Source organism: Apodemus sylvaticus, chromosome 9, assembly GCF_947179515.1.
Source record: "Apodemus sylvaticus chromosome 9, mApoSyl1.1, whole genome shotgun sequence".
Classification (NCBI taxonomy): Eukaryota; Metazoa; Chordata; class Mammalia; order Rodentia; family Muridae; genus Apodemus; species Apodemus sylvaticus.
The window spans coordinates 23,004,594-23,075,599 of NC_067480.1; the positions used below are offsets into that span (position 1 = coordinate 23,004,594).

The 71,006-nt window shown below is 49.7% G+C and overlaps 1 protein-coding gene across 3 annotated transcripts; it reads right to left on the reverse strand.

The window, feature by feature from the left end:
• Positions 1–519: 519 nt before the first annotated feature.
• Positions 520–37,733, reverse strand: Mlph (melanophilin). 3 transcript variants are annotated; one of them, XM_052193553.1, is made up of 16 exons: positions 37,567–37,733; positions 31,153–31,286; positions 24,944–25,165; positions 24,712–24,824; positions 22,272–22,375; positions 20,897–21,019; positions 18,961–19,168; positions 17,027–17,166; positions 14,705–14,788; positions 12,949–13,101; positions 12,574–12,729; positions 10,806–10,898; positions 9,560–9,646; positions 8,127–8,178; positions 6,240–6,340; positions 520–3,140 (listed from the first exon to the last, which is right to left on the reverse strand). In XM_052193553.1, the coding sequence occupies exons 2-16, from the start codon at positions 31,260–31,262 to the stop codon at positions 3,114–3,116; spliced, it is 1,773 nt and encodes a 590-aa protein (XP_052049513.1). In that variant the 5' UTR covers positions 31,263–31,286; positions 37,567–37,733; the 3' UTR covers positions 520–3,113. The 3 variants fall into 3 exon arrangements, with proteins under 3 accessions (XP_052049513.1, XP_052049514.1, XP_052049512.1); XM_052193554.1 differs by having other exon boundaries at positions 20,897–21,016; positions 37,563–37,733; XM_052193552.1 differs by having other exon boundaries at positions 37,563–37,733.
• Positions 37,734–71,006: the final 33,273 nt, after the last annotated feature.

A 71,006-nucleotide genomic window follows, 5' to 3' on the forward strand; every position in this document is an offset into this window, starting at 1 on the left:
CATTTCCTGGCCACCACCAGGCTTGTAGGAAAAGCTTCAGGCTGCCACTTCACCCTTTGGACATGTGCTCAGTGCAACATCTGGGTTCTCAAGGCATGGCTGCCTCTTCCTTGGAAGAGGGCGCTGGCCAGTGGGATCCTTGGGAGATCTGGTAGGAGGTGGGTGTGGTAAGGATCTTTAGGATGAGGAGGAGGGCATAGCCTGAAGGTTAGGGTCAAGGGGGGATTTAAACTTTTGGATGGTGCCTTGGTTCCATCTGTGGCTAGCACGGGCATTAGCAGTGGTTAAATCCCCGTCTTCTGCCTTGGTGAGAACTGCCTTGGTGGAATATGCTTCTCTCTTGTGGAACATCCCTGGATGTTCACACTTAGTCCCAGGGCTTATGGGGACTGCTGTGAGACTTTGGGAGACTGGGCATCCTGAACATCATCGTGGGTCTAGGTCTGTCTATCTGTCCATCAGTCTGTCTTTGTCTGTCTGTCTGTCTGTCTGTCTGTCTGTTTGTCTCTCTCTCTCTCTCTCTCTCTCTCTCTCTCTCTCTCTCTCTCTGTGTGTGTGTGTGTGTGTGTGTGTATGTGTGTAATTATAAGTCCTTTTGGCAAAGTAGCTTTATCCAAGTGTAGTAGGGAGATATTGTCCCTTTGAGGGTTCAAATGGGAGCCTGCAGGCAGAGTGGGAGACAATATAAGGATCTTGGTCTCAGCCCAGTCTCCTTACCCCATATTTGATGATACCAGGCAAAGGGTCTGCAGACCCGAGGGCTATTTTGGATAGCTGGAGATGTTCCAAAGGCAAGTGGCAAAGTGCAGGCAAGGTGACCTTGTAGCTACCCACAGAGCTGCAGGCATTGCCTGGGTACCTCAGAGCTGAGGAGTGGGTTACATGGAGGCTGTGAGCAGACGTCAGGGAGCCTTGCCCATTTCATATTGATGGGCCATGGATCTCAGGGCAAGAGAACCAGCTTGGGGCACAGCAAAGGGATTCCTCATCTGGCATAGGCCTGTTCTAGGTAGTCATGTGGTGGAAGCACAGGGCTTTAAGTACTTGCCCCCTGGGTTCTGAGATAGAGAGCTGTGCCTGTCACAGTGCTACCTAATCACAGAGCTGTGGCTGAAGAGACCATGAACATGGGGCATCGCCTGGAATTCTGAACAGCTGACAAATTGAAGAGCAGGGTCATGCAGGGAGGCAGAGGCTGTGAGGGTGTCCCACCTCACATCACCCAAACCCCCTGAAGCTGCATTTCTTGTGTTCCTGGGCTGCAGGAGAAAGTTCTGTGCCTTTTCCAACACTTCTAAATGGGTCTCTGCTCCTTGCAGTGAAGGGAGCCCCATTAGCAGGACTCCCTGGCCAATCAATGCCTACCCCTTGGTCTTCCTCAGGCTTTCAGTAGAGTGACAAGACCCTTCTGTTTGGGGAGGGGGTGCACTGCAAAGTTTTGAGGTCTTTGAACTCTCATGCTCTGTAGTGGGTCAGGCAGTATCTCCCCAGTTCACACCTGGTTAGAGCCCCAGGAAGAGAGTCGCCTATGGAAACGGGGCCTTTGCAAGTGTATTGACTGCAGCAGGCATACTGGGTAAAGGTGGCACTACACGCAGCAAATGTTGCCCTGGCAAGAGGACAGCCGTTCAGAGATGAACAAGGCAAGATGACATGAAGGTGCATATGGAAACTGTGACGAAGCTACCTGAAGTGGAGGTACACTGGGATGGCTGCAGTCCCCGGAAGCAGGCAGAGGCACCCAGCTCTCAGAACCACAGACTCCACTGACCTCTTGGTTGGAAGAGGCCATTTGCAATTCAGAACATTGGAACCTTTGTCCTTTGCAATTTAGGAACTCTGGGGGCTTGTGCAGCTGCAAAAGTATCTGCAGGAGGACCTAATTGAGGACTGCCTGGGAGACCAAGGATTGCTGGTGCAGACAATGTCAGCCAATCGAGAACTGCTGTTTAGAAGAGATGCTTTCTTGGGACCACTGGGGCATATTAAAGGAGCTTGCAACAATCAATGTTCAGAGAACTTGCTGCGATTTCTCACCTGCTCCTGGAGTCTGTGTCGCTGACTCTGGGCCACCTCACCTCCAACTCCCAAGGGCAGGTAGGGTCAGGTGGCAAGTAGTCCAGGGCACAGGCAGTGCAGGAGGACACATTTCCTGCATTAGCTTGTTTTGCAGGACTTTGCTAGAAGGACATGGGGAACAAATGGGGAGCTCCTGAGAGGCGCATCTCTGAATGAGTGAGAGGCGTCTTCCTGGAGTTTTATTCTCAGAAGACGCTAGGATGTTTGTGGCTCTGACCTGGGTGTCCTCTAGACTCCTAGAGCAGGATACAAGCTGACAGGAAAGAGGCAGCCCTGGGTGTGGGAAACAGCCCCTCTGTAGCGGTGGGATGGCTGTAGCGGTAGGATGTAGCGAAGGGCGGACTATGCAGACACAAGCAAAATTGGCTCTGACACACTTGACTTTGGAAGATCCGAGTTCATGATAAATCCCAGAGCAGTCATCTGTGGGTATGTTAGAAGCCTGCATTTGAAGCACGAACTATCTAGAAAGCAAAGGTCCCTATGCAGTGTATACCCCAAAAGCCTGTGCTGAAGGCTTGGTCTCAGTGTGGTACTGTGGGGTGGTGGTTATTGTGATGGGAATGCTAGACTCAGGGCCAGTGTTATTTGCCCTCATCTATAACACACAGGCGATTTGAAGAATAAGGTCTGTGGGGTGGGGGAAGAATCCATCCCGCATCATTTACCACCTGAAATTGCACACTCTCCCATCATGGCCCCCAGCAAAACTGATGACTGGGTTAAAGAATCCTAGTAAGAGAGTATCTGAGTCTCCTTCAGCAGGCAGAGAACATCAATTGAGGGGAAGTCATATAGTTTGCATTTCCAGGGTCAAAGGCTGGCAGGTGACCTGGCTCCGGTTGGTGACTTGGTGACAGCTGGAGTTTGAGATCCTGATGTCTCACAGGTGGATCGACACACAAAGTTCTTCTTACTTCTCACAGGGATGATGACCACAAGCAGCTGTGAGCATCAAGAAGCACAGAGCCTGTGGGCATGTGACGGCCATGTGGGGGAAACTGTGGTGCTGTCCTGTGCCAAGAGCCTCCCCTTTAGGGCTGCTGGGCCATCACGGGTTTCTGTAGAGCACAAATACACACATTTGTTTAGGCATGCACATGGGTTCATGTGCAAAGTGTTCACACAAAAGTAAACAAATATACTCACAATTATATGACAGATACAGATATAACAGAGAAGCATACAAATATATATGTTTACACAGGTGGGGATATAGACACAGGCTTAGTTATATGCATATACATGTGCATACACACATAGATGTACACACCAGCATGTGCCATGTAGAAATATGTATATACAGAGAGACATGCGTGCTGTGCACACAGACACACATAGGTGTGTACACTAATACCCATGTGTGCATGCACAGACACACATACCAGCATGTACATGACACATGGGTACACACATAGACACAGACATAGGTATGTACGAAGAAAAACATGGGTATGTATATAGATAGACACAACCTCAGGCATGTTACTGTCCACACAGTACACAGGCACACAGGCAAGCCCCTGACTCAGTGGGTTCATATGTGCACACAGAACTCAGCGGACTCTGTTTGCTTTTCGCCAGTCTTTGTTTGGTTGTTTTTTTGTTTTGTTTTGTTTTGTTTTTGAAACAGGGCTTTTCTACATAGCCCTGGCTGTCCTGGAACTCATTAGGTAGAGCAGGCTGTCCTTGAACTCACAGAGATCTCGTGAGTACCTTTCCACTTTTCTTGCATCTCTACCTTGTGATGCCCTGTCCTATAACATGTCATGGCCATGGGAGGCCATGGTTCGTGTGGGTCCCCTGGTAGGGCCTGTTTACTGAGAGGGTAGTTTGGGAAGCACTGACTTCCTTCTGTCTCTTGAGGAAGATGAGCTTGCAGGGCGTGGCTGGTTTAGTGAGCCCCGGGGTGGGAGCTTTCTCCGGAGCTGTCCAGCTACCTCTGCTCCCTGGGGTTTCTGCTCTTGGCTGCGGCTCTGCCAGAGATGGGGAAGGGAATTTGTAAGATGCTCCAGATGATCTTCCTGGGTCTCAATCTGTACATGGGTTTATAGAACACACAGGAACAGAGCAGAGGCACCCAGGACACAGAAACTGCTTCTCCTGCAAAGGGCTCAGGGCCTCCAGGCCTAAACACTCACCTCCTAGGTGACAAGGAAGGACTGGCTGGGAATTGAGGACTACACCCCTCTCAGCATGTGATACCTACACGAACTTGATTAGGATTCCTGCTGGGTGTAGAATTCAGCTAAAATGTGCTCACTGAGCACACATCACATTCTAAGTGACAGCAAAGAGCTGGATACAGAGACCTGTCCTTGGAGGAAGTTCATTTGGGATCCAAGATACAGAGAGACAGTGTTGTCATGAGCTATGAGCATGACACATGACCTATACACAGACTGACGTTGTGAGGAGCTGCACTCAGAGGACAATAGCCTAGGCCACTGTCCATACTAATCAATGAAACACCCTCCCCTGCAGTTATTAATAGTCAGCCTAGAGAGCAGGTAGATTCAGACATACATTTTAAAGAAATGCTTAGACCATCCCAAGATCACTACTGCTTTCCCTGTGGTGGCATGGGTGACTAACTTCAGGGCCTTGTGCATGTTGAAATGACAGCCTGCCACCAAGCTGTGCCTCCAGCCCAAGGTGACTTTTTTTTGTTTGTTTGTTTGTTTGTTTTGTTTTTCGAGACAGGCTTTCTCTGTGTAGCCCTGGATGTCCTGGAACTTACTCTGTAGATCAGGCTGGCCTTGAACTCAGAAACCCTCCTGCCTCTCCCTCCCAAGTGCTGGGATTAAACGTGTGCACCACCAACGCCCAGTCCTAGGTGACTTTTAAAGAAAAGAATAAATTTGGAGCTTAGCCTTCCTGGACAAGGTGCAAAGAATTGATCCAGGCAGGACTCTGCTCACCCTTGGAATGGAAGTAAGCATGGGTGAACATTAGACTGTGAGCTGAGCTGGTAACACGGGGATGGGAGAGAGATGGGAGAAGAGGATTGGCACATCTTGGATGTAGGGTATCCCCTAATGTTCATATATTGGGAGTTTGGTCCCAGTGTGGTGGTGGTCCTCCATGGACAGGGATTAGTGGGAGCTCTGTAGGTCATGGGGACATGCTTTTGGAAAGGATTAAAGACATTCTCTTGGGACCCGGTGTGTTCTCACTATAGCATGGGGGTGGAGAGATGACTCAGTGGTTAAGATGCTTCTGGCTCTTCAAGAAGACCCGGGTTTGGTTCTCAGCACCCATATCCAGGTGGTTTGCCAGGTATAACCCCAGGTCCAGGGGATCCAATGGCCTTCTCTGCTGGCACCTATACACATGACACATGCTGTCTCTCTCTCTCTCTCTCTCTCTCTCTCTCTCTCTCTCTCTCTCACACACACACACACACACACACACACACAATCACATAGATACACACCTTTTAAGGTCTGCATCTGACTTCTATGATTCCTGACTATTCCTTGCCCTCCTGTCTGGTGAAATGCTCTGTCCTCACAGATATTACCACCATTCCAAGCATCTGCTAGCAGGGATGAACTCTGGAGAAGTGTGAATTATCTAAGCCTATTTTCTGTATATGTAGCCTGCTTGTCTGCCTAGTGTATTTCCCCCCAGTAATGAAATGACAGTAATGTAAAATGTGTTTGGGCCTTCTGGATCAAGGGAACTTGTCACTGTCACTGTAAGTATCTCTAGGATGAAGACCACAGTCTTGGCACCTGAGACGTCACAGTGTCGTGTCTGAGTGGAACCACTGGGCATGCCCCAGCTCAGTGTAGAGGTCCAAGGCTGTTCACAGCTGTCCTTGTGTCTAGTGTTCATGTTGCTGAACTTGAGGGCCTCAAGGGTCAAATGAGGGTCTTCAGGGTCTACCCTCCGTATCTAGTGGCCCTCCCTGGCCTGAGGGTTCAGCCTCATAGCACCTGGGTTGGCCCCCATTCAGAGCTGTGCCTGTCCCTTGAGTGCTTAGTGAGTCTGCAGGCTTACCACTCCCATTCTTTCTCTCATTAATGTACTCAGCAGCCCCACCCCCTTTTGTATGACTATCTCTTTACCCCCAGCCCCCTCCAATGTCTTTTGCTTTTGACTCAACATCAAAATGCAAAGCTGACGGGGCACACAAAAACAAGAGGAAATATTACCGCAAAGATATGGCTGGCTGTCCCTCTCCTCCCGTTAGGGTTCCTCTGGGTCAGCGAGCCACGGTACACAGATTTCCGATCAAAAGAGCCAACGTCTGTGCCTTTGGGAAAATAGAGGGGAGACAATGATTCGAAGACCTATCCGGACGAGTCCTTGTCTACCTCAGACATTAGACAGCGTCATGGATGTGGACATGTCTTCTGCCGAGAAGGTTTCACACTGTGGCACACTTTGCAAGGCACACTCAGTGGCTGTGTACGCAAGTTTAGAAAGCTTCTCTCTCTTTTAAGAGTCGGAGCCACTGGGAAAGGAGGCGGGGCAAACAGGAAGGGGTGAGGCCAAGAAAAGGGGTGGGGCTAGTAGGCAGGAGGCGGGACCAGCAGGAAAGAGATGAGGCCAGTGAACAGGAAGCGGGCCTAATCTTTTAGCTCACTGGAAGTAGAGTGTGAATCCTTCTCTGTGGCCCTGGAGGAACAACAGGGAGCTTAGGACACAGGTCAGGACCATATGTATCTGTGTTATTTAATTTTGTGACAGGGCAATGGGTCTGAGGGTCTGGCACTCTGATCCTCAGGGCAGAAGCTTAGCCAACTGTTTATGTTTAGATAAAAGGGTTACACAAAAGCCTACACCTGCATGGTTCCAGTGGGAATCTCTCGAGCTGGAAGTGGGGTTGGCTCACGGCGCTCCAGAGTGCAGACTACGTTTCTAGACCCATATTCAGCAATGTGCTTCAATCAGGCCTGCCCTCCCCCTTCCTTTCTCTCCTCTCCCCTCCCCTCCCTCCTTCCCCCTTGCCTTCCCCTCTCCTTCCCTTTCTTTTTGAGAGTTGAGTTACAGACACATCCCATTCCCAGGAGGGAATTAAATTCCACCTGACAGAGCTGTCCCAGGGATCACAGCACTGGGTGGAGAGGATGCAGCTGACTTTGGAGGCCTATAGAGAGCCCTGAGGACCCGCTCTGGTGCCGTGCTGGCCCTGGGAGGCCCAGGGAGGGGCCATTTTGTCTTCGTGCTGGCACCAAGATGGTGGTAGTCAAGAACTGGAAAGGATGCTCAGAGCCCGCAATGGCCTGGCTGTGAGATGCTCTGGCTTTGGGCTGAGTGTGAGTGGCCTCTTGGTGGGACTCAGTCTGTCCTTGAAGCCAGCCACAATGAAGACTCAGGCTCACCTCTGTCTTGTTGTTCTAGAAACCCCCAAATGTCAACAATTGCTCCTCACTATGCCCTCTCTAAAGTTAACTCTGACCCCGAGGGTTCCGGTGAACCTGTCTGAGGACCTGGGTACCATCCCTGTCCTTCTAATGAACCTAATGTGTGCTAGGATCTCAGTGGATGCAAAGACGAGTCTCTTCCTGGTCTCTGCTTCCCATCTGGCAGTAGGTAAGGACCATTTCTCCATCACACACTCCCACCGCCCTGGTGTGCTACCCAAGTGTGTGGGAGGCATGAACTTGACCCTCTGAAATTGTCAGCCAGAATTAGCCTTCCTCCTTTAAGTTTCCCAACAGGAATTTTCATAGTGACAGAAAAAGTAACTAGTGCACATCCACGTGCCCAGGGCAAAGCTGGCTTTCTCGTCACCCTGGAGACTTCAAGGTCTTCTAACGGCCTGATATTCTGTGCTTTCTACAGAGACCCTTTATACTGAAGCCACAGAAACATTAGCACTACCAGCACTGCCTGTACTTGCTTAAAGCTACCCTGAAGAGCGTGCATGGGCCCCAGGGTGATTTTCACTGGGTGTCCCTACTGGGTGTTCTTCAGAGACAGGGTCTAGGGTGAGCCCTGTGGGTAGGGAGGAGGGTACAGAGCCTGGCTGGCTGTGTCCCTCCCCTGAGCTCATTTCTCAGCCATAGCAGAGCAGGAGGGGGGGTGGCTCTTACCTTGGCTGTTGGGAGAATACTTCCTCCTCAGGAGAGAGGGCACAACCGATGCCTAGAAGGAAGAGACATCTCTGGGCATTCCTGAGGGGTACTTTGAACTAATTTGGGACTTCTTTTTGATTCTGACATCAAATACCAAGGTCACCTGCTTCCCTGTTCTCTGCCAAGAGTCCAGCCCAACAATACAGGAATGTACGCTGTCTGTAAATTATGCACCAATGCCTATGTGGACGGGATGCCAGGGAACTGCCTGCTTCCAGTGGTGGTTGGAAAGAGTACAGGGGCATGGGTTCAAATTCAGAGCTGTCCCTTACTACTGCATGCTCTGAACTCACCCTTGCCGACAGAGACTCACGGCTGTAAATCGTGTCCCCTACTGGTGTTCTTAGTTTACTGCCTCCTCCCTCTTTTCCAAGTCACCGCCTCTCGACAACACGGGAAGAAATTCATTCTCTGTTTGCCTTTTTCAAGAGGAGACCGAATGGCCCAAGAAATATTTCTTAGTGTCTGGGATTCTCCTGGTGTGTCTGGCTGCAGTTCCTGCAGATAGAGTTGGAGCCTAAAGGTGGGACTTTGGGGGTCCTGGGAGAATCCTGTGGATGTCAAGACCCTGCTGTTACTCTCACACATTTGACCTTTGCCAGACACCTACCCCCCCCCCCCAAAAAAAAACCTCAGTTCATGTGTCACTATTACAAGGTGTCACTGCCCATGCAACCAGGTTCTGTAACACAGGTGAAGCACAGACAGAAAACAATGCTTAGAGCCAACAAAGCTGACAAATGGCTGGACTTGCCCTATGGGTTCCTTAGTGGGTACCTGGGCCAGGGTGAACAGGGCCTGGAGTAGGCCCGGGAACAGCACCCAGCCCCGTTCCTAACATCCTTTAGAGACACGGACCTTTCTCCCAAGGCCTCTCTTTTACTCACACCCAGTCAGTCTTCCCTGGGCTGAACTCATCCCTGGCTATTTCCCAAGGCTGTTCCCAGACACCACTTGGTTCCTCCGTGTCTTCACCCCCAACCTCCAGCAACTGCGTCTCTCGGAGGACAGGTTCCAGGCTGCTATGCCTGAGCTGGGTAGGAAAGTATCTAGGAACACATGTGGCTCTAGCAAGACCCTTACCGGGGTCTGACATGTGTGGGAGGGTAAGAGCCCCACCTATGTTACCCCCGAGCAGGAAAAGTGGGGTGTCACATTCCTGTCCTCAGAGCTGCTTAAAGAACTGAGCCGAGGACCCTGAGTATGCTTGGCAGATGTTCCTTCCCTCTGTCTCCATCTCTGCGTCTTGCTGGGATCTCTGGGATTTCCCCATCAGGAGCTGCCCTGCCCCGCCCCACCCATCTGTGTACCCTTCAGGCATTGCTCAGCTGGGGCCACTCAGCACCCGCTCTTCTGTGAGAGTTGCCTTGGAAGGTGGTGGTGGAGCGTACCTTGGGCACCTTGGCTTCGTCCTCAGGGTCTGCAGGTGGAGTCCTTGGCATCCCATCACGTTTCTCCGTAATCCGGGGAAGAAGGATCTGGAGACCGAGGAAGAGATGTGTGTTACTACCTTCTTGTCCATCCAAGACATCAGAGTGGGAGTCCAGCCGGGCTGGCGCGATGCAGGACAGTGTCCCTGAAGATTCTGGTCAAGCTGGGACAGAGCATGCCCCTCACCCCTCAAACTACAACCTGGGGTTCTAGACAAGGCTATGGACTCAGCAACTTAAAATACACTTTCCATTTCAGGTACCAAGAAGCAGTTTCTTGCCATAGTACAGACTTAAGGAAGTCAGTTTTATTTAATCTGAAATACCACATTGACCCAGCAGTAAGGCTTTAACCATGAATCCCGCCTAGGGACCTTGCAGAGCATTCTTCATTCCTCTACCCTGATACCTCCAGCATCGCACTTTCAGAAACTCTGACTGGACTTGGGGACGGATGCTGGGTTCTGGTCACCACCATAAGGACAGGTCCAGTGGCACAAGCCTCTCCTTCAATTATTCTAGCCACACCCATCTCAAAATGTCAGTGTGTGAAGTCCTCCATCACCAGGCGAGGTTTGCCCACCAGGGCTGCGGGTCCACATACGGGGCTTTATGTGTGAATGGGCATGCGTGCACTTTGTGCACAGGCTAGAGAACAACCTTGGGTGTCACTCCTCAGGTGCTATCCACTGTTTAATTAACTAATTAATTAATTAGTTAATGAATTGATTGATATAGGGTCTCTTAACTGTGCCACAACTTTCCAAGTAGAAGAGGGGGGCTGGCCAGGGAACCCCAGAGTTCTTCCTCACTCTACTTGACCAGTATTGGCATTGTAGTGTACACCAGCACTACCGTGCCTGGCGTTTTTTTGTCTTCCTCTTCTTACAAAATTCTGAGGATTGAACCCAAGCCATTATGCTAGTGTGTCTGGCACTTTATAGATGTCCTGTCTTCCCAGCCTATATTATATCGGGTTTATTATTATTATTTATTATTATTACTGTTATTTTAAAGTAATAAATGATTAAATCTCCTGCAGGGGTGCAGCTCATCAACTGGCTCTGGCAAACATGATTAGTGGCATCAAGAAAAATCAGGCCTTTTCCGCTCTGGGATCCTGGGAGGTCTCAAGGGGGCACTGTGGGCTACTGAGGAGGCCCTTGGGGCTTACAAAGGTGATACACCAATCCTCCACCCGACTCACAGGGATGCCCGACTTTCTGCGAGGCTTTCCTGAGGGCTTCACTGTGAGTCCTGCGGCCCTCAGAGCTGCGATTCTGGACTCGATGTCTGAGACCTAGGAGAGAGAGATGACAGATGATGGGAGACAGGTAGACAGACAGATGGCATCCAGCGTTGGATCATAAAGATCACCAGCTCAGAGCCTCAACCGCAGCCTGGCCCTGGGGTTCCCTCTGCCTTCCTCCCTGCTTGTCAGAGTCTCTCTGCAGGTCTCGGGGTGCTGGGCACTTTCTGCAGGCACAGCTGGAAGGCTGGTTCCTACGAGTAGGATGATGTGTATGTGGGGACCAGCTGAGATTATTCCTGACCTGGCCACTCCCTCCTGCTACCACCAGAGCCATCCTTGGCCTGTTCTCACCTCCTTGACTGCTCTTCTACCAAAGCCAGAGGAGGCATCTCAATGTGGAAACTAAGTTAACTGCCACCTCTTCCTGATTTCGTTTTATCATGGAACTAGGGCTGAACTGGAGGCTTTGTCCAGGCTAAGCAAGGCTGCACCACTTGAATGACATCACCAGTCACTCCCCTCAGTTTATTTCTGTGTTCCTCAGGGCTCTCTGTCCATCTTCTTCTGGGACCTTCCTCTTCTTCACTTCCCCAACACTCTGTTTGCATTTTGGGATTTCATGGCCAATTCATGAGCATATTAAGCTTGACTCTACTCCAGTGCCTTTGTATGATCTGTTTCCTCTGTCTAGACTCCTTTCCCCTAAAGCAACCCTTAGGGGTCATGACCCCACAGGTCTGAGAATCTAAGACCACAGGAAAACACAGGTATTTACATTACAGTTCAAAACAGTAACAAAAGTACAGCTATGCAGTAGCAATGAAAATATTATATGGTTGGGGGTCACCACGACATCAGGAACTGTATTAAAGGGTCACAGCATTGGGAAGGTGGTGAGCCACTGCCATAGAACTTCCGTATTAATTTCTTTTCACAGTGTCCCTCCCACCGCCAGCTCTAAGTAGCCCTCCCTGGGTGCTCTGTGGGATAAACCACCATATCGCCCTCCTGGCTAGTTCACAATTGAGTAACTTTGTTTCTTTTCATGTTTGTGGTGGGAAGGGACGTCTCCTCCCACCGGGAGTCTAAGCCCCAGAGACAGGCGTTTGGGCTGAGGTCTTCAGAGCTGTTGCCTGTGTGATTCCCCATATCAGCCACGTTAGAAGGGAACCCTTGAAGGAAAGGCCTGGGTCTGCCTCCCTCCTTGGCTGTACGCGGTGGCTGGCTCACACCTCACTTTCTTGGATGCTGTCAACCATTTGCTGGATGAAGGCAGGGATGCTGGCTATTTCTACAACCTGGGCTCAGACATCTTTTTTTTACAGGACTCCAGGGGGAAGACATTGCAGCTGTCCCTGGAGAAGACACAGCATCTGTCCCTGGGAGGTCTGTTTGTGCTGGCTTGCCCGGGGCCTGTGCATTGTTGATATCTCTCGTTCCCTATTTTAACCTCTCAGAGGGTGTCTAGACCTTGCTCACGGGGTGGGCATAGCTACGATATGTATCTTTTTCATGGCGGAAAGGCTTGCTGGCACTCCCCAGGCTGAGCAGGGGAGTGGAGAGGTGGGAAAAACACCCACATGTGCACCCTGTTCCCCTCCTGGCTGCCAGGGAGGCCTCTGTGAGCCTGGAGGTGGGGCTCTTGGGTTGTCAGGCCTCTGACTGGGTCCCGTCACCATGATGTTGTCATTGGGGAAATTTCACAGGGCGTGGGGTGTGTCACCTCACTCTCAGCTTGCTGAACTTCAGAGGCTGTCATGGCCACTCGATCCTCCATCTCAGACAGCTCCTCATCTGTGCTTCTTGTAGGCCGAGCAGGGTTCCCAGGGCTCCGAGGGCTCCTTTCCGGTGTCTCCATGTACCCTGTGTCTGTGCACACCTGGGGCAAGAAGGTCATCCATGAGGTAGCTCACAGGATGAGGTAGCTCACAGGATGAGGTAGCTCACAGGCGGCTGCAGAGCTGTTGAATCCCCACAGCTGATCTCCAACCGCTTTACCTGTGTGGTCTCATCAAGTCCCGCCCCCAGAGCCTGCGCTAATTAGCTGCCCTCTCTGTGAGGGCAGATGGTTTGCCTGGGATGGGAGGGGAGACCTCACCTTTGGGGACCCTCCACGGAAGGTGCTGGCTGGCTTTGTCTCATCTTCTGAGGAGGTTCCAGAACCGCTGATGTTGCTGGTCAGCTCCTCCAGCCTCCTCCTGAGGGTCTCCTCCTCAGTGTCAGCGCTGGGGTGTGTCTCCACAGTTGGTTCCTGACGGGGCGGGGCAGGGCTTAGAGGCAGCCTTGGGAGGTGAGCCAGCCTGAGAGGACTCCAGCACTGGTGCCCATTTAAGACCCACCCTTTGTTCCGCTTCCCCATCCCCCCACAATGCTCACTGGGGTAAACTGTGCATATGTGATTTATCATCTCCACTACTATAGACAGTTCAGTTTCTCATGCATCCAGCATTACCCTCTCCCTCGGACTTTCCTTTCTTGCTAGACTGAGACTCCATCTCCACTGAACACGTACTCCCCATTCTCCCCCCAGGCCTTAGCATCTATCCCTCTCCTTTCTGTCTCACTGAATCACTTCCCGGACTCCTTGCATGAGTAGCATCAGATGGTCTGCTCTCTGTGGGCAGCTGCTTCCACTCAGCCTGATTTCTCCAGGTTGAGCCACGTTGGAGTACTGGGCAGAATTATGGGTGACCTGTCAGAACTGCTCAGAGGTGGAGGGCACATCCTCCTCCTCCACCACACCCTATCCCCTCTGAGCCCACAACCCCTGCCATCTGTGCCCAAGCTCTGCTCCTATGCTTGTGTCCCTGAGCATTTGGCTGGAGCTCAGGAGACTGAGGATAGAGGTCTCTGGTTCTCTGAATTCTCCCTTTGTGAGACTGAGGTGGGCCACAGCAGTGTTATCTCTATCTCAGCTCTACCTAGAAATTCGGTTTCCATGGGGCTTCGGTGTCTGTCCTGGACTCACATAACAACAACGATCCTCCTATTTTCCAGTTATTGAGAGTCTGGGGACAGGGTTGAGGTGTTACACTATATCCTCATGTCACTTTTGCAACAGGGACTAACCCCTTGCAGTCAGTGGCAGTTGCAGAACATTGCTGACTGACAGAGGAAAGAGAAGGCGGTAGCGTGTGGTAACTCAGTGCTACCCTGGTTTGTGGCCAGTCCTCTTGAGTTCAGATCAAGGCAGGCACCCTGCATGGGAACCCATCTCTTGGCCTTAGATGAGATTTTTGAAGGACCCAGAATAGCTATTTGCTTTGGTTGATTAAAAAAAAAAAGAAAGCCCACATACACATCTCAGGTGGGCTTTGAACACTAGACAGCTGCCATTTCTTGGATGCCTGAAGCCACTCTCCACCATGATGCTACTTAGGCCACAGAACGTGAAAGTGGCATTATGACTTGAAATGAAGTAGGATCATGAAGGACTGGAAAGGAACAGGGAGAATGAGGTGACCAGTAGCGACTGGTTCATTTGTCCTGGGCTGCACTTGACTCAGGGATGGGGAAGAGGAGTGGAAGTCCGGAATTTCTCCAGTGAGGAAGTGCAGGCTGGGGATGCTGGTCCAGCCTCAGCACCCATGATGTCTACGTCTGGCTGGAGAGTCATCTCACAGCAGTTTATGGGACATTCACCCATAAATGAGCACACTGGATCACCTCAGTATTGGCCACGGGTGGCTTTAGGGGGATGGGCTGTGCAGACTTCATCTATCTACCCATCTGTGGAGCGCCATGCACCAGCCAGCTGTAGGCTCTCTCAGACTCTTCCCTTGAAGCCATCCTTGGGACCTCAGCCTCCCTTAATGGAAGCCTGTGGTCTGATCTCGCTTAGCCTGTGGGATTACCTGGGCTGAGGGTGGCAGAACCGCATTCTCCAGGTGGACCAGCAGGTGCTCCACAGCTGACATGCGTTTGTTCAACTCCAAGATCTGCGGCAGAGGAACAGGAATGGTCTGGTTACAGTGCGGGGCCTCACTGCAACCCCCACCAGCACAGGTGTCTTTCTCCTCTGAAGCCCCACATCCAGTTAAGGCCATTACCCATGACACAGTAAACAACCTCTTTCTGACACCAAGGGTACCGGAAGCAAGAGGGTAGGTCAGTGGGGAGGGGAGGGGAGGACCATGTAGGAGAGGTGAGAAACCCAGGCAGACTACGCAGCAGGAAGTCCTGACCGTGCTGGTCACCGGACAGCTCCTGGTCACTTAATGCACAGGAAGATGTGCATTAAGCAGGACACGGTGACCAAAGTCATTAGGTAGCAAGAGCCCTGGGTCACTTGTGACCCAAAGCACAACTTTCTAATCTTTTGAGTCACCGGACTCTTGAGTCAGCCAGTCTATTAGCTCCCAGACGGAGGCAGGAAAATCAATTCCTCTTTGCTGGGCCTCCTGGAAGGCGCCCTCTCTGTCTTACATTATCTCATTTACCGCTCGCCTGGCCTTATGAGAGGGAAATGACACTTAGAGGGGCGGGAAGCTGCCATTGTTGGTGGGTAATTACCACAGCGCTGAGAACTTGGAGGGAAAGAAGATGGGCACACTGGAAATGTCAACACGGTGTCTTTGAGCCCTCTGACTATGCTTGCCCTCTGTGGACAGTGACTTGGGGTCATACGGCCTGGCTCATCTGTCGTTGGTCGTGGTGGCACTGATCAATATTCTCAGTAGGTTGATCAGTACACGGCTTTGTTTACTCGCCCATGAGGTAGAGGTGGGGGGCTCAGAGAGAGGAACAGCCATTGCCTACCCAGCACCAGTACTGTCATTGTGAACCCCACATTGAGTGGATGAGAAGGGAAGTCGCGCTAAGGAGGCTGGGAGGCTCGGCCGAAGAGGAAGGCAGAGGCTGGGAGAAACCAGCAAAATCACAGTCGGGGCTGTGGGCTTAGGGTTTGGTGTGGCTTTCTGATGAGGCCCTGGCTGCAGCTAGGTGCTGTGAAGCGAGGACCACTGGCCAGTGAGATGCACGAGGAACACAGTCAACTCCAGCAGAAATTCTGTCTGGTGTCTGGAGCCTAGAGCCTCTGGTACTCTGCAGACAAGCTCACATCACACAGGGTCTCCTGAGGGAGCACAGTTTCAAGGAGGGCTGGAGTCCCCCATGTTTCCAAGATGGAGGCAAACACAGGAGGGAGAAAAGTAACCTCATTTTCCCCGTAGAAAATAAAAGACCTGGGTACGGCAGGGATACTGTGTCCCCTGACTTGAGAGGCTGAGGCAGGAGGATGGCAAGCTTCAAACCAGACTGAGTTACACAGAGACTGTGTCATAAATCCAAGGGCTGGGGCAGTGTGTGACTCAGTTCTCGAGAGTTCACCCAGCATGCTTGAGGCCCCGGGGTGGGATCTTTTCCCCAGCCTCTCACTTCAGAACTCTTCCATCCATTTCATATGTAGGTAAACCATCATGGCAGGTTAATTAAGTCCTGTCCAGGCTCTGAACTCTGAATTCATCCTTTTCCAATACAAATGTCACCATCCCAGGCAGGCAGGAGCCAGCTGAGTGTAGTCACACCTTGTTTGAACATGGACATCTCTCTCTCTTTCAATTGATTTATTAGCTAATTAAAAATGTTTGAACTCTATCTCTTAAAGACAGAGCACGTGAGGTTCTTCTCTGGCTAAAACATGCAGATTGTAGGCCATCTCTTAGAAGCTCTGCTTTCAATCTTGGTGAGCATATAGTCAAATCCATCACCATCCTGTGTATTATCATGGAAGGGCCGGGTGGTTACTATAGTTTAACTTTCTTCTTAGAGACAGATTCTGCCTGGTTCTCAGCCAGCTTTGCGCTTGAGCCCCTCCGACTGTCTCCCAAGACGTGTGATCAGGCACAAGCACGGCTCTTTCCTGTTCTTTTGCCTCCCCACCTCTTAGCATTTTGAGGAACTGCCATTCTTAAGTAGTCAACTTTATGTTATACAAATTCACTCCAATAAATCATATATATATGTATATATGTATTATATATGCACATATATGCATATATGTATATATGCATGTATATATATGCATATATATTGATATATCCCTATATGATAGGCAATTTTATGTCTAAAAGTGCTAAAAGCTTCAATTTCTCTAAACGGACTTGATGAGAAAGAAAGAGAGATAAGAAATCCATCCAAGAGAAGCACAAAGATAGAATTCTCCTGAACCTCATTACCTGAGTCTCAGGCCCAGTCCGGACCCTCCTCTTGCTGTGCTGGGAGGCTGCCCTGGGGCCCTGGATGCTGTCTTCATCGGAGGTGTCCACATCAGCCAGGTACTGCGAGGGCAGGTGTTTGCCCTCGACGTCATCCATCCCTTTGGAGAAAGATGGGGTTTGAACTGGAGTGAAGACTTAAGAGCTTGGGAACATGCAAAGTTAGCCATAGCCACATTCCATTAGGGTGTGGGTGGTCACAGGAGCATGGTTCCCATACCACACCCCGCCAGGAAGGAGTACCCTGCCACCTGGATGGGGCAGTGGCATAGGGCTTGAGAAGTTGGAAATGGGAAGGTGTAATATAATTCTAAAGTCTAACTTGTAAACAAGGCCAGATTCCACACATGCGCAGGGCCCGGGGCCCTTTCTTGGAGTTTCCACTAATGGAGGTAGCTTTCCAAACCCTTTCCGCACACTTTCCCCCACTCCTGTGTGGCCGCTGAGGGTTGTTTCTCATTCACAGAGTTTGGTGGGTGAGAGTCCCCAGTAGAGTAGCTTGAATGACTATTCTGAGCCCTGGGGGGGGGGGAGGGGACCCCACCATATTGTGTCCTCATCCACAATTACCCAGCATCTCTACTTGGCCCAAATGGTACCTCATGCAACAGACATCAGGAAGGACACATACAATGACCTCCCACCCCAAAAGTTCAGGGTACACGACATGCCCCGTGTCTGATGCTCAGAAGGTCCCACCCCGCATTATGAATCCTGCCCAGAAACTGCCTGAGTAACATTCTACCCCTTCCAACCCATCCTGGGAGACCCCAAACCCAGCCCATGCTCTGACTCCCTAGGAGTTGTATGTTGCTTTAAGATGTTAAGTTGGTCACATTTGTCAACAGACGTGACCATCTCATTTAGTCCCTACAGCGTTGGGGTGAGTTAGAAATGGCTGCCTGTCCTATCAAGGATGATGAGGGTCAGAGAAGCCATATGGCCTGGTGGCACTCCCTAGCACCACATCCCCACTCCATCCAGAGAAGCGCTGGCCACACTCTGACACCCCTAACTTTACCTTCACCATTGTCGTAACGACCCCTCCACCATTCCCCGTCTAGGAGATGCTGTGTGGAAAGTCCTGTGTGAGAATCACTGGTTGCGGAAGTCTAGGTTCCAGTCTCAGAACTTCCCAAATGTAAGGCTCTTGCCTGTCTCTATCAGAGCTCCTGGCTTGCCTCTTCCACGTGCCCCAGGCGCAAGGCATCATGCGAAGGAACATCAAGTCATATCACGAGGCCACCTTATTTACTCGTAGTTTTGGGAACAAGTGGAGTCCCACTTCTATCCAAAGTCCCCAAGACCCTAATCACTGCAAGAAACATGAAGTCACAGTCTCTAAAGACCAAAGAGGAGCAGACAGGTCTTCCTGAAGCGGCTACCTGTGTGTGGTGGTCTCATTTACTCTAATTTAATCTGTGCCTAGTTTAACTGCTGCACCCAGCACATCAGCCCCCTTGGGCACAGGCTTGGGGATTTCATTTGGAAGCTGAAATTTCTGATAAAATTGAATGGAACCAGTTTCCTTCTCTTGCTCCTTGTTTCCCGATGAGTAGCTCCAGGCCCCTAGGTGGGACCTGCTCTACTGATCTTCCAGGGGAACTTTGGACTCAATGGCACTGTAAGATGTTTTAAGGGAAATTGACAAGTCTCTACCCTATCCCAGAGGCAGTGGGCTGGGGATAGCTTAACTCCTTTCCTGATAGTTCTAGGTATTGAAGGGAAGCACTGAACCCAGAGAGGAAAGGGTCTATGGGGTTTGCTGAAGGACAGTTACAGTAAAAGAATCAACCTGTTTATGTAAATTATGGGAGGGGCTTGCTTCCTAGGAACACCTCCTCTTGTCAAAGCCCCCTCCCTTATCTCTGAAAGAGGTTGGCTGGAGTACCTACCAGGCATAGCTGTGGTCCCGAGGGCATGCTCACAGGATACTGCAGGCGAGTGCGGTTCAGCGTGAGCATCCTCTCCAGAGGGTAAAGGGCTGTATGACTGCTCTTCAGGACAGGGGTGGTGACACCCCGAAGCTCCTGCACCAGTTTCCTCCAGGCCCTCGGGCTCCAGAGAGGTGGTATCCTCGGAGTAGGGCTCACCTGAGAGAGACTGAGAACACAGGCTGTCAGCTTTGGCTGCTCCCGCATTACTGACTGAGCACCAGACAGCCATCTGCTCTGGCGTGGTGCTGTTCATCTCTATCTTCAAACACTGCCAAGAGCATTTAACACCCTTCTGCTTCACGTCTGTGACACTGGGGTTCCTGGGGACACTGTGCCCAGGCATCATACAGGAGACAGACCTATTTCTGGATACAGGCCCAGGCTCATTCAGGCTAAAGCCTTGAGAAGACTCCTGGGAAGATTTTTACTTCTTGGGAGAAAGGATATGCCAACTGTGTCTACTTTAGCAATCCCTGATGGTCAGAGGTCAAAGGGTGGAGGTGAGATTTCCTGAGCACCCTGCCCTCGGGGGCTGCATGGTGCCACCATCCCCATGGGATCTCGGTATTCAGGGCTCCTAGAGGCCACTGTTGCAGCATCTCTACAGTCTGATCTTGGCTGGTGGAGTGGCATGGCTTCTCAGGGAGGTGGGTAGACAGGACCTATGGTTCAAGTCCTCGTAGGGGGTGACTTCTGTAACCGAGCTCAATCCAGCAATGCTTGAAGCCAAGATCTACTGGAGGGTTCACAACAACACAATCTGCCACAGTCTCGCACTCACAACTATTTTCACTGCCTATCAGAGAATCTCATGCATGCTGGACATGGACTCTTGTGATGGTTTGTATGTGCTTGGTCGAGGGAGTGGCACTATTAGAAGGTGTGGCCTTGTTGGAATAGGTGTGTCATGGTGGGTGTGGGCTTTAAGACCCTCATCCTAGCTTCCTGGAAGCCATTATTCTGTTAGCAGCCTTCAGATGAAGATGTAGAACTCTCAGCTCCTTCTGCACCATGCCTGCCTGGATGCTGCCATGTTCCCACCTTATAATAATGGACTGAACCTCTGAACCAGTAAGCCAGCTCCAATTAAATGTTGTCCTTATAAGAGTTGCTTTGAACCAGGCAGTGGTGGTGCATGCCTTTAATCCCAGTACTTGGGAGGCAGAGGCAGGCGGATTTCTGAGTTTGAGGCCAGCCTGGTCTACAGAGTGAATTCTAGAACAGCCAGGGCTACATAGAGAAGCCCTGTCTCAAAAAAGAAAACCAAAAAAACCAAAAAACCAAAAACAAAAAAAGAGTTGTCCTGGTCATGGTGTCTGTTTACAACAGTAAAACACTAAGACAACCCTCATCTCAAAACCAACCATGAAAGGCAGAAATGAGGGGATAAGGTTTCAAAGAATTTCCAAGGACCAAGGTCACGTGGTTAGCAAGATGTGCGCTTAAGAGGGGTATTTTCACGTCAACACTAGCCGAGTCGGAACAGTGAAGTGCATGAGGCCCAGGTAAGTCACAGGCATAGCTCAGTGCTGGGTCCTGATGGCTCCTCAGTGGATGTCGTTGTCCATTCTGCCCTCCCCAGTCCTTATTTCTAGGCTGAGCATCAAGGACCACATTCCAGGCTCTGAACTTGCCTGCCTTACGTTCCCATCTGCCCCAACCTGTCCAAGTGCTTGGCTCAGTTCCCTGAAATGCTGGTCTTGGGAGGATGTGAGGTTTCTGAATCCTATGCACCCATGGCTTGTCCCCAAAGTCCTCTTCCCTTGAGAGTCTGATGTGACCACCTGGCTCTATGACACTGCATCCCCACGTGCAACCGGGGTACGAGCATCTCCTCCTCAACTCAGGTTCCTAGAGGGGTGAGCGGGACAGGCAGACACCAGAGCACACTGACCTGCAGGCTGTGTGCAGATTCAGGGACTGAGGACAGGCCCAGGGTTTGGTTGCAAGGCTGCATCGAGTGGTCTGAGTCTTCCTCAAAGTCCACATCTCGGAAGGAGAGCAGGCGCTTTTTCTTCTTGGGTAAAACAAATCTGGTCAGACCCCAGCCCCACACTCAGCCTCCAGACAGTCGGAAGCTACCACTGGGGACATCCATCCCTAGTTAGAAACTGGCCCATAGGAGCCCCGAGGTAGCTGTGGGACCTAGGGGCCCACTATGTCTACTTCATCAGAAGTGACATTGTACCCAGGGGCTTAGCTGTGCTCTAAGGAAAATGAGTTCTTAGCCTGCCAGGTGCTGTCTAGGGTGGGAGCTGCAGTGGGGTGGAAGATACCCCACACAGAGGCATCCTGGGAGTTTAGGTATATGTAGCTCACTGACTCTGGGGTGGAGGTAGGTGACTACTCCATTTTCTTTAGGTGATGATTATTACTTTATCAACCCCACCCCTCTGTACAATTAACTCTGCTCCTTTAAATGCATGCTTTATTGTAGAATGTTCTAGACATTGGCTGGGTTGCATGCTGTGAGCTCAGGACATGGTGTGAACTGGATCCTGTGCAAAAGTTGACCGTGTGCCTGGAGCGTTTCTCAGATCCGATTCTACAGCCCTGTCACCTTCAAAGGGTTCAAGGCCCAGCTCACATTCTTCAGCCTACTTCCCCCTCTCCGACTCATCATTGTCATCCTGTCCCCAAACCGAGGCACTGCCTGGCCTGCCTCCACCACCCAAAATAATAGACGCTAAATGAGGAGAGAAACAACCACTTATAAAGACAAGGCTCATAATCTGAAAGGTACAAGGGCTGCTTCCATGCAATGTCCCTTGAGTCATCTGGACACAGGTCTGCTGCCCTCCTGTATACTCTGTCACCTGAGTATCCCAGAATGCCAGTCAGTCAAGACAGGCCTTGAAGTAGGTTTTGTCTATCTGTACTTTGTTTTGGAGTTCTGAAGTGAACACTGGGCCCCCACACTAAGGAGCCAGGGGCTCTGGGGGAGGGGCTTATGGAGGAGGGAGGGGCTTATGAATGAGGGAGGAACTCAGGAGGGAGAGGCTTAGGGAGGAGCTTAGGAGGGAGGGGCTTAGGAGGGAGGGAGGAGCTCAGGAGGTAGGGGCTTAGGGAGGAGGGAGTCCCATGCTTAGGGATGAGGATCCACTGAGGACACAGAGGTTTCCAGGTGGGTATGGGGTGGGAGCAAGGGAGAAACGCAGATGCCTGAGGTATGGCATGTCTGGAAGAGGTGTCAGGGAACTGGGAGGCATGGGGATGGGCAGGAGGCCTGTGGGATTTATGGAGGCAGACAGTACCTGGGCAGGACTTACTTTGCTGATGAGGGGCTGGTCTCGGGCCTCTGTGTCCAGGTCTCCGTCCTCATCTGTCTGCTCACTGTCCCCATTTCCTTCTTCCAAGCTTGGCTCAGATCCACCTGCAATTTACAGGAGTGTGGCTCCACCCACAGAGGGCCAAAATGAGAGGCCACTTAACTGTCTCTGGATTCATTTTTCCACTCACCTGCCAGCCACCATCTGTGAAGGTTTGAATGAGAATGGCCCCCATAAAAGTTGGAATGCCCAATTGATAGTTGGTGGAACTGTTTGGGAAGGATTCGGAGGTGTGGCTTTGATGGAGGAGGCATGTCAAGGGCTTTGAGGTTTCAAATGACTTCTGCCATTCTTAGTTTCTCTCTCTCTCTCTCTCTCTCTCTCTCTTTCTCTTGCTTGTGTCTCAAGATGTGAGTTCTCAGCTTCTGCCCTAGTGTCAAGTTTGCCTTCTCTCTCTCTCTCTCTCTCTCTCTCTCTCTCTCTCTCTCTTGCTTGTGTCTCGAGATGTGAGTTCTCAGCTTCTGCCCTAGTGTCAAGTTTGCCTGCCTTCCTGCTGTCCTGATCCCCACCATGATGGTCATGGACTCTAAACGTCTGAAACCGTAAACCCCAAATAAAGTCTTCTATAAGATGGTGTAGCTTCGCAGCAATGGAAAACTAAGACATCCTCCCTCTTTCCTTCCTGCCTTTCTTCTTTCTTCTATTTATAAATCCATCTGCCCAGCCAGGCAGCCTGTCCACCACCCTATACCCACTCATCTTCTTTCCTATCCTATCTACCACCGACCCATCGATTCATCCAGAAACACTGCATAACATCTTCATCACGTTCACACCTGTGCACTGCTCTAAGATGAGCCAGGGCTTGGAAGGTGTCTCAGGCTGTGTCCTAGGCTACAGTAGCCTTGGTCACTTTACAAACATTTCCATCACTCATCTTGCCTGTTTTTCTGCTGCCTATGAACAACCACCTGCTTGAAGGACAGAGGGACTTACTTCCAGATCTTATATGGCTGCTGGGTTACGGGCCTGGGGGGCCCTCAGATTGACTCTGTCCTTCCTACTGCCACCTGTGCCTGCTCAGTCTGAGCCTGGGCCTGCAGGGTGGTGCAATGGGAGGGGTCTGTGTCAGTGGGAATACACATTCAGGCTTTGGAGGCATCAGCTGACTTCTTGGGGTGCCCCTCCCCCCCAGCCGTCAGGATTCTTTCAGATATGGCTTCTGACTTCTCTCTCTCTACCCTTAGGATATTGGCCCCAGCCTCCCTAGTGACCTGTCTGGCCAATCGTGTTACACAAGTCCAGACGGTTTTCCACGTTCCTGCCTCATATCAGGAATGTTCTCAGGTCATTTGATTGGAAGAAAACAACAAACAATCAGAACAAAAATGGAAGTCAGCTGAGGCCCGCCCGACTCTTGGCAGAAAGTAAACCCTACCAGTCGGCCAGGAAAACCTGCCTGCAAATACAGAGGGAACGACTGGGTACCTAGCAACAGGTGAGAATCATTTCCTTCCTCACAACGTGGCTGCTTCCCACAGAGCTGGTGGGCAGAAGGCCCCAGAGACAAGCCTCATTCTGAAGGTCTGCACTTGACACCTCCCCAGGCTGGGTGAGCTCTCAGAACAGTAATTTGCTATTTAGGTTGGTTTTTCCTTTGTCTTTTAAGAAAGTCCCCTCTAGGAGGCCAGCAGGCTGGCTCAGCTGCTAAAAGCACACACTGTTCATGCAGAGGGTCAGAGAGTCCCCAATACTCACACGGGGTCAGGGTCAGGATGGTGGGGTTCGTAAGTGCCTGGAACTTTAGCTCCAGGCTAATGTTTTCCTCTAACATCCACGAACCTGCACTCATTCCCCCAACCCCCAATGATTAAGTTTAAAAAAAAAAAAAAAACTTAAAAAGTGTAAGAAAGTTCCCTCTCCTTCCTTGTACTGGAGCCAGGAGGGAGAGTGAAGCTTTTGGGTCACAGGGCTGAGATCAACTTCAGCTGGCTTGCTGCTGATCCCTGCAAGGAAGTGCCTCTAAGATGTTGGGTTTTGTTTTTGTTGTTGTTGTCCCACAGCGCCACCTCCTGGTGGTAATGGCGGCAGTTTGGAAATTGGCAGGTTACTGCAGTCAGCAAACTTTAATTCCCACAGACCTCAAGATGGCCAAACTTCTGAAACTCTGTAAACTTCTAAGTGACAGACAGCTTCCTGGTCCTCAATATGGTGTAAAATTTTACACACACACACACACACACACACACGCGCGCGCGCGCGCGCGCGCACGACTTCAAATATTGGGGATGTTTACAGCAAGCTGGAAACCCCAGGGGGCTGAAACACCACAAAGGGCCCCAGAGAACTGCGCCTCCCACAGGCGCCAAACAACCCCATCCCAACGGTTCTTCAACTTGAAAGCATGCTTGGAACGTCCCGGGGCCAGCCCTCCCCTTACCTCCACCCTGCAGCCGCCCGCAGAGAGAGCGGATCACTTTGGCGCTCCCGAACCGCTTGAAGCGAGCTCTCACGTGCTGGTAGTACCACTCCAGGGAGCCAATCTTCAAGACTCTGCCGGGAGATGGGTGCAGCCTGAGGCTGCGTCTTCCCCTCCCCCGCCAGCCAGACCCGCCAAAGGGACACACCAGGCTAAGGCACCCTTAGGGGCCCTCTGCCTCCAGGCTGCTCACCTGGCCAAGTGGCAGGGGTCGCAGAGCCAGCCCTGCTCTTCCGGGTGGACGTGGCTGCAGCTTTTGCAGACGAAGAGGCTGCACTCTAGACACTGCCGTCTGCTGTTGACTAGCAGCCGGTAGGGCTGCAGGCAGCGGGCGCAGTGGGTCTCGTTCAGATGGGCTGTGTCGGACAGCAGCTCCCTCTTGGAGCTCTCCTTTTGAATCTTGCCCTTCAGACCCCTTGGAAAGAAATGGCATAAGAAAGACGTCAGACAGCTTGTTTCTACAAACGATGCTCGGATGCTCGCAGTGTGAATGGACACACAGAGAGGGGCGTTTCCATAGGCAGAGGACAGTGCCCCGAAGCCAAAAGAAAAGCGCCCACAGGCTCACGGCAGGGAGCCATCTTGCCTTTTTCCTGGAGGGGACAAATAGGTTGGGCTTAAGTCATGCACAGTTTTGGTAGGTTAGAGAGGAAACCTGTGATTTTTCACAGAAGCAGCGCTGTCCTTAAGTCTTTCTGTGGCATTTACGATTGAACCCTGTGCCCTCTCTTGTGGGTAACAGAATCTGACGGCAAGGCCGGGTGACATTTCCTCAACAAGTGGTTTAGGGTGTCTTCCAGCAAGCACCAAGCTGAGGCCCAGGACTTCCTCTGCAGAACCTGACTGAGTGCTTGGCTTGGAGAGGCTCCAGACAGGAATCACCCGGTACCCGGAAGCTCCAGGAGAAACCTGTTCTTCCAGACCAACCCGGCTTCCTGGAAAGCCTGCCAAGTGGAACCAGCTGCAAGGAGGGGAGACTGAAAAATGTCCCCCAGATCCCAATGAATGTACCCTCTCTGTTCTGAGTTTCACCGAATATCTGCCAAACATAATCTTTTTGGCTTTACATGGGATAATGGTAATCTGTCCTTAGTGAGAAAAAATTAGCAAGACACTGGGTCTACTGTCTCCTGAGGACTTGCAAGTTGTTAATTTCCATGGGGTGCTGGAGGTGACATCTGGTTTGAAGTGGCAATGGCCCACTTCGATGGCCAACAAGAAGAAGAAGAAGGGTGTGCACAGGAGAGAGAGACAGAGACACAAAAATAGGGAGACAGTGGCAGAGAGACAGAAAGATACACATGAGGGACAGAGACGCAGACACAGACTACTCATAATTTTAAATGCGGCCGGGCGATGGTAGCGCACGCCTGTAATCCCTGCATTTGGGAGGCAGAGGCAGGTGGATTTCTGAGTTCGAGGCCAGCCTGGTCTACAGAGTGAGTTCCAGGGCAGCCAGGGCTATACAGAGAAACCCTGTCTCAGAAAAAAACAAAAAACAAAAAATAAAAAACAACAACAACAACAACAACAAAAAACAAATTCAAAAAAACCAAAAAAAAAAAAAAGCTACATTGTTTTTATACAGTTTTATACAGTTTTGCATTAGAATACACTGTATTGGGCTTCATCCTGGCTTCTTCACACCATGATACTCTGTTCTCAGTCATGTCTTCCCCTCCTTCCCCTGAGCTGCTTCCTTTCCCTTTCCTAGTTCATCCCTATATACGCTTTCCTTTTCATGGAAGTTATCACCCTTTCTATTTCCCACCTCTGTTAAGATCGAGTCCTCCAGTCGGGCAGGCATAGAGGCTCATGCTTTTAATCCCAGCCCTTGGGAGGCAGAGGCAGGTGGAGCTCTAAGTTCGAGGCCAGCCTGGTTTTTACAGTCAGAGCTACACAGAGAAACCCTGTCTCAAAAAACCAAAAATAAACCAACCAACAAAAACAAACCAAAAATAAACCAACCCCCCCAAAACAAACCAAAAACAAAACCCCCAAAACAACAACAAAAAACAAGAAGCCAACCCCTCCCCCAAATGCCAAACAAATAACGACAACAAAATTCTGTCTCTTTCTCCCCTCTCATGAAGCCTTTTCTAGTTGTGTTACCTATAAGCACACAGATGTAAGCACACACAGATACATAAATGTAGTAGACCCTTGTCTTTCTGAGTCTGGATGATGTCACTTAACAGAGGTTTATGGTTGCAATCATTTCTCTGCAAACAACATGATTTCAATTTTCTTCATGGCTGCATAAGATTCCACTGTGTACATGTACCACCTATTCTTTATTGTTGATGATCATCTAGATTGGCTCCATTTTCTGGGTAGTTCAAACCCTGCAGCAGTAGACAGGGTTGTACAAATGTTTCTGTGGTGTGCTGACCGAGAATCCTTTGGATGTGTGCCCAGGCTGAGATTTTTTTTTTTTAAGGAACCTCCATCTTGCCTCCACAGTGACCACAACCAGTCTATATTTATGCCAGCAGTGAACAAGGGTTCCTTTTCTCCACATCCTCGCCAGCACTTGTTGTTAGTTGTTTTCTCAGTGGTAGCCATTCTGACTGGGGTGAGATGGGATCTCAAAGCAGTTTTTGTTCGCATTTCCCTGATGCCCAAGGATGCTGATCACCCCTTTTGAAGTATCTACTGTGTTTACAGTTCTTTTGAGAGCTCTAGTTATTAAATTCATTAGCTCACTTACTGATTGCTGATTTGGTTTTTGGTATTTAATTTTTATAGTTCCTGTGATGTATTTTTATAACTATTCTATCCTATTCTCAGTTGGGCTGTTAATCTCTTCCTGTCCTTAGTCTATGCATTCACTGTGTCTCGGGTAGGGGCGCATAAGAAGAGGCACAGTGTCTACAGACTCGGCTCCACCCACCATTTCAGATATCAGAACACACTGTCACTGGACAGGAGTGACTAGCTACTTTTACTGGCTAGTTTTTATGTCATCTTGACACATGCTAGAGTTATTTGAAAGGAGGGGAACTGAGAAAATGCCTTCATAAGGCATTTTCCAGCTGTGGGGCATTTTCTTAATTAGTGATTGATGAGGGAGGGCCCAGCCCATTGTGGGTGGTGCCATCATGGGATGGTGGTCCTGGGGTCTGTAAGAAAGCAGGCAGAACAAGCCATGGGGGGGGGGGGCGAGTCAGTAAAGCCGCATCTCTCTCTCTCTGTGGTTTCTTCATCAGCTCCTGCCTCCAGGCTCCTGCCCTGTTTGAGTTCTTGTCCTGACTTTCTTCAACAGTGAACAGTGCTGTGGAAGTGTAGGCCAAATAAACCCTTCCCCCCCTCAGTCACTTTTGTCATGGTGTTTCATCAAGCAATAGAAACCCTAAGACAAGTTGTTATCAGGAGTGGGGCATTGCATTGCTGTGACAGACCTGACCAAGTTTTGGGGAAGTCTGGGGGAAGGGCATTGGAACTAAAAGCCACTAAGTGTTGTGAACTCAACGAGCCATTCTGTAGGAGCTTGGAAGTACGGATGTTGAAGGGAAATGCAGAAAATGGGGCCTGCCTGGGCTAATGTTGAAGGAAACGCAGAAGATGGTGGCCTGCCTTGTGAAACTTCACAGGGAAGTTTAAAGACTATTGGGGACCATTTGTTCTTTTGAATTAAGATTTGTGATTCTGATCAGCTGGGACTGAAGAATGAACTGAGCTTAACAAGATAGCAGAACTACTGAAGTGAAACCTTTGCTTTGCTGGGACTCGATGCTGGTCAGCAGGAGCTGATAAATTAGCAGTGATTAAGAAGTGACCAGCACTGTTGAGGTGATATCTGCTGGGTGTGGGGGGAGAGTGTTTCAGAGAGTCAGCATGCAAAAGCTGTGCTACAGTGGCAGCCAAGGGTTTTGCCTTGCACCGGCAGCTGAACTCCATGCCTGAAGAAGGAATCCAAGGCTAGACCAGATGATGGTAATGAGCCACTCAAAGGAATTGTGACCCTCAGAGCCTGCTGCAGGAGGCAGCAGAAAGGAAAGAGAAAGGGGTGGAGGCAGAGGCTTGAAGGTAGAAGGTAAGGAACTCCTGTCAGGGATGTGACGGAAGGGGCGTGACAGCCTTCTTGAAGACTCTGGGAAAGGAATGGTCAAGATGGAAGGGAAACCACTGGGGAGGATGTAGGGGGGTGGGGCATGTGTGAATGCAGGAGACAGAGGCAAAGCTGAACCCCTCTGGCATCTCACACCTGTGCTAATCTCTATCCCTGGCAGACAGATGACCTCCTCTGCCCGCCACTGCTCTTTGCTGCCCTGGCTCTCATTGTCTGAAGGGATGACGGACCGGCTGAGGGTGCCTTTGCTTTTCTCAGTTTTCTTCTGACTTTTAATTTTATTGCAAGCGTATGGCTGTTTTATCTCAGTGTCTGTCTGTGCACCATGTGCATGCATGTGCCTGGTGCCCATGAAGGCCAGAAGAGGACATCAGAGCCTCTGGAACTGGAGCTACAGATGGTTGTGAGCTATCATGTGGGTGCTGGGAGTCCAACCCGGTTCCTCTGGAAGAACAACAGGTGCTCTTAACTGCTCAGTCCCCTCTCCAGTCCCTTCTGCTGATTTTTAAATATGTCCATCTGTCTGTCGGTGTCTCATGAGGACACGTTTTTCATGGACTATCTTAGGAATTCCTGTGTATTTACAGAGATCAAAACTGCACACTAACACCTATTTGCCTTTCTGGGAAGGTTAGCAGGTCTACTATTTGGTTAGTGGGCTGTGCCCTTTGCACAGGATGTGTCATTTAAGTGCACGTCAGTTACTCCCTTCCCAAGGACACGAGTCGCTGAGGCTGGCTGCTCTTTGTGGGTTTTGGGGCTGACTGAGCGTTGGACCTGACACATGGAGGAAGAGATGTGGAGAGGACTTCCAATACTCATGCACAAGACAAGGCAGAGTGCAGGCCAGCAGTCCTGCTGAGGTCTCCTTCTTTGTACATAGTACCAGGCGTCTCAGGTCCAGGATGGGGGATGTCCCAGGAGGACGGAGCTGACAAGTGGAGACTTAGCTGGCTGTTCTCACCAAAGTTTGCTTTGGCAGTGCTGTGTTTGTGTAGTATTCAAATAATAACATGTGATTATATTTTCTGTACTTTTTAAAGACCCGGGTGACTCATGCAAATATGGGATGCATGGAAGATAAGAGACACACCTCTGGGAAAAAAAAAGTGTGACAAGGGGACCTTACTGCAAAGGTCAGAGGGGCGTGGCTGGGAGACATCAGATTGTGAAGTCCATGGAATTAAGCAGGCAGCTCCTACAACATGCTTCAAAGGAAAGAGAGGGAGAGGGGGGCAGGAAGCAGTGTGTGTCTGTGTGTCTGTGTTGTGTAGAGTGTGATATATGTGTGTGGTGTGTATGTGGTGTGTGTGTGTGTGTGTGTGTGTAGCTTACAGACTAAAGGAGACTGAAAAAATAGATAACTGAGCTAGGCATCCTATAGGTCCATCACCGGGGAGCCTGAGGCAGGAGGATCTTGAGTTTGAGGCTGGCTTGAGCTACGTGGTGAGACCAGCATTAGAAGTTAGAGAAGGGGGAGAGGAGCAGGAGGGGCAGGGAAGGAAAAGGAGGAGGGGGAAGGGAAGAAAGGAAGGAAGGAGGAAGAGGAGGAGGAAGAGGAAGATGAGGAAAAGGAGGAGGACAGAGAAGACAGATCGCCAAATGCGATGTCTGCCCCTCATTTGAAGATAGGAACCTCCTTCAACACTCTTTCCTCCCAGCCTTGAATCCTGGGGACCAATGAGCTGCGCCTCCCAATCTCAAGACCTCCCCACGTTACTCCCCCAAGCCCGTGTGGGGCTCACCCTGTGTTTCATCGGCTTGCCCTTAGTTGCCTTCCTTTGCTCAGAGTCTCTGCGTCCCTCCTTGACACACTGACCCAACCCTCAAAAGACACAGAGGGAAGGGATCAGGCACCAGACAGACCAACTGCCTTTCCTTGTGGAAGAGGCAGAAGTGAGGCAGAGGGAGGTGTAAGCAGAGATGAATCTCGGCTCAGGTGTTGGGGAGAGTGAGGTGCACTAGCTGGGCTCAGGCAGGAAGAGGGGTGCCCCTCACATCACTGAGCAGGATGGACGCCAACCTCTGCCTGAATCCCTTCAGAGGCGAGCCGCATTCACCAAGTAACACTGTTAGCTCCTTCTCTCTCTTAAAAGTGGGGGCCTCAGGACCACGTGACTCACGAGACAGCTCCCAGAAGGGGAGCCAAGGCCAAAGGTGCTCTTCAGAGGACAGAAAACCTCATTCCATAACGAGGAAGCCAAAGCTTGAAAGGAAAGCCAGTTCCCAGACCATGGCTTCCCATCCACTCTGTTTACCCTGCTCCTCTGGCCACATATCCTCCCCTGACACCAGAGGGCCCAAACTCCAAGGCCCAGCCAGGCACTTACTGGAGTCTTTCTTCTTCTCGCCTCCTGAGGTCGAAGTCCCGCTGGACCACTGCCCACACGTGCTCAGCCTCCTCGTCTGTGAGCTTGGAAAGATCCAGCTTCTTCCCCATCTCTGCGCCTCATCCAGGCCACACCTGGAAAGTCACAGGACCACAGCCAGTCAACTCCAGGAAGCCCTCTGGGACAGCAAACAAGTTACAGAGTATGAGGCAGATCAGCAAAACACCCGTGGTTGTACACTGGGCCAAATAGTTTGTCTGGGGCCTAGGCTAGTTTATTAAAATTTGCCCAGTTAAATGAATGGAAGTAGACACATCAGAAGTTAGTTCCTGCTCCTGCTGTGTGCTTAAAGCCACCCTTACCCTTCTACATAAGATGAGTGCCTCATTACATTTTCTCATAAAAGAGAAAATCGTGTTTAAACCCACCCCAGCTCCAAGTCCCAAGGGCCATTGCTCACGGCCTTTAGAGATGACAGTCCTGGACTCAAGAGAGCAAGGGTGTGTCGGAGACTGGCTCCTTGTACAGGCACGGTGGCTAATCTCCATTGTATACGTGACCAGATTTAGAATTATCTAGATGATACACCTCTGGGTATAGCTACAAGAGTTTTAGCTGAGGAGGAAACACCCGCCCTGAATGTGAACAAAACCACCCCATGGGCGAGGGTCCCTTGCTGAAGAAAAAGGATAGAAGAGAAAGAGTCGAGAACCAGCATTCGTGCCTCTCTGCTTCATGACTGTAGGGTCGATGTGACCACCCAACTCCTGGCTCCTGCCACTGTACTTGTCACCTGTGTCCTCTGTGTGACAAAGAACAATCTTTCCCTTCTCAGGAAGCCTTTACTAAGCATTTTGTTGTGACTACCAGGAAAGTAACAAACACCGTAGCAAGGTTCCAGATGATCCCTCACTATCTGAAAGGTTTACAGTCTTCTGTGGTGGGGGCTTTATGCTTAGGGCTGTCACATGGTAGAAAGACCCCCTTAGAACATCATAGCATGGTGCCAAATGTGCTTGCTCCAGGAATATTCATGTGTGGCCCATGATGACACTACAGGAAGAAACATCTGCATGGATAAGATGGTTAGGGGCTGCACACTTTGCCCCCTGGGAGAGGTCAGCTGAGGGATGAGATTCAGCTGCTCAGTGGGAATTCTGTGCCCAGTGAATGTTGAGGTCACCCAAGAATGCCAACAGCCAGCACTCTCAAAGGTTTTGAACAGTTTAGTTGCAATTAGAGCAGTGAGTCCCTGAGTATATTGGTGTGCAGTGTTTCTAGATGACCCAACAGCATGGAAATCAACTGGAGTTTGATTGATGAGTTACTTGTATTAAGGCATGGTCTTGCTATATAACCCAGATTAGTATGAAACTCTCAATCCTCCTGCCTCAACCTCCTGAGTTTTGACATTATCTATTTGCACATTCCCATGAACTCAGACTTCCTATTTTGAAGTTCTCTAAACCCAACAGCCTTGTTCATGTCAATGTCAAAGAATACAGAAAGAAAAATTTAGATATCAGAAATAAAGATGGCAGAACCTGATGACTTCATTTCTCTAAGTGTTGTCTACACCAACAACCTCCTTTGGAAGCTGGTTAGGATAAAGATCCCCAAACTCTGCCCAACCCTGAAGACTTTGGCAAGCTGCTCAGGCAGGTTATATGCATGTGGACTAGTATAGGTGGTCCAGGGATCCCTGTGGGTGGCTATAGAGGAGGGGTTGCTTATTCCCTTAGTGGTCATTAACAACTTTGATCTGCATGCTCTGTACAGTGGGCAGTGGGTATGAGGCAGGCCAATGAGAGTCATGGTGTAGATGAGCAGAGGAAGATAGGCTCTCTTATTGAGCTTTTGTACAGAGATGTCACATGGTTCTCACAGGTCATATCTACGTGACACTATATCTGGGTATAAAACTAGAGGCATCATTGACAATGGTGGACCTTTCCTCCTGTATCGTGATTGAGAACATGGCACCACCTTCCAATGGAGGGTTTCTCTGACTACACAGTGGGCTCAGTTCCTCTGCTGGTAACTACCTATTTCCACCCTTCTGAAGTTTCTTCATCCTTCTTAGTGGTCAGTGAGGTCACATTACTGTTAACCTCCCTGGGGAATAGTAACTCTGTGTGACTCTGCTATATTGGTCCTTTCTATTCTCCTCACTGTTTGCAGCAGATCATTCAGGGAGGCTGATGGTTGATTTCTAATCCAGTTAGCTCTAGAAACCTATGGTTCTAGAAAGGAACTTTTTAGATGCTAGAAAGACCTGCTTTGGGAGGCTGCAAGTTGACTAGCACTGAGAGACCCCAGCAAGTCTTCCTTAAGGATTTGACTTAATTTTTGGGAACATGGAGAAGGGAACTAGTCAGGTGCTCTCATGAGGAGCCTGAAAACCTGGAAATCTCTAACTTGCTTTCAAATTCTGAGATTCAACCTCTCCAGCCACCAGTTAGAAGCAGTCAGTATGAACATTTAATTTGGCCACTTGGAGGTTAATTGTGGCCCCTAACCTCTGCAGTCATTAGCCTGAGGCAGGAGGATGCCTGCTTGGAGGTTCTCCTGGGTTACATAGTGAGATCATACCTCAAGAACAATTTCAAAACTAACAACAAGAGAGGCCATGATGATTAATCTTCATGGTCAACCTGGCTGGATTCGGCATCACCTAGGAGATACACCTCAGTGCAGGTCTGTGAGTGCACTTTCAGAGAGCTTAATGGAGGAAGGCAGACTCACCCTGAATGTGGGGAGCCCCATCCCATGGGCTGGGGTCATTAAACGGAGAAACGGAGCTGAGTGCCAGCACTTATCCCTCTTCCTGGCTGAGTACAGTGTGACCAGCTGCCTCAGGGTCCCTCTGCCACAGCCTGAGTCCCAAATCACCACTCTGCCTCCCCCACTATGACTGCCTCCTAAAACTGTGGGCGAAAGGAAACCCTTCTGTCAGTGGCTTTTGTCAGGTATTTTTTTCCTACATCAGGGAGAAAAATGAAACAGTAACAGGTTAATAATGATAATAATATCGAGGCAGATACTATTAAAGTGAATTTTCAGGGTCCACCACCGTCAACCTTGTGCATCTTCAAATCGGTGAAAGGCAGCTTCTCAATATTGTTTTGCTCACCTCTTAAATATTCCCAACCTCTAGCATTCCTCTAGTGGTGGATTTTGAGGAATGCATTCAGAGGGTGCCTCTGGTGGGCGAGAGTGTCACAGGAGCCTGTGCACTTTCCAGCCTCTCCCCCCCCCGCCCCCCCCCCCCGCGGGACATGTGGCGTCTGGCTTCTAAAGAACAGAACAAGAAGTTCTTATTTGATGGATGACTGGGGCTCATTCATCCCGAATTCTCATCGTTTTAGAGCAAGTGCCCTACAGGGCACCGAGTCACTCAGGCCCTATTCTTGGGGCAGATGAGCAGCGTGACCCTCAGCTGAGGGTTCTCACCCCCTCACCTCCTGAAGCAGAAACCAAAATCCAGGGGCGCTTGCACCCTGAGCATGAAGGGAAAGCCAAAGGAGAAACTGCCTCCTTTCTCATCCTCAGAGCTTGACTTGAATCATTTTTTAAAATTTCTAGTTCTTGAGGTTCGCCTATAAACTAATGGGCTTCATCAAGTAATCCTCAAGAGTATTTGTGATTATACAGATGAAGAATTGGTCTGATTTCAGCATTTTAAGATGCACAGACTGGTAGACAGTGGCATTTCGAGGACATGCTCACGGCTTCGCTGCTCAGCCCAGTCCAGCATAGGATGTGCTCAGCTGAAGTAGGTGAAAGGCCTGCACTTGGCCAGGCATGGTCTGCAGCCTCCAGCAAGCCAGTGCTCCCCGTCATCCCTGCCCTGCCTGCTCCTCACCAATGGCTCTGCTCTTGTTAATCTATACTTTCAACAGTGAAGGGCAGGGGATGTGCCAGACCACCGGAAGGCTCGGGGCTGCCCTGTGTCTGTCCAGGCAGGGGGGATGGGTACTTGGTAGGGCAGGGTGATGCCTCCAGGCTCTGGCTGTTCCTTGTCTCTGCTGATAACCCCGTCACGAGCTTCCTGAGCGCTAAGAACTCTCAAGTTCTCTTTGCTCCACTGCTTAGCTTTAATCCTGTTTCAAACCGCTGAGATGCCAGCTGTCCCCACGTACTTAAAGATTATAATGGGGAACAGGGAGGCATCCGAAAGAGTGGCCAGCAGGAAGGCAAGAGATGGACACCAGAGAGGTACTGGGGCCTCCAGATTCCAGAGCTAAGAGGGACCACTAAGACCTGACTGCAGAGTTTCAAGGGAATGTATTAAAGGTTTGAATTGGCACTTTGGCCACATTGAAGGGAAACTTGTAGATAAAGCTCTAGTCTATCTGCTTCCGGGGCCACCTGCCCCAGGATCTGGCGCATCTGTGACTGTGAGCAAGTCAGCTGGGGGAACAACTGATCTATACCAGCTGACTGGCAGGATCACCCCCTGACTGGGTTGGGCAGGTCCTGCTGATAGAAGTGTAAACAGAGGTGCCTTTGGAGTGTCTGGGTGTGGCTATGTGTGTGGATGGGGTTTACATCAGAGGGGTACTGGGGCCTCCAGATTCCAGAAGCAGGATGAACGCACTGCCACTCGCAAGCACTCCCTCCCCCCACAGACCTGCCAGGTGCCACTGCAAAGCTCTGCGAAGGCTGCCTATGAGATCGAGTTCCTAGCTTCTCATTGGCCAGCAGTTCTGATCTATACACAAGGCTTCCACTCCAGGCTGTGGCAAGAACTGAACCAGGTGCAACTGCAGAGGCTGCGGCTTGGGCTTCCAAGCCAATTCAGGCATAGGCAGCTTAGGTGCTTCAGGTCCGTCCTGCTCTCACGATCTCAGTGTCCCCGTCTGTACCGTGATAGGCTGGGGCCTGTGGGTAATCCTGCCACCGTCAGCTGGCATATGCCAAGTTGTTCCTCAGTTTGTTTGCTCACTTTGTCATGGATGTGCCAAGTTCTGGGACAGGTGGCACTAGAAGAAGATAAGCCGGTCTTTATCTACGAAGGTCTCTGGTCATCTCTAGCCCAGTATGATGCTGGGATCTTAGACTTAAGAGGCACCATGGTGGTGGGATAGACTGTACATGCATGTTAGGTGTGTGCGCGTGTGTGTCCTTTCAGAAGTCACTTTTGAAAAGAACAAGTCAGTGAACCCTAAAAGTTGCTATAGCTGCGTGGCCAGCACATGTGGCCCTCCTGCGTCAACACTGAGGGAAGGGAACAGTGCCATTAGCCTACAGGCTCTGGGGGTCCTCTTTGCCCCTCACCTGTCCCCCGGTGCTCAGCTGCTTTTCAGAGTCACTAACGAACCAGGAAGATCCACCGGCTTCTCATGCATGTGCCCGGACCAGGTTCTCAGTCCCATGAGGCACCCGCCATGGTACCCAGGTTGGAAATGGGACACTGATGCTGGGTGAGATGGAAGTGCACACCTCCTCACCTTGCCCGGTGATGCTCTGATTCTCAGAAGTGACACCTTGGAGACTTGGGCAGGGAGGAGGTGGGATTGGGGTAGGGGTGGGGTAGGTTGTGGGTGGGTGATGCTCACAGTCAGGAAAACTGTGTCTTGCTAAGGCATTGTAATCAGTTGGGGGATGGGTGGGTATCAAATGAAGCACATCTGGGCCAGGGAGCCATCTGGCCCAGGGGCACATCAACCTCATTGCCCAGCTACCCCTGGTCTTTAGCTCATCCCTTTTCTTGAGACTTAAAGCCTGGATATCTAGAGGAGTCTTGAACCCTCATTATCACTCAAAGCCCTCAGAAGGAAACAGGAACAATCAATCCTCCTGGCGTAGAAACAGAACAGGCAACTGCGTCAACCCATTTCAGATGAAAGCAAAGAACTATGTTTTTAGTTCAGGTCAGTAGGACATAGGTGTGTGCTCTGTGAAATCTTCCTGCATCTGTGAGGCTCAGCTCCCTCACAGGCTTGGACACAGTGCGGTGACACCGAGATGCCAACAGCCCACCTACCTTTCTTCTCACATCTTCATAAGAAGGAGGAAGGCCTAGGGAACCTATGGTCCAACAAAAAATGATTCCGCTGTCTGGAGCTTTTGGAGGTCTGGAGGAGGGCAGGTGCCTCCTTCATGCACCGATCGATCTGCATTCCTCTTGCTCCCTGAAGACTAGCTGGGCACCCAGGAGGAAGTTTCTGTACAAATAGCCTCTCACCCTGGGCGCCAGTCCAAGTCTCCCCAGGGCACCAGCTTTTAGCTCAAAGGAAGCTTTTGATTAAAACCAACAACTGTTTAACCCCTAAATGAGCTCCCCAAGGATTTAGCCCACTGTGATTGAGGCATCTGAGTTCGGGGATTCGGTGTCACTGCACCCTCCCTGAGCCAGATTCCCTCTCAAGGGAGCTCTGCAAACCCTAGGTCCCTGGTGCACTCACCAACCTCTCTCCTGGGAATGCTCGGCCTCTGGCTCTGGCTTGGTGGGTCCTGGCCTCTGATCCTTTCTCTTAGGTCCTGAGAGAGAAACCCCAGGCACTGAGGCCAGTGTCGGGTCAGGGTGCACTGAGCTAGAGAGAGCTGAGTGCAGGGATCCAGGCAGCTGTGGCACCGGTCCTGCCCAACTTGCAGCTCAGATCACGTGGGCTACTTCTGCCCCCGCCCAGCTCCGGGATCGTGCACTCTGGGGTGCCTGGACAGGCCAAGAGCAAAGCGGACACCCTCCTGAGAGGCACTGAAGTGGGTGTGGAGGACAGAGCCTCTTTGGCCCCAAGCCAGTTGAGAGCAGCACACACTTTGGAGCTGTGCGCTCAGTTCTGCCACTGGGCTCTGGTCCTGCATAGGAGGGAACTGCTGGCAAGCCACATCCTCCAAGAATGGGTACCTCCTTGAATACCCATTTTAACTCTTTACTTAGCTTTGCAGGCAGGGAAACTGAGGATCAGAAAAGCGCCCTACCCAAAGTCACCAACAAGGTAGTGAGACTGTGTGTGCGAGCCCAGGGTTTCTAGCTGGAGTCCCCATCCCCCTGGCCCTCAGATGGACTCACATGTGCCCTTCCTCCCAGTCCCCCCAATGAGCAATCTGGCCAAGGCCTTGATTAATGAAAAAAGTCCAGTAGGTCTGTGGTCTGATCCGCTCCACCCAGAGATCTGCTGCCCTGGATGTTGAAAGAATCACACCTCCCCCCCATGCCCCAGCATAAGAGCACCCTAACCCTGTTCCCCATTGCTATATTTGAACAAACAAACAAACAAACAAACAAACAAATAATCATTCACTTAGCCAAGGGTGTGCTAGTTCACACATAAAATCCCAACACTTGGGAGGCTGAAGTAGGAGGATTGCTAAAAGTTTCAGACCAACTTATGCTAGTATCGAGTTCCAGCCAGGCCAGCCTGAGCCACAGAGAGAGACCTCTACTCTTTAGGGACAACTTTTACAACGCAGTCCTGGTATCTGCAACATAGAGACAGGGACAGAAATAATAAATAGCTCCAGGGTAGACAGACATGATAGTCACATTTATTCCCATCAGCAGAAGAGGAAAGGGAACCTTAGAGGACATTCATTAGTTCATCTGCAGGTGTGTGTGCGCGCATGTGTATTACTGATTTTGTGATTGTGTGTATGTTTGTGTGTGTGCATGCATGTGACTGAATATACAATTGTGTGTGTTCATGTGTATGTGTGTGCATATGACTGAGTATATGATTGTGTGTATGCATATGACTATGTGATTATGTGTGTGTGCATATGACTGAGTATATGATTATGTGTGTGTGCATATGCCTGAATATGTGATTGTGTGTGTGTGTATGACTATGTGACTATGTGTGTGTGCATATGACTGAGTAAATGATTGTATGTGTGCATATGACTGAGCATATGATTATGTGTGAGTGCATATGCTTGAATATATGATTTTGTGTGTGCATATGACTATGTGATTATGTGTGTGTGCATATGCCTGAGTATGTGATTGTGTGTGTGCATATGACTATGTGATTGTATGTGCATATGACTGAGTATGTGACTCTCCCTCTGTGTGCATATGAATGTATATGTGCATATACCTGTGTATGTAATTGTGTGTGTGCATATGACTATGTGATTGTGTATGTGTGTGATTGTGTATGTGTGTGTGTGTGCTTGTGTACATGACTAAGTATGCTATTGTGCGTGTGTGATTAAGCAGCTGTGACTTGGGGTTTCTGGGAGAAGTATGACTTTCTGGCCGCCTCACCCTGGACAGGCCGCCTGCCTTAGGCTCACTGCTGTCCGGCACCTGGGGTTTGTAATAAAGTCAGCGCAGTAAGTTGTTTTGGACTCAATACTCACAGCACACTATGGAGTCTGTCACATGTGCGCTCCTGGAAAACATTCACTAAGGCCAGCGGACATTCATTTCATCCTGTCTGATGATGCAGGCTATGCACTTCATGGTTACTCCATGTCTACTGTTGGACAGATTCTTTTCTAAAGAGAATTCTTCCACAAATATCACTGTAGATACGAATATCAATACTGTGTATTTAGTGTGCTTTATATGGTGCAGGCACGATTGCAACTCTCCTTACACGCTCTGTAAGTGATCCCTAGAATAAAAATGAAGTTCGGAATTTTGATTCGAGTCAAAGAGTATATGCAAGGTAGAAGCAATTCGAAGGTTGGTGAAGCAATCTCAAAATTATAGGAAGTCGCGGGTGTGACACAAAAGATTCCCCGTTTCCCTCAGCCACTTGTGAGGGACTTATGGGTGGACACGTGCCAGTGTATACTGACCCAGGATGGCCTTCTACAGAACTGAAATTCAGATTTCAATCAGCGAAACCTGACACTGCCTGTCAGGACCTTTGGCCTTTGGTAGACGCCTGTCCCCATGACATTCTCATGGACATGCCAAAGGATCTGGGGCAGAATCATTTGCATCTAGCAGTCATCCCCCCCCAACACTGTACATAAATGTATGTGTACTTGTATGGTGCTAGTGTGGTATATACACGTATGTGTACTTGTATGGTGCTAGTGTGGTATATACACGTATGTGTATGTGAGTGTGCATGAGGAGGCCAGAGGAAGACATGTGTACCCTTTTCTATCACGTTCCACCTTATTCCAATGAGACAGGACTTTTACTGAACAGGAACTTAGGCTGGTAGCCAGTAAGCCTAGACACACACACACACACACACACACACACATGTATATTACATATAAATAATATATAAGCATGTATATTATATGTAAATGATGAATGGACACACCCCTCCCTACAAAGAGTTTTTTTGCAAAGAGGAAGAAAGGGGGTTTGACCACAGAGAAGCTTAGAATGACAGAGTCTTCATGCAGGGATCATAAGGAATACTCCAAATAATGAGACAAGTGGAATCACACACACACACACACACACACACACATACACTATATTATATATGTATACATATATATACATATTTACACATATATAGTGTGTTTTTCAATTTGTATATGATTCCATATACACACACATATCTACCTCTATCTATCTATCTATCTTCTATCTATCTCTATCTATCTCTATCTATCTCTATCTATCTCTATCTATCTATCTATCTATCTATCTATCTATCTATCTATCTATCTATCTTATACAAAGTCTCTCTATATAGTCCTGGATGGCCTGGAACTCACTATGTAGAACAGTCTGGCCTCTGAACTCACAGATGTTCATATATTTCTGCCTCCCAAGTGATGGGTTTAAATTGTGTGTCACCATGCACTGTGTTTAAATTGTGTGCTACTACGCCCTGTAGTGGTTAGCTTAGGTGAATGCTGGGGATTTGAACTCAGGCCCTCATGCTTGTTCTGCAAGTGATACTACCCACTGAGCCATCTCTCTATCCCCATTGTCTCTTAATATTCTGATAGAATTTCCTCCCAGATTTTCCCTGGCTTCCAGGTTATGTTATGCATAAATTGTATAGGTTGCTTATGTTGTAGATTGCCCCCTAACTTTGGATTTGCCTGGCATTTCTTGTAATTTGGAAGGGACCATTGGAAGGAACCTTTCAGAAGCAGGGCTGGCGTCTCTCTGCTGTCTGCCAGGTGGCGTGTAATTAGACTTCTCTCAATGCTCTGGTTCTGAACCTGCTAGGAGGTGGGGCCTAGTAGAGGAGGAAGGTCTCCAGGGGTGGTTCCTCTGCTCCCAGCCTAGAAGGTGGATAGCTTTAAAACATCTTCCCCACTACAGTGCTCAGCCTCATGGTGCAATGGAGTCAAATGACTGCACAGAAACTTCTGGAACTTTTGAACCACACTAATGTCTCTCTTTGAAGTTACTTTCTCATCTCTTGTCACAGTGACAGATCTCGCTAACACAGACTTTATGGTAGTTATCAGAAATGTGTTTCACAAACCCACATCATAAAATATCCCCACAGCCAATTTTAAACCAGCAAGTAATCAACCATTAATCCCTAAAGCCAGGAGGCTGGAGTGCCACCATTAGCTGCGCCATCTTGGTGGAGAATTTCAACCATGCACTTCATTTGCTCTGTTTGTATAGTGGAGATCTCGTCCTTCGCCTTGGAGGCAAGACCCAGCACAGAAGGCAGTGCCCACCAATGACCATGTCCCTTCTGGACTGACAAGTCCTGATTCCATGCTGTGGAGGGGCACAGCCCGGTGAGAGTCTGTGTGTTTCCATCTCTCTTATAGGAGGATACACAAGACACCTTCTGTACAATGAAGGTGAGGGAGACTGACCCCTGAGGCCAGTGTCCCTTCACTAGAGGAAAGCTCTTTGCTATTCTGTGCTTTTCTAATTTTCTGGCCTGGAACTCAGATGGTGGGGGTGTGGGTGTAGATGTGGTGGGAATGGGGGTGGGTCTAGAGCTGCCAAGAGTGTCTGGCGACGCGAAGGAGACAAGTGAGAGGCCCCCCTAGAAGAAAGAGGTAAGGATCCTGGGTAAAAAGACAGGCTTGACTTTACCCTGCGATGATCTATCTTCTCAGTAAGTCTATCTCTAAATCCCTTGTTATGGGAATAAAAGTCACAGCCTGTGCAAGCCACTGTCAGATGGGTTAGTGAAAGTGAATGTGCAGGGTGGTGGTGGTGGTGGTGGTGGTGGTGGCAGTGGTGGCGGTGGAGGCAGTGGACGCCTTTAATCCCAGCACTCTGGAAGGCAGAGGCAGGCGGATTTCTGGGTTCGAGGCCCGCCTGATCTACAAAGTGAGTTCCAGGACAGCCAGGGCTACACAGAGAAACCCTGTCTCGAAAAAAAGAAGAAGAAGAAGGAGGAGGAGGAGGAGGAGGAGGAGGAGGAGGAGGAGGAGGAGGAGGAGGAGGAGGAGGAGGAGAGAAAAGAAAAGAAAAGAAAAGAAAAAAGAAAAGAAAAAGTGAGTGCAGGCGACTCTATGAACATGGGAAGGGGGAAGGTCTATCTTTGTGTTCCCTCGGTCTCGCAAGTACGGTGGACTCCAAAACAGTCTCTGGTGAGGACAGAACTTCCTGCTGCTGCCTGTGCTTTAAAACACAAGGAGTTTACATTTTCTCTGGTTGAAAGTACTTTTTTTCATTCTCCTGCTTCAGCCTTCCCAAGGCTGGGATTGCAGATTCCCTCTTGCTTGCTTTGGTCTTCTGTTTGCTGTTTATCAGGAGATGAGGGTCTGGGACACCCTGCAGGGCCGGTCCCCAGGCTCACTTGACATCCCTTCCTGGCAGGGCGCTCCTGGGATAATAGGGAGGGGATTCTCCAGGCTGGCGCCAGGAACCCAGTCCTGTCTGTGCAGGATCAAAGCAGTGTCCTGCTGTGACTCCTCCATACCGAAAGGGGGCGACAGAACCACAGCTGGAGGATCTGGGCGCAGTACCAAACCAACTCCCACAAGAGCAGGCGGTCACCTGTCACAGTCAGCTGACCGGAGCCAGCCCGCCAGTCTCCCTGCATTCAAGTCAGGGACCCCTTTGTCGGCCCGACACTTTTTCTCACTGAGGGTGAAGTCGTGTTTTAGCTTCTCGCCCTCTGCCTCCCTCTTCTCCCAGGGTCCCCCATCCTTGCTCCCCCTCCTTCCCAGCCTGGCTCCCCCCCACCCCCCCAAGCCTCTTGGTGTGCAGCCAGCTGTGTGACTCACGCAGTCCTAAGGGCAGGGCTGCGGCTTCTGTGCAGGGCGCCCGCCCTGTCTGTCCCCACTGCGGTGGCCCGGAGCCCACCCAAGGGGGTGGGGGAAGACACTGGGGTTCAGGCCACCCACTCCTGGGACACTGTTGTCTTTTGTTAGAAGAACTTCATCGGGAAGCCTAGCTCTAGCACCCTGTGTTTTGGTGGCCTGTCCTCTCTGCCCTGTACTTCAATGGTAATCATACACCAAACCACAACTGGGTTACCAGCTTGGGACCCCTATCCAACAGTTTTCATCCACAAACTTCTTAATGCTCAGTTTTGTTCTCCTCCCTCTTCTTCATCCCTTCTGCTCCCACCCCCCACAGCCTCCCTCCTTTCCTCTCTCCCTCCCTCCTTCCTCTCCTCCTAATATTAAATTAAACAGACTAACTGCACTCCTGTTGCTCTGGCCTTGCTTGTAGGCGGGGGCGGGGACTGCTTTGTAGAGCTTGGGAACTGGCTCCACTCCAGTTTTCTTGGGGAGTCCCTTGGTAGGGGTGGAATGCTGGGATTTCCCACCACCCAGAAACCCTAGCCTATTGCCTATCTAGACATTAGGACCTCTAGGCCTACAGGGACCTATATACAACCAGAAAAGCCCCCATCTCTCCAGAAAGCTGATTCTGTTGGGAAGGCTGGGACCCCAGCTGGGCTCTGGACCCTGGGAAAGTCCTGCCCCCTACAGGCCAGCCTGGGGGCAGTAGGACATCACTGCAAGAAGGCTGTGTGTGTGGGGGGGAGGGGCGGGCAGTGTTTTCTAGCAGGAGATGGGGTAGAGCCATGGGGTGGGTGGGACCCAGCTTGTCATTCCTAGGAGACAATAATGAATGCGGCATGTAAAGGATTATGTGGCTTTGGACAGGGAGCCATCATGGCTTTGGAGATATTCTTTCTGAGTATCACACAGTGAAGAGCACACACTGGTAATACTCCTCTGGTCTGCTCACCTATAGGCGCTTTCCAGTGGAGGTCTGAGTCTACACCTGGACCTGAGGTCTGGAAGACTCTGTCTTCCTTCTGGATGCTCGGTGGAGTTCTCCTTTTCAGATATCCAGCTTGATATAGCTGGATGGAGTCAGGCCCTCAAGGAAATGAGCACCCTGGGGGGCAGAGCCAAAGACCATCCAATGCTTACCTCCTGGGGGCCTTGGTCTGTGCATCCCAGCTACAGCCTGAGATGGAGACAGGGTGGAAGTGTGGCCAGGTTCTCCTGACAAAGGTGTGGTATAGTTAAGCCAAGTGAGAGAGGTCCTTTCATCTGGCCATAGCAAAATCCACCTACCTGAAGGCCAGAAAAACAGAGGGTGTGGTTTCAGGACAGTGTTGCTCTGAGGCTGCTGCCACAGAGCTCTGGGGCACAGTGCATCCACACCCAATTCCTATCATGGCTTCCCCCCCCCCCCACTGAGCCCTTCTGGGCCCTCACTGGCTGAGCCCAGTGAGAAGACAGAGAGAGGCCAGGGATGGTGGTGCCGATACTGCCCACAAACAGTGGGTGTCAGGGAGACGGAAGAGAGCAAGAGGAGACGGAAGTTTCTGGCTCCAGGAACATTCTGGCCTTGGATTTCTTGGGCCTTTGGGGCTCCACATGTCCTAATTAGGTAGCAGCTGGCGGTGTAACTGTCCTGGCAGGAGTGTGGCTATTCTAGAAAGAGACATTTGAGCCTCTCCTATCAAAACTATCAAAACAAACCCCCACGAAATGAAAAGTTTTCTTGGGAATCTCATGCTTGGTAACACAAAAGGCTGGGACTCCAGTGCCAGCCAGAGGAGGACCTTGCCTCCTAGGGAGAGATTTCAGTTTGAACAGTCAGCCAGACCACCCTCTGGGAGACTGGAGCCCAGACGACGATGGCCCACCTTGATAGAGACTGCCTAGTTATGCGTGCTTCTCCTCGCCGTTTAAACCTACATCTCATGCCAGCACCTCAGGCTGGACTTTCAGGCGCCATTAAACCTCTTGATCTCTCCATCCCTCCCAGTGTGGCCACACGGAGTGAATCTTTCTTTCCGCCTTACACTATTAAGTGACTTGTTAAGTACCCCGACTGATGAGAGGCGGCGGAGCCCGGCTTGCTAGGGCTGCCAGGGCCCAGCCTTGTGCTCTGAAGGCTCCGGAGCGTAGGAGTGGCATGAGCAGCTGTCAACTCCATCCCGGGGCCCCTACCCACAGGCCGAGTGGGCTCTTGGCATTTTGGGGGGAAGAGGGTGAGTCTAAGGGGATTTTCAGTGTACCCCAGCACCACGCAGTTACAGTTACCCTCTCAGCACCTGTATCTGGCCTCAGCAATGGCTGTTGAGTAAGCAGGCAGAGTCCCGAACCTCTGCTGTTACTCCTAAGTCAGGTGGGTTCTGGGTGGCGCATCTGTGGACCCCCGGGGAGTTATTAATGCTAGGAGAAAGGCCTCTTCTTCCACAGTGGGAAAGGGACCTTGCACTCTAGATGGTGTGTGTCAAGGGAAGCCTCCAGGACCTTGAGTGTGTGTGTGTGTGTGTGTGTGTGTGTGTGTTCCAGCCACCCTGGCATCATGCCACACCCATTCTCTGTATTCCAGCCCCAGCTGCGAGTTGTTCCTTCCTCGTGACTGGCTTCTGATGACACGGAGACGCTTTAAGCCTTGTACCGGATGGAGTCACCTGAACTCCTTCAGACACCAGAAGTCCGTTGGCTCTCTAACAGTCTGCCTTTTGAGATGGTGCCATTTCCCCTCCTGGCCGAGGCAACGGGCATCCTCATCTGGGATATGTATTTCAACTACCCTTCATGTCTGTTTTCTTCCCTGCAACCAAACATGCCCTTTACCTCATCAGATACCTGCTTATCCCTAGGGGAAGGAGGCCAGGAGAGCCAGGGAGGGCTTCAGGGTCAACAACCTTGGTGGTCCCCGCCTATGGGTTTCCTGGGTGCAAGCCTTAACTGACAGGTCTCCCCAAGCAGGATGGATGGTTTCTCCAGGCATCGGGTGCCCTCTTCTGGCTGGTTTGGGTTACTGCATGGGCTCTAAGGGCCCAATGGACCTAGGGTGACATGCGCTGTGTAGTAGCAATTAATACAGAGCTAGGCCAGGCCATGTTGGCTAGTGAAACGTCCACCCCGTGGAGCCAGGCGTCCTGCCCCTGTGATGATAGCCCCGCTTAGCCTCCCATGGTAGGTGGAAATCCCACTTACCTCTCTGTTTCTCTCAAAGATTCAACAGCCCCTCCTTGTTATCTTCCAACATGCCTGGGTTCTGGACCAGCTGTTGCTACCTTCTAGATTCTAACTTGCACTTCATCTTCAAAAGGGTGATGGAAAAGAAGTTGCCTCTTTATAAATGAGAAGGTTAGGGCCACAGGAATCAGAATGAAGGGCTTATGGCAGGATAGACCTGTGGGTCATGATTCCCTTCAGAGAGTGAAACGCTTACAGAGTGTCCTGGCTAGCCTTATGCCAACTTGACACAAGCTAAAGTCACCTGAGAGGAGGGAACGTCAATTAGGAAAATGGCCTCCGGAAGATCTGGGTAGTAGGCAAGCTTGTGAGGCAATTTCTTAATTAGTAATTAATCGGGGAGGGCCCGGCCCATTGTTGATTTCATCCCTGGGCCAGCGGTCCTGGGTTCTATAAGAAAGCAGGCTGAGCTAGCCACGAGGAGCAAGCCGGTGAGCAGCACCCCTCCATGGCCTGCCTCAGATCCTGCCTCCAGGTTCCGGCCCTGTGTGAGTTCCTGCCCTCACTGCTTTTGATAACCAACTGTTGTATATGGAACTGTGAGCAAAACAAATCCTTTCCTCCCAAATTGCTTTGGGTCCCGGTGTTTCTGCACAGCAGTAGCCATCCCAACTAAGACACAGAGGTTTATAGAGCTGCCTGGGCTACGAGCAGGAAAGAATGGAGGTGTCTGGGACAGTAAGAGGGATCTTCGTGACTGATCTTGGGTCTTGACTCAGGTGGCATTCACACGAATTACACCTGCAATAAAACCACTGAGAATGTGCATGGGCATGCACATGTGCACACACAGACACACAGGTACACAAACACCCCCTGCACACACACACACACACACACACCCTGCACACACACACCCTGCACACACACACACACACACACACACACACACACACACACACACGACACTGACTCATACAGATACCCAGTCTCTCTCTCTCTCTCTCTCTCTTACTCACACACACACACACACACAGAGCTGTGTATCATATAAGACATTGCCATTTAGAGAAGCTAAGTCAAAGGCACATTGATTTCTGTTATTTACCTCATGTGACTTTACAATGACCTCCAAATTAAAAATAAAACGTTAAAATGTAAAAATGCTAAAATGTTAGGGCATTCTGAGAGAAATGAAGCTTGTGTAGAAGCGTCTGTGGAAACCTAGCAAGAGACTGTCTACAACTAAGTAGGTAAACACGCTGGCATGGATGTTTATCGAGGAGCCTATGTTGGGCTTGCAGAGCATATGCGTGAGACCCACCGTCCTGTGTGAAGGAGTCACAAGGCATCAGGAACTAGAGGATAGTTCCGTGCTGCACGTAAGTCTCCAGAGGGGCAAATCTGATTTACGGCTTGGATACATGGCTGCCTGGAGTCAGGGTCAAGAGTGGCTGCCACAGAATGACAAGCATCTCTCGGGCTGAAGGAAGTGCCTTGCCTCTTGCTGACGTGGTGGCTGTGTGTTTTAATGCATTTGCTAGACTCACATACAAGAGGGTCAGGATTCACTGAGCTAGGCGTTTCCAGCAAGTGCATCTTGCTGTATGGGAATAATATCCACTTGGGAAGAAATAGTTTATCTAGAATCTGAGTGGGAGGTTTGGGCTCAGTGCTGGAGCAGGTAACTGATGGTAATTTTACAGGAAACGTTCCCATGTTCCATGGACGGCCGTTGGAGATTTATTGCTTCAAGTATTTCTCTGTCCTGTGTAGATAATTTAACTCATCCCAGCTGGGCCCTAACAATCCCATCCGCTGTGGTCCCGTGCGGCTCATCAGCTATTTAAAAACTTCCACAGCCAAGAGACTTCTGGCTCTGGAATTATAGACATCAGTATCCCGGGTGAGCCCGCAACCCCCCTCCTTCTTCATTTCTCACTCACACGAAGTTTCTTCAGGATGGAATCAAGATGTGTGCCTTAAGCTCTTACCTCCCCCCCCTCCCCCCAGGGATAAGTCTGCTGAGGCGGATATGGTGGAACACCACTTACTTAGATCTTTCTTCCAAAAGAACATGCTGGAAAGCTGGGGGCGGGGCTTGGCTGGCAGCCTCTGTTTCAGCACCCTCAGCATCTTTTGTGGTTGTGTGAGCCTTAGCCCTTTCTGCAGGCAGCTCCATAACCATACTTCTCTGGAAACTCTGGGGCTAGATAGAGTCTGATGGCTTCTGCCCAGTGCACCTCCTCCGCAGGGCTGTGTGCCTATCTCACACAGCATCATGGGCTGAGACTCTCTTTCCAGGGTCACACTCCATACCATCAGAAGCCTTCTCTCTATACCAGCTCTTTACTTCTCTTGTGGGCTCTGCCCACTACACATATGTGCCAGAGTTATCCGCCTCTGCTGTGCTTCCCAAAAGACCAAAACCATTTGCCTGATAGATACTCTTTGTAGCCAAAGTCTGAATGGAACAATAAGACATGACCCAGAGGGTCACTTGGAGGCCCAAGATGCAGAGATGTTTCTAGGGGGACACAGGTGGAAGGAGGTGATATCCAAAGTGGAGGAGGGGAGGGGAGAGAGGAGGGAAGGACAGACAGACAGACACAGACAGACAGACAGACACACACACACATATGCACAAGAGGTAGGAGGGAGAGAGAGGGAGGGAGAGGGAGAGTCAGACAGAGTCGTCTTCATCGGTCTTCCCCAGACCTCCTCCAGTGCTGTGTGTCTGAGCCACCCAGAAGCTAGAAGACAATGGGTTGGGAACAGTTACCCTTCACTGCCAAGCACGGGAGGGGAAACCCAGATGTGAATCTAAGTGAATCCCAGTGACCCCGGCTTCTTATCCTGCTAATATTCTGGAACCTCCCAGGATTCTGCATGAGGTTGGTGGCATGCAGTCCAGAGGGAGCCAGGGATAGACAAAGGGCTGTGCAGTGTCCACACTGAATCCAGCAGGAGAGGAGATGTTCCTTGATAGCGCTCTTCATCTCTCCACTCTGCTCTGTGCTTGAACAATTTCATGATAAACACCTCAAAACGGTGTGGGGGGGGGACCCCAAACCTTTAACTAGAATGTTTGTCTTTAGTGGAAGACGCAGGCAAGATTCTGCCTGACTTACTTCTTCCCAGAACACAACCAAACAGCCTCCTCTTTATCCATGCAGAGACAGCAGTCAGGATGATGGGACCCCCAATCTACAGCAGCCTGCCCAGGGTGACATCTTGGTGAGGATAGAGGCTTGTGTCCTGGGCAGGTTTCCATTCATGATCTGCCACCTGTGGCTGGCTCATTCTGTCTTACAACTCCTGAGTGAGCCTCTCAAGTTTCAGACACCTGACCCTGGGCATGCCCAGCCACTTGGGGGCTGAGGTAGAAGGACTATGGAGCCCAAAAGCTTAGGGACAATCTGGGAACATAATGAGACCCCGGAGAGAGGTGGGGGTGGGGAGGAGCGTGGGAGGGAGAGAAGGAGAAGGGGAGGAGGAGGTGAGAAACACTTCATAACATACACATGTCTAGTATTTATTTATTTATTTATTTAGCATGACAGGCTTAGGGCGTCATGACTTCCTTGCTGTGGTCGGGTGACCACGACCTAGCTCACAGTGCCCTCCACATTGTCCTGCAGCCTCTGCTGCTGTTCCCCATTAGTTTCTAGAAACATCTGGACTTGGAATGCTGAACTCAGCCACTTACCTCGAGAGCTCTGGCTATCTCACAGCTGTTTCCATCAGGACAGGCTAACCCATGACTCATTTAGCCATTTGCCTTATCTGAGGGCCCAATCTATTTGCTTACAACTTTGAGATGGGTTCCTTAGAAGCAGGGTCCAACTCAGCATGTTTCCTCAGTAACAGCTGCAAAGCTAAGCACTTGGGTTTGCTCAGCAAAACTTCCTATGATACAAAATCAAATTCTCTATGCCTACAGTCTCAAAGACTGAGTGCATTCTTCTGTCTTAGGGTTTCCATTCCTGAGAAGCGACGCCATGACTGTGACAAATCTTACAAAGGGAAACATTTCATTGGGGCTGGCTTACAGTTAGGAGGTTTAGTTGATTATCACCATGGTGGGAAGCATGGCAGAGTGCAGGCAGATATGGTGCTGGAGAAGCATCAGAGAGTTTTACATCCGGATTGGCTAGAAGGAAGACTGAGCCATTAGGCATGGATTGAGGGAGCGGCTGAGAACTTAGTCAACTCTCTAGAGATGGACTTCCTCCTCCAAGGCCACGCCTCCTCCAAGGCCACACCTCCTGTGGGCCTATGGCAGCCATCTTTATTCAAACTACCCCAGCTTCCATTGCAGTACTGATCCTTAGGTTGATTACCAGAGGTACTGATCCTGTCTCATTGCCTTTGATCTCTCCCTCCCCAAAGCACCCTGCCTGCCTTCTAACAATCCCAGGCCACACGTTCTGCTGAGCCAGGCTGTCTTCTAAGAGATAAATTGGGTATACTCAGAGCATGACCTTCACTCTGCCCACCTCTCCAGGAACTTCTGGGCTCTTGCCCTTCCTGTCTCAGCTCTTCAGCGCCTCCTTGGACTCAGTACTTCCTGGGGCTGCTTGCGCTTGCTCAGGCTGCTTGTTGATTGTACAGACATTCCATAATCAGCCAAACTCAGAGGCGTGTATCCATAGATGAGGTATGTGGTATGAGGGTGGAAGAGAGACGGAGGCATGGCTAAAGCTAAGGCTCTTCCATGTCACACAAGGTTTGGGCTGCTGTGTCATTAACTATTATGGTTTCTCCTCTCAGTTAATCCGATCATGCCTTTCCAACAGAGGCAGGCATCGGAATAATAACGTACTGTGTCCTTTGTTCCATGATCTAGAAACCTGACTGGGAGTGGGGAGGGAACAAAGAAAGGACACACACACACACACACACACACACAGACACACACAGGAAGTCTGGGTCTAGGCGGGCTGCACAAACACTGACAGAGCATCAACAGTTTGGCACAACAACCTGGAACATCCTTGTTTATTATGAACAGCACATGGGGAAGGAGTTAGCCATTCTCGGCAGGAGGTTCCTGTAGGTGCAGTTTCATGCTGTAAACTCCAAGGGAAGAGGAAGCTGACATTGTTAGTTTTTGCACACATCAATCAATCAATCAATCAGTCAATCAATCAATCATTTGTAATCACTTGTAGTTGGACCAGAGGAAACAAGCAGTTCTTGAGCCCCACCCATATGGCTTTGGTAATCACTCATGGGTCTGAGATATTGGGTGCTTAACATGTCTGCCCCCATTTCTGCAATACACACTCACTCACAGCTCCCCCGGCTTCCCATGTAACAGCCACCATGCAGACATTCATTGGCCAAGCATCTACCGGTAGCCTGGTACCACTTTGTCTTTCCTGGTCAGAAGAACACTGAGGAAACTAACGTGACTGCTGATTTTATAGATGAGAAAAGTAATAATGAGAGAAACATGACAAAGGCCCACAGCTGGGAAGCAACAGAGTCAGTGCCCATATCCAGGAACTTTACCCTCCATGTCCTTGCCCTAGATGGCCTGGGACATCTGATCCTGAGTCATTTCCTGTGCCTTTGGCCTGTTAATCCTGCTTCCTTCCACCTTCACTTATAGGTCAAGAGTCTTGTTGTTCTTGGATTTCCTTGTGGCTTCTCTGCCTTTGCTCTACTATGAGCCCCTGAATCAGGCCCCGTGTTGTAAAAAGAGTGTACCAATCGACCTGCCCACAGTGACCAAATATGCCACCCACAATGATGCCCTGTGTTCTCCTTAACTAGGTGGGAACTGTGGCCCTCAGACAAGTCTCTCTCACACAGCAGCCTCCACCCTTGGGTGGAATGAATTCCTTCCCCTTCAGCCAACACCACAGAAATTGGGAAGGAAGATGGGAAGCTGGCATTCCAAGGTTACTAAACCTTTATTTTTCTCTGGCTGAGTAATACTTACTGAATCCTAGAGCCAGAAAGTCCCTGGGCATTATGTAGTGCCCATGCTAAGTCCAGCAAGCAAAAAGGCAGGAGACCACCCTGTCTGTTCTGGCTTCATTTCTGTTGTTGCGATGAAATGTTCTGACAGAAAAGCAGCTTAGGAGGAAAAGCTTAGAATCCATCACTGTGGAGTCTTTACAGGGGCAGGAGCTTGAATCAAGTCAAGTCACAGCCATAGTTGAGAACGGAAGGAGAACGCTTGCGTCCTTGCTGCCCTTTTGCTTGCTTTCAGCTAGCTTCCTTCTTTCATATTCTATTCAGGATAACCTGACTAGGGAATGGTGCTACCCACCATGGACACCCCCACAGGACAATCTGGTAGCCTCTCATTAAGATTCTCGCCCACGGGTCTTTAAGATTCTCTTCCCGGGGTAATTCTACATTGTATCAAGTTGACAGAAATAACAAGCACATTGCCTTCCAGGAAGAAGGTGCCCCAGTGCCTACTCTCACCTATAGGGCGTGAGGGTGTTGCTTGTGCTCAATAGTACTGGCTATACTTCTGTATGGGAAGTAGGAAACGGACAAGAGACAGGTTAGTGAATGGAATGGAATGTGAGTAGAAATGGTGTTTTACTTCTCAACAGAGGCTTAAACATCTCTCTCTCTCTCTCTCTCTCTGACTGACTCTAAATTCTCTCTCTCTCTCTCTCTCTCTCTCTCTCTCTCTCTCTCTCTCTCTGCCTGACTCTAAATTCTTTCTCTCTCTCCCCTCTCTCTCTTTTCTCTGACAGTCTGACTCTAAATTCCACAATTTAAAAATACTAATGGCTATGGGTGGTAGGGGTCACTGGCCGCTTGAGGTTGGATGCAAGCTGTATAGGCGGATGGCTCCAGTGAATCACAATTCCTGATACCCATGGCTTTGTAAAACTTCCTCCTCCTCAGTTCTCCCTTGAACCAATGAAGTGTGGCTGAAATGATGCTGTTTCTCTTATGGGCACTGTTATAGCTGAGGCTTTCCTACCGTTTGGAAGCTCTGAGCCACCACACAGAGAAGAGAGAAGCTCAGACTAAAAGAAAAGACCAGAGGCTTTGCTCAGCCAAGCCCAGTGCTAGGGTTTCAGACGTGCGTGGGCCATCTTGGATGCTCGAGGGCAGTGAACTCCCAGGTGACTGTCCCAGGCAACACTCAATGCAGTAGAAAACCACCCAGCCAAACCCACAGAGGCCCAGATCAGAGAATGAAGGCTAGTTTTAGCCATTGAATATTGATGTGGTTTTTAGCCATAGTAGACAACAAAACCATGAAAGAGAAGCTGGTAACATCCAGTACTGTGATTGGGGAGTTTGTTGAATGGTGCTATTAATGTTTTGTTTTGTTTTTCATCGAAAGAGATCAGTGAGTTAGAGCCAGCAAGAGACAGACTTGATCTCAGGCAATATGGAAGGGTGTGCAGGCACAATGTGGCCACCTTTGTTTCCTGACTAATCAGATGGGGAAGAATCAGAGGAAAGGAAGGAACAGAGACTTCTATTCCCAAGAACCTGCTATTAGGAGGGGACCATAGTTGTTAGGGAATGGAGACCAGGGAGGAAACACTTGAGGCAGGAAACGCCTACAAGAGGGACTCAAGGTTTGGGCTTAAGGTACAGGTAGGGTCTGGAAATGAAAATCATCACCAGGAAGACTCAACTTGACTTTGCCTCTCAGATAAGAGACAAAGGCTGGAGGTGTGTGGGAAAATGCGAGCTGACTTCACGAGGAAACGACATACAGAGGATGCTGGAGGGAAGGGATAACTGGGCTAAGGGATGGATAACCATGGAAAAAATGTCTCCATGGACATGGCCCTTGGGACAAGTTGTGGCCAAGAGCCTAGAGAAGGGCTAGAGAGAGAGAGAGAGATGACTCCTCAGAGCCAGAGGTCAGGCAATTGTAATTAATAGATAGGATTCAATTGCAGCAAGGCCTGCCTGTGGGTAGGGTTGGGAGTAAGTCTGTGGTGCTCAGTATCTGCAACTTGATGGGATCTAAAATCACCATGGAAACAAGCCCCTGGGCACATCTGTGAAGGATTAAGATTTTCCTGGACACATTCGATTAACTGAGGAGGAAAGACTTACCCTAAGTATGAGCGGCACCATTCCATACCCTGGGTTCAAAGACCGGGTTAAAAGAATAAAGCAAGCTGAGCCTGAGGCCTCATTGGTTACTACTTCTTCACTGTGGGTGAAATGCAACCAGACCTAGGTCCTGCAGCCATGACTCCCCATCATGGTGGGAAACAGTCTAAGGTAGAACATACCTTCTCTTCCTTAAGTAAGTATTATTAGGTGTTTTGTCACAGCAACTTTTGAGAAAGATGACTGATAAAGGCCTAAGAGAAGGGAACTGAACTCAAGCTAGAGGCAGTGGCTTGGAAGACAGTATGTGTATGATCTATACCTACATGTCCATCCTTCTACCCATCCATCTGTCCATCTGTCCGTCCATCCATCCATCCATCCATCTATCCATCCATCATTAGATTCTCATTAGAGAATGCCACAAACCAGGCATGATGATCAGATTAAGAAAAAAAAATAGACATGGTTCACCTCTTTGTTAGTTGTTCTCCTTGAGTTCTCTCCTCCGTGGGTAAAGTAGAGGTGGCATCCCGCGTTAGTCAAGCGCTGTTTGGGACCAAGCCCTGTTCCTTGGGCATTATGTACTCTAGAGCTTAGTAACATCAAAGGCGATAGCACACGCAGGGACTGATGGTGGGCGAGGTGACTGAGGCTCAGAGACAGGGAGTGTCTTATATGGCCTTGGCATTCACAGTCAGCTCAGGCCACCTTTTTCCACTTACCTGTTCCCGGGAACCCATCCTAAGTTCTACTCACTGAGGTGGGGGGTACAGATGAACAAGAGAGAATCCCTATTTTACTCATGAGCATTAATTCCCACTGAAGCAATGATACATATGATGTAGAAGGACCGGGAACAGTGAAGCAGTGATGTCTTCAGTTCCTTGCGTATTGGAGAAAGCTCTCAATGGGTTAAGTTTACCGCCAGTGAGCAATTTCTACGGGAAAATCTGTCCCAAACTCCAAACAGTTACCTTGGAGACAGCCCTGGAATGGAGCCCGTGTGTAAATCAGAGCATGTGTGACTGTGGGATCTGGTCGTTGTGAACACACGTCCAGTGGGGGCTATTTTCCCTCACTCTTGCTTTCTCTCACCTTTCTCTGCATTGTGCCGTGCAAAGACCCTCAGCTTCCTGTTCTAGTAAGCTGGCAAACTCCCTTCCCTAGCCCTGCACACATTTTTTTGTAACTATCCTCCAGAGGCTTCCTTCATCAAGTAAGGAAAGTCAAATTCTGTTTTCCTAAGTGACGGGATGTGTTTATCCAGGGACTCCAAGCGGGCTCCAGTGCCTGGCCAGATGGTTCCAGATATGCTCAGCAGAACTCAAGGCGCCGGCCCCAGGGCTCTCCACAACCATGTGACTCACAGGAGGCCGGTGCCAAAGACGTGCACTGAGTGTCCTGCCCATGCTGGGCTGCACATAGGGTACACACAGGCTTCTGCTCCTTGGCTGCCTTAGGTGGTGCTGGGGCGGGGGGAAAAGGGGGAGGGTGTGCTCTTGCTGGAACTGCGATCCACCCTCCCAGCCCAATGTGAGTCACGTCTATTTTTAGCTTACCACTCACCCAGGTGGGCCAGGTTCCATGCTAACTGCTCCAAATTTTGCATCTCTGTCTTTTACAAGGAGTGACTGGTAGGCTTTGGTGCCTGCATTTCAGCACATGCGCCCCCGGCAAAGGGGAAAAGTCACCTAGGGAACTTATGACAGGGACATCTGCTGATGATTTTGTGAGCCTGTTGAATCCATGGGCTGAGGGGCAGGGGTGGCAACCAGGACCATGCCTGTCACGATGCCCAGGTGCACTTTGCTGGGGTAGACATGACTGATGGCTCTTGATACTTTCCCACTGGCCTGGACACTGCTTTGGAGAAAGGTCATTGGTTAGTAGCCACTTGTGTCTCTGAAACTGTGTGTGTGGGGGATGTGGTCAGGGTAGCTGTGCACTGTCCTCTGCTCCCCTGGGTTAATGGGCACCATGTATGATTTACCTGTTAGAGAAAATTTACTCTGATCTTTTTATGGCCATATTGTCCAGAATGTGCCAGATTTCCTTAGGTTAAAGCAGGCCCAGGCCTGCTTAGTATTTGCATGTGAGACGTTAGTCACACCTGCTTGCTTGGCTTCAGTTGTTCCCTCCCCTTCCTCCTCATCTTCTTCCGTTTCTTCTTCCTTCTCCCTTTTCTTCCTCCTCTTCCTCTTCTTTTTTTCCTTTTCCTCCTTCTCACTTTTCTTCCTTTTCTTCTTCCTCTTCTTTTCCTCTTCCTCCTCTTACCCTTCCTCCTTTTCCTTCACCTCTTCCTTCTCCTTTTCTCCTCCTCCTCTTCTTCTTCTTCCTCCCATCCTCCTTCTATTCCTCTTCTTCCTCCTCTTCTTTCTCCTCCTCCTTCTCTTCCTCCTCCCCCTCTTCCTTCTCCCCTTTTTTGAGATATGGTCCCATGTATTTCAGGCTAGCCTCAATAGCTTTGACCTATGGTCCCCCTCCGTGAACCTCCTGAGTGTTAGGATTACAGGTATACACTACCACACCTGGTTTGATGCTGCAGTATGGATGGAACCAGGGCCTTTTGCCTGTTAGCTAAGCACTCTATTAACAGAATTACATCCCTGGTTCTTGACTGACCAGTTCAGTAGTGTGGGTGGATAATCTAACTATTCCTTAGAGCCAGACTGAGAAAAAGTGAGTTTGGGAGGGTCTTGGGAAGAACCTGGTTGGAGCAGCAAGATGTGTGAATAAGCAAGTGGCCACCATGGCCTCGCTAGGGGACCTCTTGGCGACTGTCTAGGCATTCTGTGAAGTTGTCAAGGGATAGAGAGTGGATAGTTTGCTTCCTAGTTCTGGCCTGTTATTGACTGATAGATGCCCAGGGGTCCTTAATACCCTACACCTTTGTCTGACCAGCTTGCCTACCGTGTGGTCTGGAGCACTAGAGAAGCCCTTAGGCTTCGAGCTTCAGGCTCTTCAGCAGGGACAGAGGGAAAAGGGAGAATGGGCTCCTGGGCTGTTCTCTCAGCCTCATGCCTAGCATCCTAGCAGAGGAGCGAGCCCTGGCCTGGCTCCATACTTCCGCACCCCCGCTTTGCTCTGTTGCACTAGACACACTGTCCAAGTTCTCTGACAGCTGTAGAAGTTCGTGTCCAGAATTGTCCTCTAAGGAAGTGACATGAGGTAATGTCTGTGAAAGGCTGTGTGAAGAGGTCTTGGGAAGTCTGTGCTATTGGCCTCCTTCCTTCCTTCTCTCCCTCCCACCCTCTTTCTCCTCTTCCTTTCTCTCTCCCTTCCCTTCCCCTCTCCTCTCTTCCCTTCCCCTCCCCTCCCTTCCCTTCCCTTCCTTTCTCCTTCCTTCCTTCCTTCCTTCCTTCCTTCCTTCCTTCCTTCCTTCCTTCCTTCCTTCCTTCCTTCCTTCCCTTCTCTTCTCTTTCCTTCCTCTGGATACAGGGGAAGCCTGAGTCTCTTCTTGGGGTTCTATGCATTATTAATAAAACAATTTTAAAATGGACTGAACAGAAGCTCGAGGACAATTTTATTAGAGTTTAAAGGCAACCAGCTGTATCTGAGCTGCCATGCAGCAGAGAACGGAGGAGAGAGGAAAGAATCCCATGCCAAGGCTGCATGGAAGGCAGGCACAGGCAGCCAAGCAGCCACGTGGTGCAGAGGGGAGCTATAGAGAGTGCGAGGAAACCCAAATGTTGGGAAACCTATGTATTATGTAAAGAATGCTTAGAAAAGAGCTAGAAGAAAACTTTCTGAATGATTCAGAAAAGCAAGCAGACTGGGGGTGGGATTCTGGGATGGACAAGTATGATATCTAATGAAAGGACGAATTATTCTCTCTGTTCAGCATGGCTTAAGGTGAATTTACCTTCCTTAGGGTGGTCCTTTGTCTAAGTGACATCCAGATGGACTAGGCTGTTCTGTCTCTACTCAGGCCAGAGACTCTACTGCTGTGGCCAGAAGTATTTTACTCTAACTTACATAGAAACTCCCTCCCCTCCCCTCTTCTCCATTCCCCTCTCCTCCCCTTCCTTCCTCTCTTCTCCCTTTCTTCTTCCCATCCTCCATATATTCCAGGAAACCACTGACTTCATCTGTCCTTTTCCACTCAGCTACATGGAGGCATATGACCAGGTTGTCCCAGTAAAGGATTCCCTCCTGGTCATAGTGACTGGCTCAGAAGGGGCACATGACCCTTGCAGGGCAGATCAGAGTCTTTCTAGAGATTAATCTATTGGTCCAGGAGATCAAATCTAGAAAAAGGCTTTACCGTGTTGTATTAGGGAGAGAGGGTATATCAAGGAGTTAGGCACACACAGACACACACGCACAGAAACACAGACACACATACAGAAACAGAGAGTCAGAGAGAGGCAGAGGCAGAAGGAGAGAGACAGAAAGAGACACAGATAGAGAGACAGACAGAGGCGGAGGCGGAGGTGGAAAGTGGGCAAACCAGCTGATCTTCTTCACTGTGTACTTGGACACAACAGTTATTACAAGTGGTGGTTAGTGTGTATGTGTGTGTGTGTGTGTGTGTGTGTGTGTGTGTGCGTGTGTGCATGTGCACATACATGAGCATGTGCATGTGTACGCTCAAGTCCTTTGGAAGAGGAAACCTCCACTGATAAATTGCCTCCATTAGAATGGCCTGTAGGCAAATCTGTGGGGACATTTTCCCGATTAATTATTAATACAGGAGGGCCCAGTTCACTGTGGGCAGTACCGCCTCTGGACAGATGGTCCTGGGTTATTTAAGAAGATATCTGAGGAAATCGTGGGGGGGTGTGGTGATTTGGATGAGAATGGCCCCAGAGTATTCATATATTTGAATATTTGGTCTCTTGTTGGTGGAACTGTTTGGGAAGGATTAGAAGGTGTGGCTTTTTTTGGAGGAGGTGTGTCACTGGGGGGTGGGCTTTGAGGTTTCCAGTGAGCTTTCTCTCTGTCTTGTATTTGTGGATCAGCTGTAAGATCTCAGATGCTGCTCATGACTGCCTGATGCCATGTTCCCCACTATGGTGGCCATGGACTCTAACCCTCTGGAACTGTAAGCCCCCCAACAGACTCTCCCATAAGTTGCTTTGGTCATAGTGTCTTTTCACAGTAATAAAAAAGTAAGCAAGCCAGGGAGCAAGCCATTAAATAGCTTTCTTCCACGGCCTCGGCTATGGTTCCTTCCTCTGGGTTCCTGCCCTGGCTTCCCTTCATGATGGCCCGTGAGGTATAATAAGCCCTTTCCTCCAAAGTTGCTTTGGGCCATGGTATTCATTAAAGTGACAGACAGCAAACTCAGATCCTACAACAGTGCTGTCTGAGGACTTTCATGCTCTGTGAATGGCTTTGTTTCAACCAGACAGCGGGTTTCTCTGAGCTGTAGTAGGAAGCTGGGAACACACCCATTTGAGAGGCCTAGTGAGTGGCTGTATGAGCTATAGTTACATTTTTGAAGCATCTGAAAGCATCTACCAATGAAATTGCCCACAAACAGTAGGGACCCCTTTGTCACCTGGCTGCCAGAAACCCCTCTTCCACTACTAAGGTGCCCTGTCCATCCAGTCCCTGCCAGGATTATCCAAATTACTCAACACATCTCTACACCTCCATTACTGAAGCGCCTTGGGCTGCTCAGGCTACCCGCTATTCCATATTGGCTGTAGACAGGACACACTGGTCACTGTAGTAAAGTTGGATATTCTTATGTTTCCTTCCCAAGTCATGTAAATGTGTAGTCTAGATGCCCAGATGTTAGACAGGCTCAGCAAGACCTCTCTGGTGTCTTGTCATCTTTACGGTGTATGTAATATTTTCTCTCTTTTCTACCTAAGCTACATCCATTTCAGGACCAGTCAATCCCCCCCTTCCCCTACCCAATCTTTGAGCTCCCTGACATTCCAGAGTCAAGGTCAAAGTTCAGCTGGTGATCACTTACCCTGTCTTGTCTTTGTCCTACAGGGGTACAAGGGACACATTGGGGCAGAGGGTGAAGGCTGGCTTCTTCCTCGGGGTTTAGGAAGTTCTGTGAAGGTGAGAAGGGAAGCTGTCCCAAGGCCTCTGAAGAAGATGGCCTGTCTCCACTCAGCTCCTTAATACTGGGGGAGGGGCCCCTTAAGAGCCTTATGTGCACTCGAGTCTGGGTTTGCAGATGTTTCCCAGCTGTTTTTCATTATCTGCAGGGGATTGAAGAGGAAATGGGCGTCTACAGTATGGGGGGGGGGTTGGTTGGCGGGGTGTAACACATTGCTTCAGAGACAGGACAGACTCCTTTGAGGACCTAAGGACTCAGATCCTGAGAGAGGGGTCAGAAAACACAAGGGGCAGTTGATATTAGACCTTGTGGCTTGACAGGGACCTCAGGTCCATCTTTCCCCTGTGCTGTCTTCAGGCTCTCTTGTCTTCTCCCTCACCCAACCATGTGCCCAGTGCCGGGCCCCTCCCCCCACCCCCAACAATGGTCTTGCACCTGATTGTGGCAGCGCGTGTGGGTTCAGGCAGCTTTGGCTGGTTTGGATGGTTCTGGAGGGCTTGTGTAGGGCCAGCCACCAGGAGAAAAAATGGTCTGGGGCTGCACATGGTTATGGCAAACCTAGGGGACTTGAGTTTCCTTCTGCAGTTCCAAGACTCCCACGGGCCAGCATACAGCTAAGAGCTTGGCACTGCTCACGGATGCTCTCGCAGCTTGTCACTTGTCTTCTGCCCCGGACCTGCAGAAGAAGCCACCTATGGTGGTTAAATGCACCCACAGGCAGAAAATGAATCAAAACTTAAACTTCATCTTATAACATATGACTCCAAACAGGCCATATCATCAAATGTAGAGCTCAACCCCATGAGCCGTTAGGAAATAGACACAGGACGAAGTCTCTGGGACCCAGGACGAGGTGACAAGCTCTTGGCTGGGCACCGAGGTACTCTCAACTGCCCTCTCATTCCTTACGGGTGGGTTCCAGCCTCCGATAGAGCCTCCCTGAGGGTGGTCTTCACCTGCCCCCTTCTCCCAGGACTGGGAGCAGAGCCAGAGTGTAGTGGCATCCTGGTGAACACTGGTAGCAAAGGCACTGGAAGCCACTCAGAAGAGTGTGTGAGGTTCTGACATCAGAGGAGTGGACTTGATCATTGTTGAAGTGAAGGTGGGGGGTGGTGTCTGTGTTGGTGAAGGCTTTGAGGAGAGGCGGGTAAGACCAGCAGGCCTTGCTTTGTGATGGGCAAAGACTCTTCGTGGCAACCTCTGCTTGGCTTCTGCAACCTTGCTTCCAGCCTCCCTCCTGGTAGCCCAGCAGCCCAGCAGAGATCATTAGCATTTCCTGAAATGTTTTCACGGGCTTTGACGGAGCTGTAATGTAGGGGATTTTGCTGTGGAGTTTGAGAAATAGGTGAAATGTCAAAGATGCCATGGGAGTCTCCACCATAGATGGGCTTCTCTCAGGCTCGATACAGACAGGCGAGAAAGTGGCTAAGCCCAGGTCTCAAAGGAGGAGGAGGGAGAGAAAGAGGAGGAGGGAGAGAAAGAGGAGGAGGACACGCAAAGGCTGTGCTCTTCAGGAGAAACAACAGGGAAGAGGAGGGAGCAGAAGGAAGGGGGAGATTGGAAAGGAAGGAGGAGAGGGAGGGAGAATGGAAGGTGAGGGGAGAGAGGAGGATGAGGATGAAAGAAGGGGGAGGAGGAAGGAGAGGGGTGGGGGAAGGGAAAGGAGGAAGAGGGGAAGGTAGGGAAACATGAAATGGAGGGGAGCAATGATGAGGAAGAAGAGGGGGAGGAGAGAGAAGGAGAAGGGGAGGAGGAAGGGGGAGGAGAAAGGAGAGGGAGGAGGGAGAGAGACAGGGAGAAGGAGGAGGATGGGAAGAGGAGGAGGGACAGGAGAGAGAAGGAAGGAGAGGAAGGGGGAGGAGAGAGAGGAAGAGGGGAGGAGGAAGGGGGAGGAGAAAGGAGAGGGAGGAGGGAGAGAAACAGGGAGAAGGAGGAGGATGGGAAGAGGAGGAGGGAGAGGAGGGGGAGGAGGTAGAGGAAGGAGAGAAGGGGAGGAGGGAGAGGAGGAGGAAGGGGAGGAGAGAGGAGAGGGAGGAGGGAGAGGGACAGGGAGAAGGAGGAGGATGGGAAGAGGAGGAGGGAGAGGAGGGGGAGGAGAGAGGAGGAGGTGGAAGAAGGAGAGAAGGGGAGGAGGGAGAGGAGGGAGAGGGGGGGAAGGGGGAGGGAGAGGGACAGGGAGAAGGTAGAGGATGGGAGGGAAAGGGAAGAGGAGGGGAGGAGAAGGATGGGAGGGAGGGGAGGAGGGGGAGGAGCTAGGAGGGAGGGCAGGAGGGGGAGGAGCTGGGAGGGAGGGGAGGTGCTTTGGGAGGGCAGGTACAAGTCTCTGCCTGCCTTGTTCTTCCCTAGCAACAGGGTTCTACAGATCAGACTTGTGTTCAGTCTGTCCTGGTGGGAAGGAAAATAACAAGGAACAGTTGAATAAATAAAACTTCCTACTCAGCGATGGGCGGCAGAGATCATATTTTCCCTAATCGTCCATCTTGGCATGCTGGGGGTGCTTCTTTTCACATTTTTAAAATTTATTTTTTGAGACTATCATCCATGTATACATCGTGTTTTGATCAAATCCACACCATTTCCCTCCTCTCCAACTCCTCTCCAATGCTCCTCCCTCTTAACTTCATGGGCTCTTTTTTTTAAACCTAGGGAGTTCATTAGGTGCTGTGTGTGTGTGTGGGGGGGGGGTTTGTGTGTGTGCGCATGTGTGTATGTTTAGTGGATGAGTGCATGTATGAGTGTGTATGTGTGTTCATTGGGTATATGTGTATATGTGTGGGGTGGGTGGATGGCTGTGTGTACGTGTGTGTGTGTGTGTGTGTGTGTGTGTGGCAGGCTGCCTCCCTGAGAAGACCTCCCCCCCCCCCCACAGGCATCAACTCCTCACCTAGGAGTAGAACTTTCTTGGGCTCTCTTCTAGCCAGGGACCAGAAGAAGCACTAGTGCTTCAAAATATGTAAGTTCAGAGGAGAGCCTGGCTCGTTCTCCAGCTACAGTACTGAGCAGACCCTTTGGTGAATTTGAGCCTGTTTTGATGAATGATGGATGTAATCACCATGACTGCAAGAATCAGTTGCCTATCGCTCCTGTGAGGTGTATAGGAACATGTGAAGGTGTGGTGGTTTGTATATGCTCGGTCCAGGGAGTGGCACTATGAGGAGGTGTGGCCCTGTTGGAATAGGTGGGCTATTATATTATAAGCTTATATTATAAGCTGCCTGGAAGCCAATATTCTGCTAGCAGACTTCAGATGAAGATGTAGAACTCTCAGCTCCTTCTGCACTATGCCTGTGTGGATGCTACCATGCTCCCACCATGATGATAATGGACTGAACCTCTGAACCTGTAAGCTGGCCCTAATTAAATGTTGTTCTTATGGGAGTTACCTTGACCATGGTGTATGTTCACAGCTGTAAAACCCTAATTAAGACAGAAGTTGATACCAGGGACTGGGGTATTGCTGTGATAGGCTTGACCGTACCGTGCTTTTGTCTGGAAGTATGTGTATTTTGGGATGTTGGATTTGGAAAGCAGTGGAAATGCTTTAAATGGGGCTTAATGGACTATCCTAGTAAGAACATGAAAGATTTCGTTGTTAAAATTGTTTGAGCAGTGCAGACCTGGCCCAAGAGGATTTAGTGGAGAAGAATTTCAGTATGTGGCCCAGACACTGTTTTTATGGCATTTTGGTGAAGAATGTGGCGGCTGCTTTTTGCCCTTGTCTAAAGAGTCTATCTTCATTGACAGAGGAAGTCTCAGAAAAGCCTATCAGAGACTTTGTTCTCAGCTTAAGTCTCATGAAGAGTGTTTTGAACAAGCGCAGTGATCTTAGAAAGGAAACATATATAGTTCAGGTATTGAAGGGGCACCAGGAAGTGAAATGGAGCTGAATCCAATGTTCTGGGTGATAACAGATTGAGGAAGGGATTTTTCAGCAAAATCTCATTCAGCTAAATTTAGATCCAGGCATGGTGGTACACACCCTTAATTCCAGAAGACAAAGCCAAACAGATCTCTGAGTGCAAGGCCAGCCTGGGACAACGCAGGTTCTAGTTTAAATCCAGGTATGGTGGTACATCACTTTAATCCCAGCATTACAGGAGACAGAGCCATGCAGATCTCTGAGTTCAAGGTCAATCTATAGAGCAAGTTCCAGGAAAACAAAGCTTAGGCAGAGACAGAGTTGGAAAACAGAAAGCTGGTAATAGAATAAGGGAGCCATGTTCCAGCCCCAGCAAGCAGCAGAACATGGCAGCTTTGGCCATGGGGTTCTGGCTTTAGAGTGAAAAATAGAAGGACCTATTGGGACAATTGATGCTAGTTAGCTGGAGCTAAGAAATTAGTGATGATTAAGAAGAGACGAGCATCACTGATGTGAAATCTTCTGGGAAGTGTTTTCTGAGAGCACAAAGAGACTGTGTTCCAGAGATAGCCAAGGTTGTACCTTGTGCTGCAGCTATATTTGGTAATGTGTAAGAGTCACCTCACCAAGGTGGTACTGGCTTTAAAGGCATGAAGGGGTCTTGAAGAACAGCAGAAGCTTGGCACTGTGAGAGAACATGGAAGGCCATTGGTGAAGGTGCAGCCTCAGTTGTAGTTGATGGCTGAGGACTGAAGGGGTCATGCAAAGGAGTTGAAGCTTGGCACCATGAAGAGAGCCTATGAGAGGCTGTTGGTGAAGCCTAGTTGCAGTGGAAGACCCCAGAGTATTGGAGATGCCAGTACCATGGGATGACCACCAAGAATAGCAGAGGCAGTAGAGTGGATCAACCTGAGCTTAGAGTGCTACAGAGGGCAGAGCTGGAGAAGTGACCCAAGCCCTTTGAGGAGCCCAGAAGATCAGGTGTGGATCCCATACATTGAAACAAGAAGCTGTAACACTGAAGTTGTCTTGGGGACCCAAGATGTTTGAGATGCCAGAGCTGTGGGCTATCTGCCGAGGAAAGCTGCTAACAGGGAGTGGAACCAGCTTAGGAGAAAGAACTTTGTTGCAGTCAACAAAGATGAAAAAGGAGTTGGAGATCTAAAGACCACTTTTCCACAGACATGAAGATGCAGAGTTTGCCCAGCTGTTTTTCTGTCTTGCTTTGGGGATTATAGTTAAATGATTGGCTGAATCTCAGAAGAGACCTTGAACTCTGGACTTTTGACATTGTTGAGACTGCTTTAGATTATGGGGACTCTGGAAATTGAACTAAACGTATTTTATTTTGCTTTATGCCATGTTTAGGTATGGTCCCCATAGACTCATAAGTTTGAATAAGCCTATGGGGCCAGGGAGTGGAATATGATGGTTTATATATGCTCTTCGGGTAGTGGCACTGTTAGAAGGTGTGGCCCTGTTGGAGTAGGTGTATCACTGTGGATGTGGCTATAAGACCCTCATCCTAGCTGCCTGGAAGCCAGTATTCTGCTAGCAGCCTTCAATTGAAGATGTAGGATCCTCAGCACTGCCTGCACCATGCCTGCCTGGATGCTGCCATGTGCTGCTTTGATGAACCTCTGAACCTGTAAGCCAGCCCCAATTAAATGCTTTCCTTTGTAAGACTTGCCTTGGCCATGGTATCTGTTCACAGCAGTAAAACCCTAACTAAGACAAAGTGTTCATTTTGGCTTCAAGTTTTGAAAGTTATAATCCAAGATCAGACAGGCCCACAGTGTCAGGCTTCTGGAACATTCTGGGTGAGAATGGTGGGTTATGACAGAGCAGAAGGCTCACCTCATGGCCATGGAGAAGAGAGATGAAATGATCAGAGTGTCATGGTTGCCTTCAAGAGCAGGTACCTAGTGACACAAGACCTCATATCCTAAAAGTTCCACCACTTCCTGGCAGTATTGTGCTGATGTCCAGGTCTCACCACACAGACCTTTGAGAACATTTACCAAACCCTGGCTTTCTCCCTCACTTGAAGTCCAGCATCACAGGGTTGGGTCCTCAATATCACTGAGTTGCTAAGAGACATTCTCTTTGGTCAGGATGTCCTGAAGAGGGGTTTGCTCCATCTTAAAATCCCTTGCCTTGGTTTCACCACCTGCCTAAGCAATGTCCTGTGAGGCTCCATATGTCCAGGAGTTTATTTCAGCTTACAATTCCAGGTGGCAGCCTAGCATTGTTGTCGGCTTATAGACAGTTCTGCTAGAGACCTAGCAATAGTTATATCATTGCCTGCAACCATTACTATCTGTGCTACTGCCAGGTGTGAGTGGCCTGGCAGTGTATAGTGGGCTGGCCACTCCCCCAGCCCCTTCCTTCTCTCTCTCTCTCTCTCTCTCTCTCTCTCTCTCTCTCTCTCTCTCTCTCTCTCTCTCTCTCTTTTCTTCTCCCTCTCTCTCTGTTCCAAAATGTTCCCGGCCGGCCCCTATCTCTCTTTGTCCTTCTCTATCCCTACTATCTCTGCCTTCATGGCTCTGTCTACCTCTACCCCTTCTCTAAGTCCCTTCTTCCCTCCCTTCCCTTACAATAAACCCTCCTTACACTAGATCTATCACATGGCATGACTCCTCAGGGGGATACCTTGGAATGGGCCCATGAGGTACCCTCTTACCCATGACACTACCACATTATACTTCATAACAACTATGGGGGCAATGGTAAGTGCTGGCCTATAATCCAGGGAGGAACTTCAAGCAGCTGGCCATATTGGTCCACCATTGAGAACAGAGAGGAAGAATGCATGTGTGCTCACTCGATTGCTTGTGCTTATCTTGATCTCTCTAGCCTTAGACAGCTTACGACTCCATGCCTAGGGAATGGTGTCACCCACACTGGGCTCAGTCATTCCACATCGCTTAGTTAGGACAACCATGCCCAGACTTGTCCACAGGCCAACCTGATGAAGACAATCTGTCACTGAGATTCTTTTCCCAGGTGATTCTAGATTGTATCAAGCTGACAATTAAAGCTGACCTCTGACTTGAACCAAGCAAGTGAAAGATCTATATGACAAGAACTTCAAGTCTCTGAAGAAAGAAATTGAAGAAGACCTCAGAAGATGAAAAGATCTCCCATGTGCATGGATTGGCAAGATTAATATAGTAAAAATGGCCATCTTACCAAAAGCAATCTACAGAGTCAGTGCAATCCCCATCAAAATTCCAACTCAATTCTTTACAGAGACAGAAAGAACAATTCTCAAATTCACCTGGAATAACAAAAAACCTCATTGTAGTGAAAACTATTCTCAATAATAAGCGAACTTCTGGGGAATCACTATCCCTGACCTCAAGCTGTACTACAGAGCAATAGTGATGAAAACAGCATGTTATTGGTACAGAAACAGGCAGGTAGATCAATGGAATAGAATTGAAGACCTAGAATAAAACCCACATACCCATGGTCATCTGATCTTTGACAAAAAAGCCAAAACCATCCAGTGGAAAAAAGACAGCATATTCAACAAATGGTGCTGGCTCAAGTGGTGGTCTGCATGTAGAAGAATGCGAATTGATCCATTCTTTTTTTTCTTTCTTTCTTTTCTATATTCTTTGTTTACATTCCAAATGATTTCCTCTTCCCCAGTTCCCCTCTCCCCATAAGTCCCATATGGAATGAATTGATCCATTCTTATCTCCTGTACAAAGCTCAAGTCCAAATGGATCAAGGACTTCCACATAAAACCAGATACACTGAATCTAATAGAAGAGAAAGTGGGAAAGAGCCATGAACACATTGGCACAGGGAAAGATTTCCTGAACAAAATACCAAAGGCTCAGGCTCTAAGATCAACTTTAGACAAGTGGGACCTCATAAAATTGCAAAGGCAAAGGACACTGTCAACAGGACAAATGGCAACCTACCGATTGGGCAAAGATCTTTACCAACCCTAGATCCAATAGAGGTTTAATAGCCAATATATACAAAAAAAAAAAAAAAAAAAAAAACTCAAGAAGTTAGACCAGAGAACCAAATAACCCTATTAAGAAATGGGGTACAGAGCTAAACAAAGAATTCTCAGCTGAGGGATCTTGAATGGTCAAGAAGCACCTAAAGAAATGTTCAACATCCTTGGTCATCAAGGAAATGCAAATCAAAATGACCCTGAGATTTCACCTCACACCAGTGAGAATGGTTAAGACCAAAAACTCAGGTGACAGCAGATGCTGGTGAGGATGTGGAGAAAGAGGAACACTCCTCCATTACTGGTGGGATCACAAGCTGGGACAACCACTCTGGAAATCAGTCTGGTGGTACCTCAGAAAACTGGACATACTACTACCTGAGGACCCAGCTATACCCCTCCTGGGTATATACCCAAAAGATGCTCCAACATATAACAGGGACACATGCTCCACTATGTTCATAGCAACCTTATTTATAATAGCCAGAAGCTGGAAAGAACCCATATGTCCCTCAATCGAGGAATGGATACAGAAAATGGAGTACTACTCAGCTATTAAAAACAATGATTTCATGAAGTTCACAGGCAAATAGATGGAACTAGAAAATATCATCCTGAGTGATGGAACCCAGTCACAAAATAACACACATGATATGTACTCACTGATACAGGAAAAGAAAGCTTGGAATACCCACAATACAACTCACAGACCATATGAAGCTCAAGAAGAAGGAAGACCAAAGTGTGTATGCTTCAGTCCTATTTATAAGGGAGAACAAAATAATCATGGGGTGGGGTGTGTAGATGGAGGGAGGGACCTGAGAGGGAGAGGGTGGGGGAGGGGAAAAGGATGACAGGATCAGGTGTGGGAGGAGACGAGCATCAGGAAATTGAACAGAGGTGTGTAGCCGTGGGGGATGGGGAACTGGGAGTATCCACTAGAAAGTCCCAGATGCAAGGAAAGCAAGAGGCCCTTGGGACCCAACAGGGATGGAATTAGCTGAAATACCCAACAAAAGGGAGAGAAAACCTGTAGAGACCATATCCAGTGGATAGGCACTGGCCCTGGGGTTGAGCGATGGGGCTACCCACCCATCTCAAAAATACTAACAGAATTGTTCCTGTCCAAAGGAAATAAATGTAGGGACAAAGTGTGGAGCGGAGACTAAAGGAGAGGCCATCTAGAGACTGCCCCACCTGGGCATCCATCTCATATGCAGACACCAAACCCAGACACTATTTCTGATGCCAAGAAGAGCTTGCTGACAGGAGCCTGGTATAGCTGTCCCCTGAGAGGCTCTGCCAGAGCCTGACCAATACAGATGCAGCTGCTTGCAGCCAACCCTCAGACTGACTAGCACGGGGACACCAATGGAAGAATTAGGGGACAGACTGAAGGTCCTGAATAGGTTTGCAACCCTATAGGAAGAACAACAATATCAGTCAACCATATCCCCCAGAGCTCCCAGGGACTAAACCATCAAACAGAGAGTACACATGGAGGGACCCATGGCTCCAGCTGCATATGTAGCAGAAGATGGTCTTATTGGGCATCATTGGGAGGGGAGGCCCTTGGTGCCCCAGTGTAGGGGAATGCTAGGGTGGTGAGGCAGGAGTGGGTTCATGGGTGGAGGAGCACCCTCATAGAAGCAGGTGGCAGGGGGGTGGGATAGGAGGGTTGTGGAGGGGAAACCAGGAAGGGGGATAACATTTAAAATGTAAATAAATAAAATAACCAATTAAAAAATAAAAAGCTGACCTCCATAGTCACTGTGGCCAGAATATTTGGATCACTCTCAGTGACACATGCACTCTCAGTGACACAGCCCCAAAACGATGGTAGAGTAGTGGGGTGCTTAGGGGAGGAGATGAGGTCATTGGTGCCCTCACAGTCCCCTAGGGGTTCAGTTTCCCTCTCTGCCTAGCTGCAAGGATCGGGTGAGAATGAACCATGTGTCTGTGAACCAGGACGCATCCCTTGGCTGGCACGAACACTGCTGGCGACCAGGCTGTGGGCTTTCAGCTCTCATTGTTTTTAATCCACCGGGCTTTTATTGTGTGAGGCAGCCTTAAGGAGCTATGGTAACAGCGCTGGCTGTGCACCTGCACAACCAGCTTGGCCACACTTTGAAGCCTCTGGTAAGAGCCTTGCATAGACTTTGAGTTTTCAGTACAGCTGAATTCTGCACTGTCAGCTCAAAATGAGGGTGCACGGCTTCCTGTGAAATCTCTTTTGGACGTCTGTAATTAAGGAATTATTTGACTTGGAAAGTTTAGCAGAGACAAAATAAGCAAAAACAAAAACAAAAACAAAAAGCAAAAAACCCAACCCAACCCAAACCAAACCAAACCAAAAAAAAACCAACAACTTTCGGGGAATCATGAAGTTGGCCTGGCTGCCTTGAGAGACATGCATTGTAAGTTTTTCAGGTAAGAGTTTGGGCTCCTGGGGCACTGTTCAACTTTTAGTTTCTAGAGACTGAGGCACTCTATCCCTCAGGTAGCGGAGGATTCAGGCCGCCTGTGTTTCCCTGTAGGTTCCGTCAGAAGTCAAGGAAGCACAATGCTTGGCAGCACAATTGGTCTTAGACATTAATCTTGTGCACCCTGTATGGCCTGCAAACTTCATTGTTCCCTGACAACCACAACTGTATCGCTCCTGGCAATTGCCA

What these genes read in the sequence shown, in the direction of transcription:
- Mlph (XM_052193553.1), bottom strand. Translation starts at nt 31,262, where the DNA reads ATGGGGAAGAAGCTGGATCTTTCCAAGCTCACAGACGAGGAGGCTGAG. An exon ending in TTCTGCCACCCTCAGCCCAG is followed by an intron (nt 13,102 to 14,704) that starts GTAATCCCACAG and finishes CCGCCCCGTCAG; the next exon opens with GAACCAACTGTGGAGACACA. An exon ending in TTCAGCAAGCTGAGAGTGAG is followed by an intron (nt 10,899 to 12,573) that starts GTGACACACCCC and finishes TCTCTCTCCTAG; the next exon opens with GTCTCAGACATCGAGTCCAG.